General features: G+C 41.9%; 2 protein-coding genes across 4 annotated transcripts; one reads left to right on the forward strand and one right to left on the reverse strand.

The window, feature by feature from the left end:
- Positions 1 to 12,321: 12,321 nt before the first annotated feature.
- On the reverse strand, positions 12,322 to 14,738 carry LOC140532516 (uncharacterized). 2 transcript variants are annotated; one of them, XR_011976556.1, is made up of 2 exons: positions 13,830 to 14,738; positions 12,322 to 12,950 (listed from the first exon to the last, which is right to left on the reverse strand). XR_011976556.1 is itself a non-coding variant. In XM_072651053.1 (2 exons), exon 1 carries the CDS (start codon positions 14,658 to 14,660, stop codon positions 14,016 to 14,018), a length of 645 nt encoding a protein of 214 aa, XP_072507154.1. In that variant the 5' UTR covers positions 14,661 to 14,738; the 3' UTR covers positions 12,322 to 12,950; position 14,015. The 2 variants fall into 2 exon arrangements, 1 of the variants encoding a protein (XP_072507154.1); XM_072651053.1 differs by having other exon boundaries at positions 14,015 to 14,738.
- On the forward strand, positions 14,659 to 60,551 carry ZNRF2 (zinc and ring finger 2). Of its 2 annotated transcripts, none has more exons than XM_072651051.1 (5): positions 14,659 to 15,070; positions 38,205 to 38,300; positions 48,968 to 49,073; positions 52,391 to 52,465; positions 54,199 to 60,551. In XM_072651051.1, the coding sequence occupies exons 1-4, from the start codon at positions 14,659 to 14,661 to the stop codon at positions 52,446 to 52,448; spliced, it is 672 nt and encodes a 223-aa protein (XP_072507152.1). In that variant the 3' UTR covers positions 52,449 to 52,465; positions 54,199 to 60,551. The 2 variants fall into 2 exon arrangements, with proteins under 2 accessions (XP_072507152.1, XP_072507153.1); XM_072651052.1 differs by having other exon boundaries at positions 54,220 to 60,551.
- Positions 60,552 to 69,406: the final 8,855 nt, after the last annotated feature.

Genomic DNA, 69,406 nt, shown 5'->3' on the forward strand with positions numbered 1-69,406 from the left:
GCATCACCACCCCTTTGTCACAGATGGGGAAACTGAGGCCACACAAGTTCTAAGAGGCAGAGCTGGGATCTGAGCCACTCATCAGCCAGAGGGGTGGGTTGGCCAAGTTAATCTCTAACATTTCTTGTCTAACGTTCTATGATTCTCATGGTAGCTGGGAGGGGAACTATCTGCCCCACCCAGTGTTAGCATTTGGTAGTTCTCCAGCTTGGATGAGTAGGAACCAGTTTCATATTTCCCTGTGCCCATCCCTCATGACCTTGCAGAATATTTGCTGATGGAGGACTGCACAGATTCCCTCCTCTGGCTTCTGTGGCCTGTTAGCCCAACCAAAGTCTCTCCCCTGGATCTCGACTCCATGAAGCTTGTATATTCAAACCACAGTAGTAGGAACAAGAATTACCTGCTCTTGGAAAGTTGACTCTGTTACACTGAAGTAATATCAGTCAACAGGCATTTCTTAAGCACAGATTGGGCACTAGACTCACAGGATTTCTGAGGTAGAAGGGCCTTCCATGTCCATCCAGTCAAAACCACTGTAAGCTCCTTGAGAAAAGAGATGAGTTCATTCTTTCTCTTTTCTGTCCCCAGGGCCCAGCACAGTGCTTGGCATGGAGTGGGTTTGAACAGCTGGTGTTTCTATAGCCCTTTAAGACTTGACATGCCTAGAGGACACTAAGCTAGAAAGAGATACTTGGGATAATAGCTAACTCTAAAGTTCCCTGTGTACTTCAGTTATACTCTCTCATTTGATCCTTAAAAGAACCATTAGAGCACAGCTCTAATGGGCTAGCCACAGTGAATGCCAAATGTACACTTACCAAAAAGACTCATGAAGAACCTCACACAGCGCTCACATGGTGGTCAGAAGAAGGGATACAAGGACACTCTCAAGGCCTCTCTGAAGAACTTTGGAATTGATTGTGTGATAGGGGATATACTGGCACAGGACCAAGTATCATTGGATGCCTTCTTCAGGGAAGGTGCTGACTTCTAAGAGCAAAGCAGAATTGAAGTAGCTCAAAAGAAATGGGAGAGGCACAAATTTAGAGAATCCACCCAAATGTTCACATGAACTATTTGTGCCTGACCTGTGGTATAGCATTCCGAGCTTGTATTGGTCTGATCTGCCACAGTTGAAGGTACTGTAACTTGACTCTAACATAGTGATGCTAGTTCTTTCAGAGTGAAGGATAAAAACCAATCAACCAACAAGGACTCTGTGAGGTAGGCTATTATCCCTACTTTATGGATTGGGAAACTGAGGCTCAGAGAGGTTGAATCACTTCCCCAGGATCCTACAGCAAGTAAGTGCCTACAGTAGAATTTGAACTCAGATCTTTGTGACTCCAAGTCCATCATTCTATCTACAATGCCACCTAACTGTCATAATAAACGCTCGCTGACTGATTGATTGAACAAAAATCTTTTCTATGTCATTCCCAACAAATGATCCTCTAGTGTTTGCTTAAAGATCTCAAGTGAGGTGGTAACCTTCTACCTCCCTAGGCAACCTCTTCCACTTTTGGAAATGAAAAGTCCAGAAAAAGCACAGGCTCTGCAGTCAGAGGACTTGGCACAAATCCTCCCTCTCACATTCAAAACCTTCTGATGTTAAGCAAACCCCTTAGTTTCCCTATCTATAAAATAAGGAGTCTCCATCAGCAGTCTACATCTATGATTTTATGATCCTATGACCTGGCTCAAAGCTGCCTTTGTTTGCTGCTTATATGACTTTGGCCAAATCACCTAACTCTTCTGGGCCTCATTTTTTAGCAAGAAAATAAGGCAAGTGAACTAGATTTCCTCCAAAGATTCTCTAGAACCAAGGTTTCTAAATCTTTTTTGTGTCCAGGACCCCTTGAGCATCCATTTTGTGAAGCCTATTGACCCCTTTGTCAGAATAATTTTCTCCCCACTTAATAGTATTTCATTTTTTCCAATTATATGTAAAGATAGTTTTCAATATTCATTTTTATAAGATTTTGAGTTCCAAATTTTTCAGAATAATTTTTAAATGTATAAATTAAAATATATAGGATTACAAAGGAGCCAGTTAATACTGCAATACTAATCCTCACACCATATCTATCTCTCTCGCCAGGTTAAGAAGCCTTTCTCTGGAGCTAGTATCCTAATGGTCTATGCCTATTGCTTTCCCAACTTTAATGTTCTATATGAAGTCAGATATTATGAAATAAACATCTCCCTTATACATCCCCAAATTCCTTTAGCATCCTCATGCATCATACATTCTGGAGCTGAATCTAGTCTAGACCTGGACTACAACCAAGACAGCTGGGCTGTGGTAGGCTAAGAGCCTGTGGGACAGCTGCTCATATTTGTCATCCTTGATTTCCAAGGATTGGGGCTAGGAGGAGCCACATTTGCATTCTGATCATTTCCACAATTGCCACAAAGGTCCCTTTGAGGTCGATATTACATACCCACTAATATGGAGAAGTTGACCGTCTATGACACTCTGATGGGGTTCATCCTGAACTGGGGAAGAGCAAGCAAAATGCTTTTTACTGGTAATCATTTATTTTAAGGAGTAGCAATTTAAGTAATTGGCAATGGTTAAGGAGAAGCCCATACTAGAACCAATGTATCAGACACTGGAGTGCTCTTCCCTCAGCCTTAACTGTTCTGTGGCCAGGGGTGGGGGGGACCCTTTCATGATTGGCCCATTGGAAAAGGAATATTCACTTTTGCAAATATTTTCTCATTTGATCTGCACAATAACAACCCTATGAGGTAGGTCCCATTTTACAGATGAGCAAACTGAGGCAAACCAAGGTTAAGGGACTTGCCTAGGGTCGCACAGCCAGTAAGTGTCTGAGAGCAGAATTGAGCTTGTTTCTATTTTCAGTAATGGTTCCAACCTGTGATGCACTCACACCAATGAAATCTTTCCAGAAATATGCCATTAAAAGAAGATGGAATGCTTTCCACAATTCCTTTGGGGGCTGATGTGCCTAAGAAACTTTTTTTATTTATGAGGGAAAAGTGGCATGGGTGTAAATGGTTTTAGATTTTAGTCTAGAGCTAAAACTAAGGTGAGGCAGCTGGGGGTTTGCCAGTAGCCACTGGTGTTTAGGATGGTAACATCACTTGTACTGTTTCAACAGAAGGAATGACGAGCATAGCATTTACTTGTTTAGAATAATCAGTTAAGTCGCAGAGCTAGGCTGTCTTGCGCGCGCGCGCGCGCGCGCACACACACACGGTAAACTCCTCCCTAACCTCACCCTGTTCCCTGTCCCAGAGGCCTCCCCAGCAACACCCCAGCATTGGTTTCCAGTTCTCTATCTTCCTCCACAGAGGAATAAACTCAAGGATCTCTTTCTCTAAAATCCACTTGTGTCCAAGGGCCATGGTCTTTAGAGCCTTGACATCCGCTTCTTTCCCACCCCCAAACCACTGAGTTTGTATTAAAAAGCTGATTTGTGGGTATCTTCCCAATACTACCTTACAGTAAAAGAAATACTATTTGAAGTTTTATTTGAAGCTTATTTCAGTGACTTCTGAAGATTCAGAAAATGGGAAGAGCTTGCCAACGAGAGTGGACTTCATGGTGAGAATACAATAAGCACATTTTAGCTGTTACAAACACCAAATCACAGCTGCTGACAAGAAAGAATCAAGCCATTTTTACTAGGAGGTGCTGACATGGTTTCTCTAAACAGTTAGGAATGGGAGATTATTCTGAGAAGGAGGCGAAATAGGTTGAAATAGGTTATGGTTCTTGGTTTATGGTGATATTTTTCCTTAATAAACCAGAAAAAGTCTATTAAAACCAGGTGAACACAAGATGCTTTTGAGGTGCACTTGGGCTTCTTTGGGACAGAGAAACCTTAGGTCAAAAAGCTCTCAATCAAGTATCCTGTTTGGAAGGCCAGAAATAGATGTGAAGAAAGTTTTGCTGGAGGTGGAGAGGCTGTCAGGAAGACCTGAGTTCAAATCCAGCCTCAGCTACTTACTAGTTGTGTAAGTCACTTAACTTTTGTGTGACTCACTTTCCTCAACCACAAAATGGGTATAATAATAGCACCTACTTTCTAAGGTTGTTGTGAGGACCAAATGAGATAATATTTGTAAAACTCACTTACAGTGCCTGGTATATAGTAGGCATTGAATAAATAATTATTTCCTATCTTCTCCATTAGATTGTAAGCTCCTTAAGGCAGAGACTGGCTTCTTTTTGCTAGCATTTGTATCCCCAAGGCTTAGCACAATGCGGAGAGATCTGGACTTGGGGTCCAGAGACACTTAGATTTTAATCCTGGCTCTGACACCGGCTAGTCATGTGACTTTAATAATAACAAATGATATGTAAGAGATGTCTCCCTGGGACAGGGATGGGAGAGGTGCAGTGGGAAACTTGGTGATTTAAAAACAAAAGATATTGATTAAAAATCTGCTAAAAATAATAAAGTATGCTTCTATTATAGGATGAATCAGCTGGGCCACCAGGATGCCCTCTATTGCCTGTGTACCCCTTGGCAAGTTACTTAGCCTCTCAATGTCCCAAAACATTCTCTAGGACTCTTAGTTGAAAAGCAGGCATGATCTGCATTAGTGAAGAGTGTTTCCTCAATGGGAGTTCCCTATACTGATGAAATCTCAGGTCCAATCCATATAATATTTTCAAATTTGTTATAAAGTACTTTCCACTAGACTGTATAACTAATTTGAGATTCACAACAGTTGTGTGAGGTATATTCTCCATATATAGAGATGAGGAAGCTGGGCTTTTGGAAAGCCTGTGACTTGCCTATATCTCACAGCTAGTGTAAAGGGCAGGATCTGAACACAAGTCTTTCACACTCAGTACATTAGCTAGAATGGTGAGTTTGAAGTTAGGAAGAACTGGGAGCTAACATTTAACCTCAGACACTAGTTGCACAATCATGGCCAAGTTCCTTTCTGAGCCTCACTTTTCTCATCTGTTAAATGGAGACAATAATCCACACTCATCTATTTCACTGGGTTGTTGTAAGGGAGGCTCTTTTTAGACTTTTTAAGTCATGAGAGAAGAGTGAGTTATTTTTACTGTGAAGCCTGTTTGTAAAAAGAAGAGAAGCAAGAGGGGATGTCAGTCCTGGTGTTTAAGTTACAACTGTATGGCATTTTCCGTGATGATTGGACTATTTTCTTCCAGCCAACATGTGCATCTCATAGCACATTAGCCCAAATTTAGCCCTGCTGACCACAGGCAGACCTGCTAATGGAATCCATGAGAGTAAGTCAAATCTGGCCTGTGGGAACTAGAAAAGATGACCATTGGATGAAGGCTTCCTTAGGAAGTGTCCCTCTACTTGGAACAAGAGTCAGGGGTGTGGGGCATATCTGAACTCCTCAGAAATTTATATCATCTCATATTAGGCACCTAGGTCGAGCAATGGAGATAGGAAGAGCTGAGGTCAAATCCAGCCTCAGCTACTTACCCTTGTGTGACCCTGGGCAAGTAACTTACCCTTTGTCTGCTTCAGTTTCTGCAACTATAAAGTGGAGATAATAATAATAAACCTCCCAGGGTTGTTGTGAAGATAAAATAATATTTGTAAAGCACTTTGCTACCCTTAAAGCATTATGCAAATACTACCTAGTACAATTATATTTAGATTTTAAATGACACCTATTTCTAATTGCCACTGTAATTGTAATGTCAGATACCCTGTTTCTTGTCTTATGCATTCAAGTGATTTGGACCTAAGGAAAGCAGATTCAGAGCGTTAAGGGCCCACACAGGCCATCTGGTGCAAGTCCCTTGCTTAACCACCAGCCAGCTGAGGTCCAGGGAGATGAGGGGATTTACTGTCACAGAAGTGATGAGCTGTCATAAAGTACAATCCTCTCTCCATGGTGCTAAGTGCACAATGAGGCTTATAGGCACTTGGATTAAGATGACAATTCCTGCCTTCAGAAAGCTTGCCATCATTAAGACAGGTACATACACAACAGTAATGCCAAATGGAACACAAGTGGATATGGAAAGCACCACAGATGCTATGATTAGAGCGATGGATGAAAAACAGTGTTTGAGCAGTTTTTATGTGCCAGTCACTGTACTAAGCACCAGAGATGTAAATATGAAAGGGAGACAGTCTCTGTCCTCCAGGAATTTATATTCTAATTCCAGAAATAATCCTGGATGGGGTGGCAGTCAGGTAGGGGTGCTTTGGTTTGGGGAGTCCAAGGGATTGGGAGTAGTCACAGGGCAGTTGATGGACATTCACTTTCCAAAAGCAGTGGGTTTCATTAACAGAGTAAGAGGCTGGAAATTTGGAGGGTAAAAAACAAACAAACAACAGAATGACAGGTCAAAATGGATGACAAGAAGATGGTGGGGAGGGATGGCTGCTGAGATGCAAAGCATGGCCTGGTCTGGTCTGCATTAAACACAGTGGTTTATCCACTTTTGCATTTGCTCATTTGCCAACCAGGGCAGCTCAGCCCTAGAGTGGAGAGTTCCGAAGCTGAGTAGCCTAACTTCCCTGGAGCTTGGTGTCTGGAAATGAGAGGCCAGGGGCAGAGGGTACATCTAGCTGGAGCAAATCAAGGAAGGCTTCATGGAAAGCTAGCATTTGAGCTGGGCCTTGAAGAACAGGAAAGATTTCTCTTCCTGGTCCAGCCCAGTTGCTGTCTGCTACATATAGCCTTTCCTGATGCCCCTAGTAGGTAGGGTTCTTCCCCTATCTCAGTCCTCTAAGATGATAAATTGCAAATTGGTAGGTAAACAGTGCTGAAATGGCAGGTCCAGACCCAGAACCCTACAAATGGTTATTTAAGTGGAAATGAGAAAATAGAGAGGCAAATGTCTTTTTATTCTCAAGTGGCAGGTTGTATATTTTATAAACATTAATTTCTATGTTTCAAATTTTTTAAATGGACTTATTTGTTCATTCCTTTTGAAAAGAAGCAGCAGAAGCAGCTAGGTGTGGCAGTGGACAGATCAGGGGCTCTAAAGTCAGGAGGACCTGAGTTCAAATCCAGCCTCAGACACTGTGTAACCTTGGGCAAATCACTTAACCTCAATTGTCTCCAAAGAGAAAAAAGAAAAGAAGCAGTGGCTTGATATTTGCAGTGGATATATATCCCCAATTTACAATCAAGCCAGGGGCCAGACTTCTCAATTTTATATAACACTTTGAGATTACCAAGACTCAGAGAGGTAACTTGATTTTCCTAAGGTCACCCAGTCGAAGGCCAAGGCTAGAATCCCGGTCTTTTGACACAACAGAACACAACTGAGTAGATGGAAGATAATCTCAGAGGGAGAGGATCTGGCATCTGAGAGGAATCAAGAAGGCATTTTTCCCACTAGATGAACTTTAATGACCTTTCCCATTGCAACATTCCATAATTCTGTGGTTAGCACCTGGACTGCTGTGGAGGGGTGGAAAGGGCAGCCAGTCTGTCAACAAGCATTTATTAAGCCCCTACTACAGGGATGGGAAACTGTGGCCTCAAGGCCCTACCATGTGCCTGGTACTGTGCTAAATGTTGAGAACACAAAGAAAGGTAAAAAAAGACAGTCAAGTCAGTCCCTGCTCTCAAGGAGTTCACAATTTAACAGGGGAGAGGCCATGCAAACTAAGACATACAAACTAAATATAGGGAAATAAGAGATAAGGTACAGAGGAAGGCATTTGTGTAAAAGAGGATCAGAAAAGGCTTCTGGTAGAAGATGAGATTTTAGCTGGAACTTGAAGGAACCTGGGGCAACCAGGTAGCCAGGTAGCATGGTAGGTAGAGCAATGGGCCTGAAGTCAGGAACACCTGAGTTCAAATCCAGCCTCAGATACTTACTAGCTATATGACCCTGGGCAAGGCACTTCACCCTGTTTGCCTCAGTTTCCTCATCTGTAAAATGAACTGGAGAAAGAAATGGTAAATTACTCTAGTATCTTTGCCAAGAAAACTCCAAATGGGGTCAAGAAGAATAGCACAGAACTGAATGTCAACTGAAGGAAGCCCAGGGAAGCCAGGAGGCAGAGATGAGGAAGGGGAGGTATACACACACCAAGGACAACCAGCGAAAATGCCAGGGAGTCAGGAGATGGAGATGGAGTATTCAATTTAGAATTAGGCTCTAACTAGATTAGGGCCCAATTTGGTCACTAACCAAGGGTATGACCATCTCTCTGGATCTCTGTTTCTTCATCTATAAAATCAGATAGCCAGGCAAAATCTGAAGCCAGTGTTGTTTCAAGTGATTTTCCTCAAGCCCAGATCAGATCATATTACTCCCCTGCTCAATGAACTCTAGTGATTTCCCATTAAAGGGGCCATTCCCTGGCTACTTCTTAAATAGGACTATTCAATGAATGGGTGTTGCCTCGCCCTAAGTGAATACCTGCAAAGACTTTGGCCTAAAAGGCCCAAGGTCTCCCAGTGCATCCTGGGTCATCTCCAGTCATCCTGATCAATATCTGGTCACTGGATTCAGATGGCTCTGGAGAAGAAGTGAGGCTGGTGACCTGCACAGCCCTCCCTCACTCAAAACAAAGTCAAGTGCAAGTCATGTCATCATTTCTCTGATGGCATGGTCTTCTTTGGCAATGAAGGACGAACACAGGATCAGATTTAAAGTCTTATTTAGCATTTAAAGCTCTTTACAACCTGGGTCCCTCCTCCTGCCTTTCTAGACTTCTGATCTTCCCACCAAAGTCTTGATCAATCTAGCCACTGATCTGGCTAATATTCCTAGAACAAGACATTCCTTTTCCCACGTTCTTGCATTTTGCATTGTCTTTCCCCCATGCCAGGAAGACATGCTTCCTACTTCATGCCAACATCTTAGTTTGCCTGGTTTCCCTCAACTCAGCTCAAATCCTGCCTTCTTTGGAGGCCTTTCCTCGTCCCTCCCAGCTGCTAATACCTCCCCCTTTGAGACTGTCTTCCATTTCCTCATTATATACTTTGTTTTCACATGTTGCCTTCACCACTAGAATGTAAGGTACTTGTAGACAGGGACTCTGGGGTTTTTCATTTTCATTTCTGCCTTTCTCTGTATCCCCAGGGCATAGAACTTCATATTCAATGAGACAATATTGGCAAAGCCCTTATTACGGTGATACATAGTAGGTAAATTACATAAATGTTTCTTCCCTAAACCTCCTCCCTGTTGTGTTGGGTTTTTTTTTTTTAGCATAGGGTCTAGCACCAATAAAGACCTTAATAATTATGTCTGTTGACTGACTAGATCACTGAGATATAGAACTCTCTGGCATCACTTTCCTACTGCTTCTATCTTTCCCATGCTTCATCTTGGTGTTCCCATGATTCCTGCCTGGGTTAGTGGATGGAAAAGGGTCTAAGTAGAGATCTGGCTATTGCCATCTGCAGATCAGCTTAGCTCTACAGGAAGGCCACAGACAATGTAATGTACTAGCTCCATACCTCATAAATACTATGTGAAGGGTGGGACAAAAGGAACCAGATCAAGTTAACAGTCAGACAGAAGTCCTTTGTTCTAGCTTTAAAGATATCTTTGCTACCTAGTGATTTTGATCACATCTCCAAATTAGGCGTGAAGAGGTTCCTTGTCCTCTGTGTGCTGAAGACTTGGTAAAAGTCCTCCTAGCATTTCACTGGGGATGTCCACATCTCCATTCTAAGTCTCTTTGAAGTCAGAACAAAGGTTTTACTTTTTAATAATAATAACTGGCATTTGCACTTGATCCCCACAACCACCTTGTGAGGTAGGGACTATTCTTATCCCCGTTTTAAAGATGACGAACTAGAGTCAGAGAGGTCACATGGACTTCTGTCTGATCTAGCATTCTCACTCAGGTCTTCCTGACTCCACTTCTATATACCATGCCACCAAACTAAATTGACCAGACTCCTCCTAATCTTAATTCTTTCATTTAGAAGGCTTATGATCTGATCTATGGGAAACCAATCAAATTGAATCTTGCTTCTTCTTAGCACTTGTTACATTCCTTCCTTCTTTCCTTCCTTCCATCACCTACTGAGCATGCACCATTGTATTACCTTTAAATTGAATTGAACTGGAATGCAGACAACATCTTAGCAAAGAACCAGGCAAACAGTAAGTGTTTAATTAATGTTCATTACTGGTCTAACCATTCTGGAGAACAATTTGGAACTTTGCCCAATGGGATATGAAACTGTGTGTACAGTTTTTGACCCAAAAATACCACTACAAGGTGTATATCCCAAAGAAATTAAATTTAAAAAAAAACAGGGTAAAGGACTTATTTGTACAAAAATATTTATAGCAGCTATTTTTGTGGTGGCAAAGAATTGGAAATTAGGGGATGTTCATCAAGTGGGGAATGGCTGGACAATCTGTGGTACACGATTGTGATGGAACACTATGGTTTCAGAAAAGCCTAGGAAGATATATGAACTGATGCCAAGTGAAGTGAGCAGAGACAGGAGAACATCCTATACGGTAACAGCAATGTTGTAATGACTTAGCCAAGACAATTCCAAAGGCCCCATGATGAAAAATGTCCACCGCCACCAGAGAGAACTGGTGAACTCCGCATAAAGACTGAAGCACACTTTTTCATTTTGGTTCTTGGTCTTTCTTTGTGCAACATGGCTAACACAGAAATGTATTTTCATATGTATAATTGCTATCCTATTGCTTGCCTTCTCAATGATGGGGGAGGGGCAAAAGGAGAGAATTTGTAACTCAATTTTTAAAAAAATGAATGTTAAAAAGTTCCATTTTATAATTATGAGAACAGAAAAAAAATACTAAATGTTCATTTAAGTCAATCACCTGCTCGTTTTTAATCAATCACCAAGTTATGAAGCTCAAACTTGGTGCTAGGCACCGTGCTAAGCACTATGGATACAAATGTTCAAGTAAGAAAAGTAGTTTCTAGACTAATGGCAGTGCTAGGCAGGGAAGAAAGCGGGGAATCTGGGAATCTTGGGCATAGTGAACAGCCCTAAGTGGGAGCTGTCACGGCTTTTCTAAAGCAATGGCAGTATCCTCAGTCAGTCCCTTAGCATATATGAAGAGCCCTTTCTATGTCAGCACTTGATTTGATTACTGAGCCCAGAACCAGGGATGGAGAGCAGAGGTGGGCAGCTGCTGGGGTGGGGGTAGGGGGTGGGGGAGGGCTGGAATGTGAGGCATGGCCTGAGGACAGCCAAATAAGTTGGTCTGGGTGAGTTTGCATCTCCCCTCTCCCTGCTCCCCTTCACCAATCCTGACTGCAGGATTCATATTTGTGTTTCCTGTAGAACTGGTTTAGCCAACAGCTGGGGCCATATTCCCCTGAAGTAAAATTTGTTGAATCAGGACTAGGTTTTGGCAACCACACTGTAAAACTGGCCTAGATAATCTCTATTTGCCACATGTATATAATCCTGTATGTATACTAAATGAATTAACTCTATAAGCCTCCTAATCATTCCAATTCCATTTAACAAACCTCCCAGGGCCAAGGGATAATATGACACATATCAAAATGAAACAGTAGCCACCCTTGAATACATTCATATGAGGAATAAGGCATCTACCGGGAAAAGTGAATACAAAGTTACTTGTACCTTGATGTAAAGTTTGAGAGAGCAAACCCCCACTCAGCCAGGGATCAGGGACCTGAGCTTTGTCTAGGAAGAATGATCTAGGGTGGTTCCAGGGTGACGAGAGGAAGCGGTACATTGCAGCCTTAGGGTACCACCTGGGCAAAGCCATGGTGGCAGAGTTAGGAGACATGGAACAGCTAGCTAGGCTAGTTTAACTAGAGAGGAACGTGGGAAAGCAGAGAAATAGGAACCATGGCTGCCTTCTTTTCTAGATGAATTTCCTTGCTCCTCACTCTTCTCCTGACAAAGCACTAGCTGCATTGCACACCCCCCCCCCCCCCACACACACACACACAAAATAACTCAGCATCCCATCTCCCACCTTTGTCTTTATGCCTTGACCGAACTTTGGCCTTAACTTCCTTCATTGCTCAACTCCCACATCATCCCCCACAGCAGAGATTTGTCACATTTATGTACATGTTACAGACCCCTTGGACCTCGTCTCAGAATCCTGTTTTTAGATAATTGAAGGAAATGCTAACTTTCAGTTAAACATTAGTGAAAATAAAGATATACATTTTCCTTACCCTAAAGGGAGCTTTTGCTGTTTTTCCTAGTTGTTAAGTGCTCTCACCCTATCTAAACTATCTGCCATTTGCTGGGTTAACAGATTCTAAGCTTCTTGGGAAGAGGGCTGTTTCAGTTTGGGTTTTTTTTTTCTCTTTGTAGCCACTGGACACAGGGACTTGTACTTAGTGAATGTTTCTTGAATTGAATAGAAACTTCTAGAAATCATAGGCATGGAAATGCATTTATTAAGTGCCAAATATGTCCCAGGCACTATGATAAGAGAATTGTAGAGCTGGGTGTGATATCAGAGCCCACCTAGTCTAGCTTATTTTACAGATGAGGTTTTTGAAGTTTTCAAACTTAAATGACTCACCCAAGGTCACCAAGTGATTTTAAAGGGGCACCCTGAGGTTAGACCCTGGTGTCCCCATGCCTGATTTTGCTGCTGTAACCACTCTGGCCCAGCAACAACCTCGCCTTTTCAAAATTCACCATGTTTCCTCCAAGGGTGATCTCAGGATCATGGGGGGGGTGTCCCTTTCTGGCTGTGTCAGCCTAGGTCCAAATCTGACCTTCATCCTCTTCGAAGGGATCTTTTGGCTCCAGTATCTGCAGTCAGTGAGTTTCCTGTTCTTTGTACTGGTGAACATTTAAAGGAAATACCTTGAGGAACACCCACGGCAGTTGGAGGTAGAGGAACATTTTAAAGATCTCTCCAGAACAGACTACTGCAGGACTGTGTTCAGCTATGGGCCTCGATTTTTAGAAGAGCATCGACAGAGCCCAGGATGGTGCAGGAGCTGCATCCACATCAGACCTTCAAAGGGCAGGTAGAAGGAGCTGGGTACGTTTGCCTGGGGAAGAGAAATTTTAGAAGAGAAGAAATAGCTTGTTTCCAGTATTTGGAAAACTTTTTTTTTTTTCAAGAGAGATTCTATCTGTCCTCCTTGGCCCTACAGGGCAGTTAGGAGATTTGGGTGAAAGTCGCCCAGAGGCAGATTTGGATTTGGTAGGATAGTCAATTCTCTGGATTCCAGTTCCTGGAATCCTGTAAAATGCTATTTTCATCTGTAAAAAAACACAGGGCTTCTGCACGGCGCCTGGCACTTAATGTTTCTGGACTTAAACAGAATGAAAAAGGGGCAGCAGAGCCTGCCGCCCTCCCGGAAGCATGGCTTCAGGCTTCAGGCTCAGAGTACCCCAAATGCCCCTGGAAGCCAGACTTCACCGGAATCTCGGGGACTTGGGTGCTCACTTGGCCCAAGCTCCTCATTCTACAGACGAGATTGGCGACTCGGTCAGTCAACAAGCATTCCTTAGACATTTCCCCGACGCCCAGTAAAGGTCAGCCCCTGCCCTCCAGGAGCACCCAGTCTAACCGGGAGCCAAAACATGGACAAACGACGGACGGAATAATGGACTGGAGGTCAGGCTGGCCCAAGGTCACATGGCTACCGCCGAGCCGAGGCCGGACTTCCCAGGTCCTACGTCCACGGCATCGGCCCGGGGCTGGAGGAGTCCCGGTAGTCTAACGCCGTCACCCCGACGCTCTGCACCTCACACACAAAGCAATTCCCAGAAGCCGCTTCCCAGACCAGGGACCACGTGCTCGCCGCTGGGGGCCCGAAGGGAGGGAGCTTCGGTTGGGGGCGGGACTCAGACAGGCTGCTCCCGCCGGCCAATCAGCGTTCGGCCCGCGGAAGGGGCGGGGGCTGTACCCGAGGACCGCTCACCTTGCAGGGCAGGGGGCGGAGCCAGAGGCCTGTCCATCATCCCACCCTGCCCCCGGCGTGCCCTCCGGGGCGGATTGTACCTAGACTCGGCCCCGCCGGGGGTGGAAAGACTGGGGAGAGGGGCGGGGCCGCGGCGTGCCCATCTAGCGCTCAGCCAGCCGCAGCTCCTCCTCAGCGGACTGTACCTTAGCTCCGTAGAGGGGTGGGAAGCTGGGGCGCCGAGATCGGGGTGAGGGAGGAAGGGGTGCAGGGCGGGGCTGAGCTGCCCCTGCAAAGAGGAGAAGTGTGTCCGGCCGGCGACGGCAGGGAGGGCTTGGTTGGCGCCCCGCCCGGAGCTCCTCGCGCCCCCACGGCCAGCGGCACCCCCACCCCCGCCCTCGCACTTGGCCTCGGCGGCGGCACGTTACTGGGGGCGCGGCGGCGGTTGCCGGGAGTCGCGGGGAGGTGGCCGTCGGGGGCGGGGCGTCGCTCCGGAGGGGGCGGAGCCGGGGGCGGGCGGCCCGGCGGCGGCGGCAGCGGCGGCGGCGGCGGGCGGGCGGGCGCCTCCCCCCAGGCCTGGGGCGGCGGAGGCTTCAGAAGGAGGAGGCGGCGGCCGCGGAGAATGGCGGCGGCGGCGGCGCTGGTGGCGGAGGCAGCAGCAGCGGCGGCGGCGGCGGCGGCAGCGGAGGCGGCGGCGCTCTTGGTCCCAGTCCCAGTCCCAGGCGAGGAGGAGGCGGTGCCGAGGCCCGGGGAGGGGACAGCGGCCTCACCTAGCGGCGGCCCCGGCGGCTCCGGGGCGCGGCGGCTCCGGCCCACCTGAGGCTCCGGCCCGGCCCGGCCCAGCCCGGCCATGGGCGCCAAGCAGAGCGCCGCCGCCAACGGCCGCGCCCGCGCCTACTCGGGCTCCGACCTGCCCGCGGCCGGCGGCTCCGTGCGGGCCCGCGCGCCCGCGCCCCCGGCCCCCGGCTCGGCCGCCTCGGGCTCGGCCGCCGCCCCCGCTCCGGCCCCGGCCGCGGCCGCCTCGGGCTCGGCGGCGGGGCCCCGGGGGGGCGCCCGCTCCCTGGGCGGCGGCGGCGGCGGAGGCAGCGGGGCCCGCGCGGCGCAGTCCGCCTTCCACATCCCTAGCAGCAGCAGCAGCAGCGGCCCGTACGGCTCGCAGGACTCGGTGAACAGCACCCCCGACGAGGGCCGCTCGGCCGCCGGCGGGCCCCGCCTCGTGATCGGCTCGCTGCCCGCGCACCTCTCCCCGCACATGTTCGGAGGTGAGTCCGGGGGCCCGCGCGCCCGTGGCCTTGACCTCCACCTCCCCCGGGCCCCGCCCCGGGCGCGATTGGGACCCCCCACTGCCTTCCCCGGGCTGCCCCCGACGCTTCCTGCCGTCGGAACTTTGGCACTTTGCCTGCCACTGTCACGTGCGGGGGTGTTAGGAGATTGCCGGACAATGCCGGGGCGCTTGACGGGGAAGTTGGGGGCGGGGGCTGAAGAGAGACTTTCCCGGAGCCCCCCTGGCGTGGTGACTGGGGCCGGCCCCTCTGGGGATCGGACTTTCCCTAGAAGATGCCCCACTTGCACGTAGACCGCCTCCTGCCATGTAGACTTTAATGGATGATGTATTTATCGCTTATTTTTACCTAGAGTCAAATGCTAGTTAATATGAATCTGCGCCTTTCCACATCGCGAACGTTTTGAAAACAAAATTCTTAAAGTCCTTTTTTTCTTGTTCCGTTGACCAAGGCGTTTTCTTATGAAGGACACGGGAGAGTGGTTGATGTACAAGAAAAGCTAGCGTGGAAAAGGAAGCTTGGCAAGGGCGGCCCAGCGTACCCTGAGCAGAAATGGGAATAATTTAAAATTAGGGGATGGTACTTCTTTGTCTGTAGCCTTTTATGTTCTTCTTCGTTTCTAAACATCAGCCTCTGAAACCATGTTTGGAAAAACCAGCGTAAGAGCAAAATTTTGGTGTTGTCACAAAAAGGTGTTAAAATTAAAATATGCATAATTTATCTGTTAAAGAAATGTGCCAGAGGAAGGTAGATCAGCTAGTAAACATTTCTGATTGGAGGAAATAAGAAAAGAATCTTTAAAACCTGTTGAATTTATTTGTCATATACACAAGAGGTTAGCACAGAGCTGGTTTTCAGTTTCAGTTTTCAAATTAGTGTAGTTGGAAAGGGAAGTGCTGGGGTCAATCCTGTTATTTTTCATTTTAAATAGAATTATTGTGAATTTTTTTCTGTGTAAATTGAGTTCTGATTTTCTGGGCTTGAGATAGCTTTTCTCATTTTTTTTGTCTTGAAAAATACGTTTGACCATCATGCCTCTGGCACAACGGTGGCTATTCCCATGATTTAATTACTATAAGAAATAATGCAAAAGTATTATTACACCCAGAAAGACGGTACCTTTTGTAAAAGAAATCTCAAATTAGGGATAGTAGAGTGAAGTTGACAATTACTGTGTTTCTATCAAAAGTTGTAGGTGTAAAAAAGCAGGAGTTTAAAAGTACAGTAGTTTTATCAAGTTAATCTTTTTTCAAGCTTGTTGATTCTTATTAAAGAGGGGATTCCATTATGACAATTTCACTGTGTAGCTGGAGTGCTTTGTTTAATAGACATAAGTTACATTCCCAGTCCAAAAGCTGAAAACATAACAAAGTTGGGGAATTAAAAAGGAGGGCACTGAACCAACTTGGGTTGTAGGGAACCCATCAAAGCAGAAATGACCACCCCTTTCTTCCTTCCCTCCCCCTTTCTTGTATGGGACTTTTGAGTAGTTGAGTAGGAGGGGAATTGTGATTACTCTCAGTAAGGAGCTTTAAGGGCAGATAGAGTCCTGTAACTTTTGTTTTAAGAACAACTATTGAAAAATGAAAGGGCCCCTGAAAAAGTGACCCATTCTACTTGCTAAAGGATTATTGGTGGAACTAGGGCAACAAAATATTGCTCCCATGTTTTGGAAATGGGTTCATTATAGATGAGTCCTCCTTTAATAGTAATTTGATATAATGCATTTGTAATAGTATTTGATATAATGGAATGTTACTGATCATTTAATTGAACTGGCAATCAGATAATCAAACACTAAGACTTATCATAGCTCTGTTTCTATTCTTTTAAGTTTTTGTCTTGTTTCTTACATCACCATAATTATCCTACCCCCTCCTCTCCAGGAGAGCTGTCCCTTATGAGAGTGTTTTTTAGAGAAGAAAAAAGTCAACACAACTGATACACTGAAAAAGTTAAAAAAAAATACTCAGAATGTGTGCTGCTTGTGGACATTCTCCTTCCAGGAAGCAGACTTTGGGAGGCATTTGAGGGAAATCTTGTCTCTGCTCATTCAAGTCTTGCTTGATCTTTATAATTTTGTCACATTTACCATTGGTTTCTCAGTATGTGGCTCTTTCCATTTACATTGATTATCATGGTCATTGAGTATGTGGTTTTCTTGGTCCCATCAGTTCAGGTAGGACTTTTCCTTGCCTCTGCAGGCAAGGAAACACATTTCTTACAGTACAGAAGGATTCTATTACATTCATGTACCACATTATGGTTACCCATCCTTCAAGTAAAAGACCTCTAGTTTGTTTCAAATTCTTAGCTATTAGAAAAAAATGCTTCTATAAATATTTTGAAGTATGTGAGGACTTTTTGCACTAATGGATGGCTTCCTTGGGGTATACGCCCAGTAATGGAATCTCTGGTTCAAAGGGTATGGACTGAAAGTCCCTTTAGTTAGATATGGACATTTTAGTCCCTTTAATTTTGTAATTCCAAATTGCTTTCCAGAATGTACAACTTTACAGCTCCACCAACAATGTATTAGTCTGCCTTCCTTCCCACAACCCTCCTCCAAAAGTGATTTTTGGTCATTTTTGCCGATTTGCTGCAGGGTATGAGGTGAAAGGTCAGGGTTATTTTGATTTGCATTTCTTTTATTGATTTGGAACACATTTTTCTGTGGTTGTGAATACTTTGTAATTCTTTTGAGAACTGTTTGTTTTGTTTGACCATTTATCTGTTGGGGAATGGTTATTAGTTTTACATATACATTATGTAAACATTTATTTTTATTACTTATTTGTACATCTTGCATACCAAACCTTTATCAGAAGAATCTGAGACAGATTTTTTTCCCCTATTTAACCACTTTCCTTCTTATTCTGGATGCATTAATATTGTCTGTGCAGAAATATCTGTTTAAAGTAATCAGTTACCTATTTTGTCTTTTATAATTGCCCTTTATCTCTTTGGTTAAGGCTATATCTCTTACCCATAGCTGTGAAAGACAGATGATCTGTTTCTCATCCAAATTTTTTATGGTATGGTCTTTAATATTAAGGTCACATATCCATTTAGAGTATATTGTAGAATACACTGTCTAAAGTGTTGGTGTAAATCTAATTTCTGCCAGACTGCCTTCCAGTTTTCTCAGCATTTTTTCCTGAATAAGGAGGTTTCTTCCCCCTCATAATTTGTTTTCCACTTTGTCAAACACCAGGTTATTGAGTTCTGTTGTTTCTGGATCTCCCTTGTCTAGTTTGTTCCATTGATCTGACTCTCTTTTTAGTCTATACCAGATGGTCTGGATGATGGTATAACTCTTAATGTGCTAAGTGAGAGGGCACAAAGACAAGTAAAACGATTCTTGACCTTAGGAGAGCTTCCATTCTAAGGGAGAACTCAACACATGTGGATGTATATACTATATACACGCATAAAGAATTCATACAAAATGAATACAAAGTAGTTGAGGGGGAAATAAGCTGAGGCTTGGTGAGGAAGGTGACCTGAAGGAAACCAGGGATTCCAGGTGGCAGAGGTGGGGAGGGCTATGCCTTCATGTCAAAGCTACTGAGGCTGGAGGTCTGCAAGGAGCAGAGGAATGCCCCTTTGGCTCAATAGTTGTGCAGGGGAAGAGTCCTGTGTGAAGTAAAATGCTGCAAAGGTCAGTGGGAGTCAAATTGCCAACGGCTTTGCATGCCAAAAAGAGGGGGCTCAAGTCTGATCCTACCAGAGACAGCAGGGAGTATAGCAGGAGAGCCGTGTGGCCCCAAGGCAAAAGCTCAGCAGGCAAGTCTTAGAGCACTGGGTCTGGAGTCAGGCACTTAACCTCTTTTGGCTCAGTTTCCTGAACTGTAAAGTGGGGATAGTAACAGCACCTCCTTCCCAGGGTGGTTGTGACGATCAAATGAAAGAGTGTTTGTAAAGTACTTGGCATGGTGCTCAACACCATAGGGTCTGTGTTCTCTCCCTCCTATGAAGGAGGAAAATCATTTTGGGTAGCTGTGAGGAGGATGGATTGGAGAGAGGAGGAACTTTGAAAACAGGCATACATAGTCTACTAAACTTACTGAAAATGTGCAGTCAATAACTTATTGACCAGAAATGGAAAAGGCCTTTCTGAGTTAGTGAAAACTCAACACTGCAGAGTATTTGTAAGCAGCTTTAGACTTCCAAGGACTGTATTAGATTATGAACAGGTATTAATATGTAAAGTTAAGCTTAATTAAAGTTTACAGTGGGCCTGAGAAAAAATGCTGTAGGTGAAGAAGACCTGAATTATCTCAAAGTAAGATTTAAGTATTAAATTATGTAAAATTTTTTTTAGCCATAAAGTACTGAAGAAATGCAGGTCTGATAACAGGTCTTAAAGCAAGTTCAGGATTGTTATGATTCCATATCAGAGTATGACACTTTTTCAAAGTGGCCTGGAACCTGCATCTTACTTTCTTTTTCACTTTTAATCATTTTTGACAACCTTCCTGTTACCAGGACCTCCCTTGATCCTTGTTGAGGACAGAAAGAAAAATGGGCCTAAGACACTGCATGAGGGATTTCTGTTACATTGAGGAGTGCTGGGCTCTGAGGGCAAGTGCAGAGTTGAATCTTAGAGCCTTGGAACTAACAGCTTGTTCAGCAGCTTTTCTCCCATGAAGCTGAGACCCTGGGATTATACAGGTTACATAGCTAATCAGTGAAAGCTGGAATGGGAATCCAGGGTTCCTACTTTACATCCTCTGAGTAATTCTCCCTGTTAGATGGATTTGAGAGATGTAGTGGGATCAGAGCAGGCCTGGGCCTCCATTTGCCCTGAGTTCAAGGCCTGCTTCTCACATACACTTGCCATGTGACCATGGACATCACTCACTAAGCTTTCTCTGCATCCAGGGTTCTTAAAGAAACCTGGGGTTATAGAACTTTTAAAATAAATATTCCAATAGAATGGGTTTCCTTGGTAGTCCTTTGTCATGTGAGCTTTAAAAATGATTCTATGTAGTGGTCCATAGGCTTGGCCAGACTGGTCCAGAACTCATGAAAAAAAGGATGAGTTCCCTGCTCTACACTGATGAGGTCATAGGCAGGGACTTCCCCACCTCCCCCACCACTCAAGAATTCAGTGAAATTATGTCTAAAGGTAGAGAAATGAAATGTACAATCTTTTCTTCCATTTCCAGTTTATGAGTCAAATTCTACCAAAATGGATCCCTTTCTGGACTGCAAATATGCCCCAGAACCTTGTAGTAGACTGAGAGTCAGGTTACTGATACAACATACTGGTTGTATGTACCACTGTCTACTTTTAGGCCCTGGGCCCTAGGCTTAACCTTATTGAGCCTCAGTTTACATATCTGTAAAAAGAGATCTGTCTAGATCATGTCTGACTCTTAATATTTGTATTTCTAATTGATTAAAACTAAGAACTGGTAGAAAGAGACAAGGAGTAAAATGAATTTGATTGATCTCTTGTTATATCATTTTTATTCCATATGAAATTTTCATACTACTGTATGAAAACCCATTTTCTGATTGATATGTATGAGATTTATGATGTGAATAATTGCAGTCTGAAATGATGACCTCAGCTTCTGCAGTGCATATTCAGGCTTACAGGGGAAGGAAAATCAACTAGAGTCCCCAGGGCTACTGGTTATGGGTAGTTTGTGGTTAGTTGGGAGCTTGTTTGGGCAGGTTAGCACATGAGCATTTCTCTGATCTGATTGAGAACCTCCTCTACCAAGAGTTACTAAAGGATGTTTATTCTTGAAAAAATTCAGCAGTTTAAAATGGAAACTATATCCAGACAGATTGGTCTCCTTTAATCATTGAGATTCATTTTTATTGGATCATAATTCCTTTCCCATTATTGAACTGCTCATCACTTTGTGAGGGAGTACTTCTGCCCAGCTAGCCCAGGCCTCACTATTCTGACAGGAGGAAGGAAAAAGCTGCTGCTTCAGCATACACTTGGGAAGAAACCTACTATGGGCAAAACATGCCCTATACACAGGGTCACAAGAATTCTTCAAATTTAAGTTGTTTTCTTTAGAAAGCAGTGATGTCAGGAGTATTCTGTCCCCCACCCTGATCAATGTCAAGGTTTTTGCTTTCAGAAATTTCTGTAATAAAATATAATAATCCTATATAATATAATGAAGTGGTTCTTGTACCACTGGCTGCTTCAGCAACTCCCACAGAAAGTGCAGTTCCTGAAGCCCATTTCCTGTCACCCCCACTTCACGTTCTTGGAGCAGGGAGGGGAGGATTTTGACACTGATCCACAGATAGTTAAACCCTATTATATGCCAGGCATTCTGCTCAGCTAATGGCTTTTCAAGAGAATGTTGTAAATAACTTAATTTTTCAATGTTTCTATGAAGATCAATGACTTGGAATATATTGATCTGCTTGCCAGATGAGATTTCAAAGTGACTTAATGGTCCAGAAGGAAGCATGGAGGCAGTTTTAATACAGCAAAGTCCTTGCCTCAGTTATGTCATTGAGTGAACAGTATTTATTCCTGAGATCTGTCTAAAAGTTGTTGATATTCATATATCTAAATTGACATTGTAGATGGTTGTCTAAAGCACTGACATTTTATTAACACAGTCTCTAATGGATTATTTATTTTCTTTCGCAGTTGTTGAAGTGCTTAAAAATTAAAGACAACGTAGTTTAAATATTGACCAAGAATAGATTTTATCTCATTCTTTTGCATGGATTTATTGGTTAAATTTGTATTTTAGAATTTTCTTGTCAGTACTTTTATCATATGTTTTCTTATGTGTCTGTGAATTGTCCATGAACATATTTAACCACACTGCCTAGCTTATCTAAAACCACTTGAACTGTCCCATAATACTTGGTCAGCACAATGAAAGAATGTAAACAAATGAGGCTTCTTACACAGGGCCCAGCCATAATGCTTCCTCCTTCCATGGCTATAAAGTAGAGACAAAACTTTGGTCAGCATTTTGTTGATTTTTGGGTTTTGGATGTTGTTTTCACTTCCCTCTAAAATGAGGTCTGTGGCAATTTGAAATTTTAATATTTAAAAAATGTTGTGGAATGATACCTTTTGTGGAATTTGCAGTGATTTGAACAAATAGCATTAAGAAATACTAATTATCAATCTGTCTATAATACAGATAGAATGCTTTTTTTAAACAAGCTTTTCCTGTCAGCTGCAGCTTTGTATTTTAAAAATTGGCTAAAACAGAAGTTTATTGCCTTATTATGCAGATGAATATTTGCCTTATGCAAATAATGAACATGGTGTTCAGTCTAGATCAGCAATGGGGAAACTGCGGCCTCCAGGCCATGTGTGGTCTTCTGGGTCCTCAAGTGTGGTCTGGGTTAGGGATAACCTATAGGACCACATGTGGCCTCAGGCCGCAGGTTTCCCACCCCTGGTCTAGACTGATTACAAATCACAACAGTGGGGGGAGTTATACGCAGATTCCCAGTTAGTGGTTCTGAGGGGGCACGTTTGTGCTTCTGGTCCTTTGGCACGAATGTATTTAAATACAATGAATAAAAAACTTAATATCTGACATTTTAAAATAGATCTTATAGTGATGGTGTGGGAAAGGTGAGTCAGAAACTTGTGAACTGCAAGATATTTGATAAGGAGCACTTCATGACTGTCCACAAAATGTTAAAGGAATGTGGGTTGCAACCTCTTAAAGTAATGTTGGCATTCACCAAGTGAGCAGGCTTTGCACCTATGTAAGCTTGGGAATCTGTAGGTGTTTTGCACCTTGTTATTCCCTGGGCATAGATGAATCCTGTGAAAAAAAATTTTTTGACCCAGTGCATCTTTTCATAACACTTCTCTTCCCACTGAAAAGGTTCAAAGTATTTTGAAGATCTATCAGCATTTATTCTTTCCAGAGATATTTTAGCTATTTCTGTGTAGTTGCTAACCAATAAAATACAATATTTAAATGTCTAGTTAAGAATATTTATGATAGCTCAGATAATACAAGTCACTCTTTATCAGCATAATGAATAGTTCCCTTAACAAGTGGAAGGGACCATCATTTAGTAAATATTTCATGAGATTTTGGATAATCAAATTTGCATCAGAAAAAATGTTATATTGTTACCTGGCACTCAAAAATACATTTCTATTACATAAAAGTTCTATCTACGTTAATGCCTTTTTGGGGATCTCTTGGGAATTGAAGTACCACATGTCATTGAATTATTCAGATAACATAATTTCACTTAGTAATAAATTGTTTTACTCTCATATTCTGATTTCTGAATCCACCATTTGAATGAACTCTTCCTTCAAGGTTTACCTCTCAACTGCTAAATTCCCATGGTCTCGCCAAGACTTCCTCCTACTTCCTGTACAACTTTCAGTTCTGTTGACTCCCCCTCCTCTACGTCTTCTGAACCACTTCTCATCGCCTTTTCTAGGTATGTCATCTGTGTCCAGATGCCCCCACCAGGGCTATGTCCTTGGCCTTTTTCTCTTCGCTTCTTTCTAGGTAATTCATTAGCTCTTCTGAGTTCCATTATCTCTCTGCAAATAAGTCCTAGATTATATATCCAGATCTGATTTCTTTCCTGAACTCTCTACTTGGATGTTCTACCAAACTCACCATGTTCAAAATAGAACTGATCTTTCTCCTCAAACCTCCCTCTTTCCTTCGAGCTTATCTACTCCTGTTGAGAGTTCTCATCACTATTCTCGAGGTCTCTGAGGTTCACTACCTTGACTTTTCCCTTTCCCTACCTCCCCATACCCAAACCCTTTGGCATCAGAATCAGAGCTTTTCTCTCCATGTCACATGGCAGATTCCCTTATCACCCTTTCCCTGTCCAATGGCAGCATGGCCTCCTTTCTTCTAGACTGTTCCCCAATCCAACCTACATAAAGTAGCCAAAAACTATTTTCCTAAAACTCTGCTCTGACTTCTTTCCTCTAATCAAAAAAAAAAAAAACCAAAAAAAAACATTACTATCTCTAAAGATAAAACACAAATTCCCCTTATCTCAACATTTAAAGGCCTCCAAAGATGTGGTCCCATTCTACTTTTTCGATCTTATTTCCTGCTACTCCCACTCTAGTATGCTCCATTCCAGACAAACTTGTCTACTAGTTATTCCTTGAACAGCTCTGTGCATTCATTCACCCAGACCTGGAATGCATTCTGGGCTCTCCTCCAATGAGAAGTATTTCTCCTTAGTTATCAGTTTCTTCCCCTGCAAGTTATTTTATTTATTTAGCTGTAGGCTTTTTTCCTTCCAAGCAGAATACAAGTTTCTGCAGGGCAGGGACTATTTCTTACTCTCTTTCCTTCTCCCTCCATATAGTCAGCCTGTAATAACTTTTAAAATTTTTGCTTTTTTTTTTTTTTTTTAGTGTAACAGCACTTTGAGGCAGTTGGTGTAAGAGGTGGTCCCTCTTTACAGATGAGGAAACTTAGACCCTCAGAAGCTGTGATTTTGTTTGGCCAAGTTGGTAAGCCAGTCACCTGACTGCAGCTGGCATGCTTTCTACTACACTGGAGTAGCCTTAATAAGTATCACTGTTTTTTTTACTGCAATAGTTATTGACAAAATGGTGCATCTATATGCTAAATATAAAACACAGATTTGCAGAAGAATGTATTCATATCAACTCAGTAGGACTAAAGGCGTGACTTTCTGTTCTTGAACACACTGAACGTGATGTGATCTAGTTTTGGTGACTCGTTTTTATGATCATCACTGTGTAGATTGAGGTGCTTATTGAGGTCTTCTCTTAGTCTTAAGAAGAATCCAGCTTCTGTCTGTCACGGTTAGCTGCTAAGACTTTTGGGTATCAACCCTCTTTTTTTTTTTTAAACAATCTCTTATGATTTGATTCTTTTAAACTTCTTTGGACCAAAAAAACTCAACTATCAAGGTTGTTAGTAGAAATATACTGAAAAACTAGAACTGAGGTATAATGTATAGGGACTGAGGATGGCCCGGGGAAAAAGGTCATCTAATTTCATGTTCTTTGGCTGCCTTTTCTCTGCTCTATTCCAAATATAGACAGATACTCACCTGTGTCATAAATTGATTCCCTGGAAACATGACGTGGAGTTGGTACATATTTAGACCACATTTCTTTCTCTGAAGACTGATATTCCTGGTGTGTGTGTGTGTGTGTGTGTGTGTGTGTGTGTGTGTGTGTGTGTGCATGTGTGTGTGCGTGTGTGTGTGGTGATGGAGTTTGGTTATGTGATATTAACAACTGCTATTGCAAAATGACCTATATGTAAGTGAGATATGACTGGATTTCTGGTGTATGCCAGACAAATTCTGTTCTTCTGTCTGTCAACATTAAAGATGATTTGAGAATGTCGTGACCTGTGCTGCTGTTTCTGGTTGCATATCCTTCCCCCCAGAGTTTTCTTCTGCCCTATTCAAAGAGGTGTAGATCCAATTTGAGCTGAACTTTTCCTGCCTCTTGTCAGAATTAGACGTGGTGATCATTATGATGATGATAGCTCACATGTAGGTAGCACTTATGTGCCAGGCAGTGTGCCAAGCACTTGGGAATTTTTATCACATTTGATGCCCACAACAAACCTGGGAGGTTGCTACTGTTATCCCCAGTTTACAGATGAGGATACAGAAGCAGGCAGAGGTTAAGTGACTTTTCCAGTGACTTCTCTAGCTAGAAAGTGTCTAAGGCTGGATTTGGACTCAACTTCCCCACTCCAGGTCAGTGGAGTGTGCCACCTAACTTCTAGTAGCAGTCCTGTCATATCTGGCAACTAGGAATTTGGTGCCCCATCCTCCCCCTAACCTCCATTTAAGCCACTTAGACTCTTTCTTTAGAAGTGACACATAGGGACATTTGAGTTTTAGCCTCGAGTGACTGACCTAGTCCTTCTTCCCATCATCCTGAGTGTCTTGATTTGTTTGCATCCAATGTTTTAGAGCAGGTTTGAGGCATCCTATTTATTGACGATTACAGAGAAGCTATACAAGTGATCATTCAGATCACTTCAGTTTGGGGATTACTTTATTTTCTCTACTACTAGTTACTTAATCCTTGATTATATAGGAAAAAGAAACAAGATGGTGTGAATATAACCTGAGGCTTCATTTTAGCCAACTGCCTTTATCCAACAAAATCTTTTTAAATTTAAGTCAAAAGATCTTGTTTGGAGCCCTGACTCTTACTATTGAATTCTCCTGGCACAAAGGGAGGGTGGATACTATTTACTGTACTAATGACATCCTTGTTCCTCCTTTTCCATCTTTCTAATTCTATCTCCTCCCTTCCCCTTTCCTCAGAGGATCAACTGAGAATACAGGAGAAAGTTCTGTGTAGTTAGAGAACTGTGTAGGAATGTAATTGGTTGTTATTCATCAGTCCTCAGCTTTCACAGGAATTGCCTTTGTTTCTACCTCTGCATCTGATGCAGATGCTAATAGGAAAGATACGGACAGAAGGTGAAGCGTGAGACTTGGATCATGAGTCCCTGAGAAAGTCAGAGCTGGAGATTTGGAGAGCTTCAATTTGTGGCTGTTCAAAGCACTATATTTTATTGTTGTTTGTGATTAAATTTTTATGAACTGGTATAGCTCTATATGCTATATGCTAGTTAGTAAAGCTTTATGAACTTCCTAAATAATTAAAAAGCAGGCTACAACAGTGGTAAGAAGCCTGAATTCTGGAGTCTAAGGATACCTGGGTTTAAATCCCTTCTCTAATGCACTAACTTCCCTGGACCTCTGTGGAGGTGGGAAGAATTAAGTAGATGGCTTCTGATGGTCCATTAAGCCCCAGAGCTACTGTGTAAAGCCTTGAGGGGAAAAGAGGGAAAACTTTAAAGAGTCTTGCTTGTCTTCAGCCCCTCTGCTTGTCGTCTCTGTAGGTTGGGGAGGAAAGGTTAGTTGCAGATTAATCTTCCATAAAGAGGGGAATAACTGAAGTGCCACATGAATCCCATGAATGTAGCTCATTTTCAGGCTCTGTCTTACCTCATTGCTAACGAGTGTAGTTACCGAAGGAAACATTTGATCCGTGTCATGGAGTGTGCTGAGTCCCAGAAACAGGAATGGATTCTAAAACTACAGAACACAAGTCACAGTCACACTGAAGAGTCCTGTACACTGGTATGATGTTAAAGGAACTACCCAGGGGTGGGGAGGGACCTTCACCCTCGGGAGACCACATGTTCCCCTTTTTAGGTCCTCAAGTTTGGCCTGTTGACTAATCAAGTTTTTTTATGCCTTTAAGGAAAGTCATAAGGATTCTGTCTTCAAAAGGATGCTCAGATATATCTTTGATCCTCATACCTATCCTGTAAAGTAGGTGCTGTTATTATCTCAATTTTACAGGTGGGGACCTGAGGCTTAGAAGTTAACTGAGCTGCCCAGGGTCACACAGCTAGGGAGTGAGGCATGGCAATGAAAATGCTCAGAGGTGGGAGATCTAGAGTGCCTTATTCCAGGAACAGCAAGGATAGCCCTTAGTGGAAGCTAGGATATGAATGAGGCTTGTAAGAAGCCTGGAAAGGTAGGAAGGAACCAGGTTATAGAAGGCCTTGAAAGCCAGAGTTTTGTGTTGATCCAGTGAGGTTGCTGGAATGGAATGGAATGGGGTGGGGGTTGTCTTATCTTTAGGAAGATCAGCGTAGCAGCAGACTGGGAAACTGAAAAAACTGTAGGCACTTCCAAGGTAGAAGGTGAGGAGTAGAGGAAGAACAGGTGAGTTTGGGGCCTGGCTGCCTGGGATGCGGGTACCCCAGGCTACAGTAATGGGGTACTTAACAGGAAGGGATGGTTTGAGGTAGGGACATGAGTTCACTTTTGGATTATGTTCATTTTAATGTTTGTGAGATCCCTAAAAGGCAATTGGAGATGGAAGAGCTGGAGATAAAAGGGCTAGACAAGTCATCTGATAAGCTGTGGGAGTTGCTATCACCAAGAGAATTGTGTGTTTTTGTCCTTTTCCAAGAGGATCATGACATCAGGAGAATGATGATGACATGATTTGCAGTTGACTTTGATTTGAGTGAGGGAGAGCTGTGCGAGGTCACCAGCCTTACTTTATCCTTTGGAGCCATATGGGTCCTGTGGCCTTGTATTCGTCAGGATGACTGGAGATGGCCCAGGATGCAATGGGAGACCCTGGCCCTTTTAGGCTCAGGCGTTTTCAGGTTCTCACTTTGAGTGAGGTAATCGCCCATTCATTGAATAGGCTTCTTTAAGAAGTTAGTCTAAGGATGACCCCTTTAATTAGAAAAAAGAAAAAAAATCAAACTGGAAGAGGAAGACCCTCAGGGTTGCTAGTCAAAAGAGAAATAGTTATACCATACCAAGAGAATTAGTGGAAAGGGAGAAGAGGACCCAGGACAGAGCCCTGGGGAGCCTCAGATGTTTGTGGGAGTGACAGATGAAGATCCAGCAAAGTAAGCAGGGTTGGATTGGTCAGACGGCTCAGAGGAGAATTCAGAAAATGGAGTACCAGGGAGAAGGGATCTGCTGTGTTAGGGTCTTGTTTTACAGACCAGCCTTGGGCAGGGGCTACTTTTATTTCTGGGGGTACTGAAGTGAGGGTAAGGTTCAGGGGAGACTGAGGTTGGTGTCTGCCTTTCTTCCAGCCTTCTCCTTCCACTGACCAGGCCAGTTAGTTCCCTTGCTCCTTGTAATATGTGGTGTTTATGGAATTAAATAGGAATCTAATTCCAACTCAAGTAACAGAAAGAGAGTTGGGACTTCAATTTTTGTCTTCTGATAACAAGAATAGGTTGTCCTTCCTGTGCCGCTATGCTGACTAAGAGCAGCTTACTCAAGAAAACTATCTCTTGGGGAAGAAAGAAGTTGGGTCCATGAGCCCTGCCTTTAGGGGCACTCTACCCCCACACCAGAGGGGGCTGCATTGTTAGGAGGTATGGTTCCTACCCATTTGCTACTTGCAAATTTTAAAGGCATGATTTGGTTTTATCCCAGAAATTTGGTTGCAATTTAAATAGAAACATCCTTTTGGTTTGTAAAAGAAGGCTGCACCTTTGTGTGAAGGTCAGAGATGTGTTCACTGAAACCTTGCAGATTGGGATTGTACCTTGCTTTAAAAAGAGACTCTAAATCATTCATAGCATGGAAAACTACTGGTAGGTGTAGACAGTAATTATTAAAATATAATTAAAAATTAATGGAGACTTAAAATAACCTGGTGTCTGTTCAGAGCTCATGTGAAGAGGGCACTCACTTGCCAAGAAAGTGATTTCTTTTGGTTGCTATCCTGTTGTCAGAGGCCTTTGGGGGTTCTTGCGTTTTTTTTCTTTGAGGTGGGGGGTGGGGCAGTAATGTGTTGCATTTGCAACCTGTGTGACCTTAGACAAATCTCTGATCCTTGGGGAAAAGATTAAGACTTAAGGTATGTTGGAACACAACCTTAATAGGGAAGTTTATGTGAGAAAAAGAAACCCAAATAGTAAAGCCTGATCATTTCAATCTCAGTTGTTTTAAAAGGTCCCTCAGGAAAAGGGGGGAGAAACATTTAGGCACACCACATTTTGACAAAATGATGACTTGAGAAATCAAAGTATTCCTGAGAAGTTGTGTGTGGTTGTTCAGTTTTTGCTAATGAGTTTCTCAGGGTCTTTTAAAATAAGTCATGCTATTTATAGGAATTCTACTAGGAATATAACCAGCCCTTAATTTATTTTGTGCATCTGGACTTGCATGAGGTTTACCTGAAGTGTGACAAATGCCTGAAGTTTTTAACCTTAGATGTAAAAATTCCAAATGTGGGTTCATTCTTAGTTCATTCTTAGTGTTAAAATGATAAAGTATATTTTAAAATCCTCTATCTGGCTTGTTTATCTTAAATTTAAGATGACACTTTTTTTTTGTAATATTGAAAACATACTATGTATTCACATATGATAGATTTCTTATGTTCTGATTAGTCTAGAAAGTGAGAGTGAAGTGAGAAAACTCTTCAAGAATTGTATCCTAATTCTTTTTTTTTCATTGTGCTAACTCCTTAGATACTTATACTTTGTTGAAAACAATAATTGCCCCAGGTACAAAATTGACCAGTTACAAAATTTTCAATGGAAAAAGTTAGCAACATATTTGTATATTTTGTTACTTAGTAATTCCAGTGAAACAAAGACAGAGTAAGTGGCATTCAGTGATGCAGGAATGTAGTGAGCCAATAGCTCTCAGCGGATTGGGGGAATCAGTCCAGTTTTAGTGAGGATAAGAGGATTTGAGTAAACTACTTGAGCCTCATTTTCCCTTCTTACCCAGTATAGTTCTATTTCTATGGAATAGAAAAAGCTGACACTGTTTTCTAGAGTGAATTTTGAGCATGTGAGTGACCAAACACAGCCTGGGAGCAGAAATAGGAATAGGTGCCTGACTCCCAAAGGGAGCATCTGCTCCATTACTGAAGAGGCCTCCGACTGTTGATGTGCAGTGGGAATGCAGCCCAGCTTCACTTTGCATTGATTTGAGTTTTCCTTTTCTTTTTCTACCACTGCTACCTATGTTCCTCCTGGAGCCAATAGTTTTATGGTAAGTATATGAATCAACTCCTGATTGACAAAAGGTTTTTGGCCTCCTGGTGATGTTTTTAACCTCTCGTACCTTGGTAAAAATCTTTGTAGACTACACTCACTGTAATCTCTGTGGTTTCCCAGGTTCGGGGAGTGTGTGTGTGTGTGTGTGTGTGTGTGTGTGTGTGTGTGTGTGTGTGTGTGTGGCCCACCTCTCCCTCCTGCATGCTGTGTCCCATGGCACTCTGTATCCATGTTTTACAAAGACTCTTTACCCTAATCTTGTCCTCTTTCCTTCTCTCAGCTATTCTGCGTTTTTAAAAATAAGCAAGAGTAACTTTGTGATCTTTTCCATCTACGTTACAGTCTTTTCCAGATTTGGTTTGGTTTGTTGACTACCTTGTTAATAAGGTATCTTACTGTGCCTTTTAAAGATAAGTATTCGTGGTGCTGCTATCCTTATTCATTTGCTCTCTTAATTCCATGTTTCCTCAACAGATTTTGTGTTGCTTTGCTTCCAGTTCAAGTCTCCAGACTATTCTAGTTTTGTATGTACTTTGGGGGGAGGGAGACTGATTTATTAGCAAATTTCTGATCTGAGCAATATTTTGTCCCCTCAAATTTGGCAAAGTTTTCCTTACCTCTGGGGCCTGTGTATTTCAGTAATGAAATATAGGATTGAAAAGGATACAAAGATGAGAATAAAGCAAAGGCCTGAATCATATTCATGCCTACAGTTCATTTTCTGACATTGTTGAAGTTAGAAACAAAGTTCTATTAACTTCTCTCCATTTAGCCTTGATTGGTTCTGTCCTTTTTATTTTTTCAGATTCAGGGCTTTCTAATGACAACATTTAAAAGTAATAGCTAATTAGTTAGAACATAAAATTTTGATGTTTCAAATATAGCATAGGAAAAAGCAAGGGCAGCTAGGTGGTACAGTGGATAAAGCACTAGTGTAGAAGTAAGGAGGACCTGAGTTCAAATCTTACCTCAGATACTTGACACTCACTAGCTGTGTGACCTTGGGCAAGTCACTTAATCCAATTGCCTCATCCTGGGTTATCTCCAGTCATCCTGGTGAATATCTGGTCACTGGATTCAGATGGCTCTGGAGGAGAAGTGAGGCTGGTGACCTGCACAGCCCTCCCTCACTCAAAACCAAATCAAGTTCAAGTCATGTCATCATTTCTCTGATGGTGTGGTCTTCTTTGGCAACGAAGGATGAACACAGGAAAAAGCAAAGTTGACATCAGAGCCAGAAAAGGGGAATAAGGGTCAGAAGGCGACCATCTCCAGGCTGAGCAGTGCATGAATGTCCTGTTCAAATATATGTTGGAGGGAGGGGAGTGAGCTCGATTCACATTTTTGAGTTCTAGTTAGTCCAGTCTACTCCAGGTTTAATAAGTAAGGTTATTGTTGGGAGTATCTTGGTGAGCCTCTTAAGTCAGAAATTCTGAGTCTTTTCTGTATTGTCAACTCCTTTGGAATTTTTTTAAAACCCTTTGACCATTTTTCAGAGAATAATACAATTAATTGTAATTATATTGTAATACATTTATGAAAATATTTTTAAAAAACAAAGTTAAGAGCACCTGATTTAATTTATAAACCATAAGAAAAATTCATTATTAGTGGTTTGAGTTAGTTTTGCAGTCAAGAAAAAAATCAGCTCTTACCCCTTTTAATTCATTGGTTTATTTAACTGGACAGAAACACAGGTTGGTTCATATCAGTATTTCTGTCTGTTTGCTTCTCCTTCCCCACTTTGTGAAGGCAAAGACACAGTCATGTGCTTACTGTGTGGATAAGGGCAGCTCAAGTATTTATGTGTCTTTGGTTTAGCTACCTGACCTTGTAGAATCATATGATTTAGAGCCTTAGAAATCATCTAATCAAACACCTTTGTTTGACAGATAAAGAGAGATTAAGTGACTTATCCCCTCAGAGATAAGAATCTAGACCCAGGTCCGCAGCCTCTAAAGCCTATTATCAGTTTTTTATATCATAATATATCAGTCTTTTATGTCATATTGATTGCCTTATTACTATCCCCTTTCCATCCGAAATAAATGTTTGCATGGTATGATAGTAACAAATTTACATAATTCTTCCCAGCAGATTCAATCTTCATACTTGTCATAGGGAAGGTAGAATCTTCACCTGAGATTGTGTACCTGTTAGTCCTTCAGTGGGTCGCAGAATTCCAGAACTCAGACTTAGGATTCCAGGGAGACCATTCATTTGTATGGTGCCCTTTAAGTCCTTCACCGGAAGGCTGCTTCCTGTGACTGGGGCCTTAGGTTTAGAGACATTCCTTCCTTGCTCTGCTTATGTGATACCGCTTGAAAAGGTCTAGAAAACAGCTTGTTTATTTCCTACCAGTTAATTTGCATTTATTTTGTGTATACTTGTTACTTGTTTACAGTGGACAGAAACTTTGTTTTTCTATCAGCTGTGCCTACAACAGTGCTTGGCTCATAGAGATTGATGAATTGATTTGCTGTGGCTTCCCCAGCATCCTAATTCATCATTCACAGTGGGCTGTCACTCATTTATCCTCTCAGTTGCATTTGTGATGAAGTTCTGTGGTGTTGTAGGAAAGGATTTCGAAGTCAAAGACCCTGGGGTCAGACTGTTTATGCTACTTACTACTCTGCAAGATCTGATTTTGGAGTTAATGGGCCTCCTCTTACTTAGAGAGGTCTTCCATATAACCCAGTGATCATCAATTTCAGTTCCTCATATGATTTGTAAGAATGCAACTAAGAGAATACACAACTACCTGTAATGTAAATTTAAAAAAAATTCTAAAATGATGTTGAAATTCCAGTTACTGATCTTGAATCCAGAGAAAAGAAGAGGAAACAATTTTTTTCCTCTCGGCAGGAGAGATATATGGAGGATGATGTCTATATTATCAGACAGTTGATTTCTTGTTTGGATTTTTCTCAACTTGTTAGAAGGAAAAATTCATTTTAGTGAGGGTTTTTCTCAGAAAAGATCATGTTTATAAAGAGTCATAAAGGTTGACAACATGGGAGAGAACAACACTTTGCTGTGCACTAGGTAGTGGTTTTTTTTTTTTAATTAGTTGGAGTAGATGAAATAATCCAACCAAAGATCCTAGGACTTAGGGAGGATAGTGAGTGGGCACCAAGTTTCCTATGTCTGTCTGAATTCAGAAACGCTGTTTCTTGTGGCACAATAATACTCTATTTCATTAACGCACTGCAATTTTTAGTTGCTCTCTGATTAATAACTTGAGTAATTTGTTGATAAACTTTTTGCTACCCCAAAAAGTGCTGCTGTACTTTGTGTGTGTGTGTATGTATAAAATTTTTAAATGTACTCCTTGGGAAGATGCTTGTCTACACTTTCCCTCTTGGGGTCGCTTACTTAGCCTCAGTTGTTAAAGGATTTGAAGGAATGGGCTTCTGAGCAGGGTTGAGTAATTTTGGATCATGAGATGATGACACACTTGGGAGTCAGGAAGAAGGGCTGGATAACCTGAGAGGCTGCACCCTAGGGAACTGAACTAGCCAGCAGTGGTTGTGTTAGGTCCCTTTACAGTCTGGCCCTAGTGAGGCCTGGACTGAGCTGGAAAAGGAGTTCATCCTACCTCAAGCTTGGAACTCTGAATCCAGACCTTCTGGGGAGTGGGGGAAGGTGCCCAGGGACCTGTGATTGGCAGTGCCCCTCACCCCCAGGCAACATACTCCCTCCCCTCCTGGCTGCCACTGGCCTAGAATGGCCTTCCCTTATTTGTCTGAGGCTTAGAGGTGAAATCACTTGTCTGAGGCAGGATGACAGTTAATTGGGGTCTTTCTAACATCCCCCCAGCATGAACTTCTCTTGATGCCACAGTTCAGCTCCTGTGCAGGGGATTGACTGGCACAACACCTATTTAAATTAATTATAATGGAAGTTTCCAAAGTTTCAATGTAAATCCCAATTCTGTTAAACAAAAATGTAACATTTATTGCCTTTTGTGCAAGGTGCTGTGCTAGGGACAAAGGATGCCAAGATAAGCCATAGAAAATGGTGAGTATGTTTGCAAGCAAGTCTGGTCCAAGGTGGAATATGATCATGGCAGATAAAGAATTGTAAACAGGCTGAAAAAGCAGATATCCCTGAAGGGAAGGAAAAAGGAGAAGGAAATGGTCTGCACAGTACCTGGCACTTGGTGTGTTGGCACCAGAGCTAGACCTGGACCGGGTGTCCTCCCAATCGTGAAGGATTTCCTTGTGTCAGTCTCCCTTCTCCCATCTTCTGCAGGAAACCTTTTCTTTCACCTAACTCTGTTGCCTTCCTTCTTTTAATTATTCCTGTTATATCCTGTTGGTAGCTTGTGTGTACAAGTATTTGCTTGTTATTTCTCCCCCATTAGACTTGAGCTCCTCAAGGGCAGGGACTGTCCTCTCCCTCTTTTTTGTACCCCCAGCACTTAGCACATAGTACGTGGTGGATATTTGACTCTCCTCCTTTCAGATAGGCAAGAGACAGAGGACAGAATGTGTGAGACAGAATTGCAGGGGCTGTCCTTTTGCCTGTTTGTGTCGCCATTACTTAGCACAATTCCTGGCACATAGTAGGCTCTCAATAAATATTTATTGACTGATAAGGGAACTTTTTCTTTAGAAATACTGAAAAAATCTGTCTTTTGTTTCTTACGTTGGCAATAATGGGTGCTTAATAAATTCCCATTTGGTGTCTGAGGTGGTGACTGAATTGCCAGTTTTCTGAGCTGGTTTGTTTTGACTTGTATTTCTCTTAGTGGTTTGAGGTATTCTTTCCTAAGGTGGTGAGAATTGTCTGTTCATCTCCTTGGACCACTCTCAACTAGGGACTGGCTTTTGGGCTTAGCTATTTCTCCCCTACTCCAGCTTCCTCTTCTCGGGGCAGCTTTTCCTTCATCTGCTCTTCATTAAGTCCCGTTGGTTCCTGTTGCCTCTTGGGTCAAATAGAAACTCTTGTTTTGATGATAAAGCCTTTGGCCTCCTCTTCCTCACACGCTTTTCTCCACCCAGTAGCTTTGTGTCTCACTGGCCCACTCCTGTTCCCCCAATACAACTCCTTGCCTTCTCATAGTGTCCTCTTCCAGTTCCAGCACTTCATTTTACACAGAGCCTCCTCCTGATGCCCCCAGCTAGGTGTATGCTCCCTTTCTGACTATGTCATATTTAACTAAATTGGATTTATTTTGCCTTCACTATACTTACTGCTTGGGACAGCTACGAGGCACAGTGGATGAAGTGCTGGGCCTGAATTCAGAAAGCCTCATCTTCCTGAGTTCAAATCTGGTCTCAGATACTTACTTGCTGTGTGACTGTGGGCAAGTCACTTCACTCTGTTTGCCTCAGTTTCTATTCTGTAAAATGAGCTGGAGAAGGGAAATGGCAAAGCACTCCAGTGTCTTTGCTAAGAAAACACCAAATAGGGTCTTGAAGAGTCAGACATGACTGCAAGTGACTGAACAATACTTATTATACGTGTGTGTGTGTGTGTGTGTGTGTGTGTGTGTGTGTGTGTGTGTGTAGACTCTTCATTACCTAGTTCAGTGCCTAATATGTAGTAGGCAGTCTTTATTGTTGATTGAAGCAGGAGAGGGAAGGCTAAGATATCAGACAATAGTTGGCAAGTCCCTTTAATCTGCAACCAGGAGAAGTTAAAGGTGGGGGGGAGTGATTGCAGTAGTTCTACTTCCCCCACTCCCTCCCCAAGAGGATGGGTAGCCTGAGAAGCACAGCAGAGCAGGTGCAGGGTTGGGTCTGACATCAGGAATGCTTTCTACCAGCTCCTAAGAGATGGGCTAGATTCTCCAGCTACGTCACTCCCTTTTGGTACAGTCTGTGCAAGGTAAGCCACTCACTTTGGTATAGATAGTGGCTTCTGAGCATCCTCCCCACTTTGATTCTTATGATTTCTGAAATCAGAGTGGGACTAGTACTGCCCAGGTAGAAATCCCTGCGACTCAGAGCTAAGGTGTAGTAGACCAGACCTTGTTGAACTTGGAGCATCTGTGAGTTGTCCAGGAACTGGAACAAGGATAATTTTATGCTTAAATTGTTAACAGAGGAGAGCAAGTCGTGATCCTGGAAATTCGTACCTGGCCAACTAAATTTTATACCTGAAAATATGGTAGAAAAACAACCACAATAATCACCTTCTTAGGACAAATGATATGTTTTAGATAAGGATAGATAATATTGAAGGTCTGGTCTTAAGAGGACCCGGTGCTCCAGAGGGAAGCAACAGCAATTACTTTATGTCTGCTTTAGTTGTGCTTCAATAAAGCAGTCAATTTATTTACTATTTTAAAATTTAAAACAGTTTTGTAAACCCTTTGTTTCTCCCTAGCTAATTATCTGATTAGATAGTAAGAATTATTGAGAATTAATTATTACAATAATTGAATATACTGACTTGTGTAGTGAGCCTTTTAATACACCCTTTTGTTACAATAATATGAACTTTTGCTAGTCACTTGTTTTAAATGATTTGGCATTAATATCACAAGCTTTTGACACTTATCACGTTGTATGTTTAACAGGCCTTTGACCAGTCCATTTCTCCACGTCTTTTCTTGATTATAGCTCATGCGGTTAATTGCTGTTTAAATCAGACCCACTCAATCTTTTGAAGCATGACTGTTTCCACCTCTTAGATAACTTTTTGTGTCAGGTGACAGAGGTGAAAGGTCATGGTGCAGTATTTTAACTCCTTATTGAGATTTCTGTAATTTTGGAACAATTCTGTTTCTCATCAATGTGCTGCATCATTCTTTGACATTCATTATTCCCTCGGTAGTGGATTCTTTTTAGATTGCCTAAAAATTTTTTGGTATTTGTTTTACAGTTTGATAAGGATGCTGGCTTTTTATCTGGAATACTTTTTAACAGTGAACCTCATCAGTAAAAATGACCCTTTCCTATATTGAGTATTGTGTTGCATTTTTTTCCCCTTAAAAAGGGTTAGGGGTGGGGGGGAGTTGTGGGCTGAAGAATGCTTCTTGAAACCTGTGGCTGGTGTCTGAATCTGTCATTAAAATGTCCTTCTTTAAGAGTAGTCTCTGCATACTTCTTAAACCACAGAATTAAAACAAACCCCAACCAGGGCAATGACACAGTATGTATATAGTATGAAATCCCGCCCTCCCCTGATAAAATGGGGGAGAGCTCAAACTGGTGTCATCTGGTCAAGGCCAGACAATGCCGTGCTGCCCAGTGTCAGGAGAAGCGCTAATAATGCATGGCCACTTCTTTCACAAAATAAAAACCTATCTACATTATTTCTCCTCACATTCCATGTGTCTGCAGGAGACAAAGAACTGTTTGGTTTTTGGCCAGGTTCAGATCTTTTTTATTCCTCCCTTGCAGTCCCATTGACCTGCCCCGAGCTGTGTGTGCTCAAATGCTCTTTCCTCATCTCCTGAGTTTCCCTGGCTCCCTTACCTCACATTCACCTGTCAAAGGTCCCCCTTTTTTACCTCCATTTATGCTGGGCCAGCACCTCCATCAATGCTACTTTATGTAATGTGGAATAGTTACCAGGTTCAAATTCAGGATCCAGAAAAGTGAAAAGAAAAATAGTTTTCCTTTCTTTCTTTTTAGGTTTCAAGTGCCCGGTGTGCTCCAAGTTTGTACCTTCAGACGAAATGGACTTACATCTTGTGATGTGTTTAACAAAGCCAAGGATAACCTATAATGGTGAGTCACCACTATTGGTCACCTGATGTTGCTTTAATGAAACTTCAATATCTAGAAATTTTCCTTAAGGCAGGGATGGAGAATCTTTGTTGGGTTTTTTTTTTTTAATTCCAAGTCTATTAAGCTCCATTAAGGAAAAAATCAGTTTGTGTCTAAGTGTGAAACAGGTTTGGCAGTGTCAACTCTACCTTGGCCTCCCCGCCCCCCCCAAACTCACTGCAGTGACTAGAGAATGCACCAGAAAGTCAGAGTAGGGGGCAGGCAGGCTAAAGGATAGCTGAAGTCCAAAAAGACCTGACCAGCTACAGAGCAACCACTGGGGAGAGGGAGGGAACTGAATCACAATGCCTGTATTTACTCTCACAAATTGCTTTAAACATCCTACCCACCGGGGCTGTGTTTAGAGTTGTCTCATGGAGGTTTTTTTATTGGCTACTTCTGCTAATGGAGAGGAAGGAGACATTTCTGATGCCCCAGCTAGCCAGACTTCTTGAAGCCCAACCCCGAAGGCAAGGGCTCAGTTAGGAATGAGGGAACATTCTATTTTTATTGTGGTGGAGATCATTGAATTTCTCATACTCAATAACAGGTTTTATTTGTCAGTCAATTAGCCACCTTCCCAAAAGGATGACTGGGCTTTCTGGGGTGAGAGGACATGCTAGGAACCTTGACCCTGGATTCATAGAAGGTTGTACTGATTTTCAGCTATGTTTTCTCTTACAGGAAAATTGTCAGGGAAAAAGCTAGCATTACTAACTTTTTATTAACAGTAATTTCAAAACAAAAAATTATTTGTTGAACTTCCAGTATTGACTCAAAGAACTAGGGGAAGGTATGCAAAATAGGTGAGATTTTTAATAAACTTTGGCTTCTGATTCCTGAAATATAAATATTATCACCACTGCAAAAAATGGGAACAGTAGTTGAGAACCCAATCCCTCCCCACATTGCAAGCTGAGATTCATTGGAAGAATCTTTTTGGTTTTTCATGTAATAAGATCTGCCACTGAGGAAATATGAAACTTAGATGGAAAAGATCACTCACTGGAGTCACAGTGAAAATCAGTCTTTAGAGAATCTTTGAGATGGCTGATGGCAGAGATCCTGTCACAAGCTGGGAGCATAGAAAGAGTTTTTTAGACTGAGTGCACATCTTTTTTTTTTTTTTAATTGGTGCCAAGTGGGAGATTGAAGTAGAAAAGTAAATTAGAAGGTAGTGAATTAGGTGATCTCTAAAGTTCCTTCTAGTACCAGAATTCTGTAATTCTCCTTAGGTCAATTAAGAAGAACAGGTCTGAACTAGCTTTCAAGGTACTTTGTAGGTTGCAGTCCCCCATCTCTGATTTTACTGATAATCTTTGAGAAGTAAGTTGATTGTATCTCTTCTAAAATAGTTGTGCGTTTAAAATTTTTGTGCTTTTAAAGTAGAGGAGCAAACATCAGAGAACATTTAGGAAAGCAGGGGTTCTACCAAGAACAAGAGTTCATTGAAACAGAGCAGTTTCTTGAGAATATATAATTTGTGAGCTCTGCTTGAATGTTCAGTATTCTTGAACTGATTTTTTAAAACTGTAGTTGTAACATAGGGTCTGTGGAAGAAAACGTTTTTGCCCCCAAAATGCTTCTCTTTAGAATTGCTTCTTAAATCCTAGAATGGGGGTGGGGGTGGGGGGGATTGGGAGGGAGTAGAGAGGAGTAGTCAGCCTTTGAGGTCAGATCATTCACTTACCTTTCTTAATATTTAAAGAGTAATCATTGCTTTCCACGAGGTATTTCCTGACCACCGACACACATCTGTAATTATATCCATGCTGGACTGAGCCTGATGTGCAGCTCCCCAGCCTCAGTTTCCCTATCCCCCACTAGCTTCCACTGAGCTTCCACCTGTAAGCCACAGCAGCTAAGATATTAGACTTAAAGAGGCTGGGAGCTTTAGAATGCATTTTCCTCCAAGGAAAATAAAAGATTGCTAAGCAGTCGGCAAGCATTTATTAAGAGCCTACTACATCCAAAGCTTTGAGAAAAACAGAAACAAGCACAAGACTGTCATCTCAAGGAGATTGGATTGAATGAGAGGAGACAATATGTATGTAATCTGTACAATAAATACGAGATGGGGAGGAGGCAGGCCCATGGCCACACCGGTAGATCTGAGGCTTGATGAGAACTCAGACCTTTTTTTGACTCAGGCCTAGTACTCTGTTCACTCCACCAGCTAGCCTGTGTTGCCTGTAGTTGTCCCCTAAAGAAGGAAAAGGCATTCTTTGGATCACAGATGAGTAGGGAGGCTTGAGATGGCCGATCTTGTGGCCTGGGGAACCATCCAGAATAGAGAATGTGGGGAAGGAAATGACATCCAGAAGATTGCAGAGGGTCAGCTGCCTTGCTTGGTAGAGATAGTCACTCTCTCCTGGTGGGTGCCCAAATAGAAGTCCACAAGGGGTTTGAGAAAGTATGAATGACAGCTGATTTGCTGGTAGATACTGACCTCACACTTTATTCTTCAGATTTAATAGAGTAGTTTGGGGAGATGTTTCTAACAAATTGATCTTTGTGTTGGGCTGCTTTGCTTTATAGAATTGAGTAGCCGGTGAATGTTCACAAGATGACATTTCGAAATATGTTATGTTTATCAATAGAAAAATAATCAGTGTGCAGTGTTGCCTCTGCCTTTAGGGTCTGGCATTTCCCACCATTCTTACATGTTGGCTACTGGAAGGAAAAATGTTGAAGGAGGGAATGCCAAACGATCGGGAGATTTTTGAAGTTGATTCTGAATTTGGTTGCTATTTTTGGTTGCCCATGTGGTATTAATAACGTGTACTTATATGGAGTTAAGAAACCATGTATCTAAGCTTATGCTGAATGTAAATCCCATATACAAATGTATGCTCTTTTAACATTTTTAAATTTCAGTATTTTTTTGGTGGTGTTATATATGTATTTTTGTGATTATCATGGGAAAAGAGCAATAGTTTGATAGAAATGATTAGGAAGTAGAATCTCCACTGAATTTGTCTGAATGAGGAAAAGGCTTCTGGGAAAGCAGAGGATTTTAGAAAAGAACCTGTTTGGAAGAGGTTGCTGAAATGATTTGTCTGACAGATTTGTGCTGTGCGTACAGTAACTGTCGTTTGTGTCTTTGTCCCGACTTCCTCTTTCATCAATTCTCCAGTCACCCTGCGTATCTTGGCCTATTATTTCTCTCATTGTAATACTGTCTTTGTTTCCATTCTTAATGCCATTATCCCAGTTTGCCTCTCTGGATGCTTGTCTCTCTGTGTTCCTCTTCCCCTGCCCAGTCCTGGGGAGCTGCCAGCCTCTCCTACTCTCACCCTTCTCAGTGGACACCACATGTCACCCCCCCCCCCCCCCCCCCCACCTTAACACCCCTAGTGGTGTGCTGTCTACATTAGTCTACTATGCCTCAGCCCGCTAGGTGCCAAGAATGTCAGGGGAGATGGGATGGTCCTGAAAACTTAATTTGGTTCAGAACGAGACAATGTGTTCACCTAGAAGTTTATATGATATATATTGAATTGTGGTGGGGAAAATGAGGAAAGCCTTCGTGTTTGTAGAAAAGGGTATTTGAGCAGATCTTTGAAGGAAGCTAGGGATTCTCAGAGGCATGAAGACGAGTGAGTGCATCCCAGGCCTCAGAGCATATGCAAAGCCTGGAGATGAAATGTTGTGAAGGAGGGCATTTTGGCTCAATCGTAGCATGTGTGATAAAAATGAATATTAATTCTGACAAGGGCTTTAAATGTCAAACCTGGGGGTGTATTTTGTCCTTGTACAAATTGGTTGTCACCAAAGGTTATGGTGAATGGGGTTAGGATCTCTTGGCTGTTAGATGTCAGGTTGCCTGGGGCGTCAGGGCTGAGAAGAGGACAAAACTCAAAGCACTTTTGGTCATCTTAAGTATTACCCAATAGAAAGACTTGGATGATTAATTTAAACTTTATACAATGGATGAAGTATGGCACATTCCTTGACTTAGACTTTGAAAAGATCAGGCGACAGAATTAATTCCCTAATTTAACTAAGGCATCCTTATGTTTACTGGCCATTTCTAACCAAGTGGAGTTTTTATCTTGGGACCATGAATTTGTTTTGACAACTGCATTTTAGTATTACTGGACATGATTCTGAGAAGATAGGATTCCATAAAAAAGCCCAAGGCAACAACCACAGTATCTGGTCCTCTCCCATCTCGGTTTTTTTTTTTTTTCCACACTAGTCTGACTTTACACCTTTTCTGGCTTTGACCAGATCTTTATAAAGGCCAAATGCAGATCCCTGGGGCATGCTACTGGAGACTTCATTCCAATGAAATCTTGAGCCATTGGCTGTTTTTCTACTCTTTGGAGCCAGCAAGAAATGCCTCCTCAAGTGCTTTGCTACAGTCTAGGCAAATTTAGGTTGGTAACCCGTAAAAATAGGAAATGGAGCTAGTCAGCCATAACCTCTGGGTTGTCATCCACTTCCTTTTCTAGGTAATCGTTAACCATTTAAATAATTTTCTAGAATTTTTGTCCCAGAAAAATGACTCACTCTACATTTTTGTTGAGATGTTTGCAGATCTCCAGTGCTACAAGGTACCTCTTCCCTTTCCCTCCACTAATTCTTTCAATAGCTAGTGGAGAGAGAAGCATATCACTGTCATTGGTTTCATAGCAGGGGAAAATACTGGATGTGATAGTCTCACTTTGTAGGAATCTTCAAGTTTTTAGTTTTCACAAATTTAGAGCTAAAAAGGAACCTCAGAGCTCCTCAATTCTAACACCATTTCCCCCCCCCCCCCCCCCCCCGCCTACAGACTGTAGATCAGGGAGGCTAAGTGACTTAGCCCAGTATCTTTGAATCTCAACCTATTCCAAACAGTCTTCCCCCCCAAAGCCATCTGTCCTCCAGATTGCTCCAGGTTTCCATTCACCCAGCTTCTCACCCTTAGAATAATCCATGGGTCTTCACTTGCCCTCACTCTCTATATCTAATTCGCTGCCAGTCTGGTAGAATGGAGGCTCCTTGAGGGAGGGCATTGCTAGATGCATCACCACGGTCTCCTGTCTGCTTGCTCCTCTCACCTCTTGTCAGGACTATCGGAATAATAATATTAAAATAGCTGATTAGTCTCTAATCCAGTCTCCACAGAGCTTCCAAATTAATATTTCTGAAACATGGACCAGACTATGTCATCCCCTTGTTTGGTAACTTTGATTGGTTCATTCCTAGCAGGCTAAAACAAATATCTGTTTGGCATTTATAGACTGTGTCCATCTCTAGCCAACTCTTCCTGTCTGTATTACAGCCAATGCCCTGAAGGCCCAGTGTAGCTACTATCTCTTAAATGGTTTCCTGAGCCTCTGCCTTTCATGTAATGACTTGCTGTATATATTCAGTCCCCTCCCCACCCCTTGCCCAACTGACCCTCTTTCAAAGGGGTTGGGGAATCTGTACATCCTTGTTCTAGGTGCTTATAAATGCTTGGTCCAAGTTGAATTCAAATAAAGACACCATGAAATAAAAACTCTATAATAGCACTTTGAGGTTTGCAAAATTCCTCATAGATCTTTTGTTTATAAGGTTAGATATGACAGCTCTCCTGCCCACCTTGCAGAGGAAGTGAATTTACCGCTGTTATTTCTAGTTAAGTATCAGAGATGGACAGAACCAAGCCTTCCAACACATTTCTACATCATGCCATACCTGGCTGCAGATCCTAGATTGGGTGTGATTCACACTGAGCACATTAGTGATTCGTTTTAGCCCTGGAATCTAGCAACCTGGAATCAGGAAGGCCAAAGTTCAGCCCAACATTACCACACTGACTAACTATCTCTTAGCCTTTTCTCCAGAAGCCCATCTTCAAAGCGGGTAGTAAATGTTGTGGTGGGCTTGAACTAAAAGAATTCTGAAGAGTTCTTGATTTCTAAAACACAGGGAAAAGTCACTTAACCTCAGCTTCAATTTCCCTAATTGTAAAAGGACAGTAATAGGACCCATTTCCCTGCATGGTTGTTAAGATCAAATGAGATCTGTAAAGTGTTTCTTTAGCACAGCCTATAGGTGCTCAATAAATGCTTGGTTCTAGGGCTTCCCAACCTTTTTTGTGTTATAACTCCTTGGCAGTCTGAAGCTATAGACCCCTTCCAAATGCATAAATAAAATAATGTAGGATTACAAATTATGTTGAAATAGATATCTGAGATGTATTTTTTAAAAAGCCAAATCCACAGACCCCTGGATTAAAAACCCTTGTTCCTGACCAGGCCAAAAAAGACAAGGAAGTGACAGGTTGATTTGTCCTTGAGTATCCTAGTTCTTTTTTCGTTATGGTTCCTTTAAATGGTTCCATGAAATAGTATGAGAAAACTTAGCTTTGGGGGATACCAGCTACCTCGTCTAGAAGAGTTTAGGAGTTACTCTTCTAGGTCTGACTGTGAAGGATAGATAAAAAAAGAAAGACAGAAAAAATTATTTAAATGAACTTTGAAGCACCAGAACCTCACAGTCTAATGGGAAAGTTAACATGCAAATGACTATGTACAAACAGGTTTGTTAAGTACTCCTGGAATGTCTTGACTATCTTAGTTTTGAGAGAAAATAGTTTGAGTCCTAGAATTTTTTTCTTACATACGCTTAAGGAATTGTTCTTTGCGGATGAGCAGCACAGGTTGCTATCATGGCTATTGGGCAGGTATCCCTTTCTTACAGTGCATATGAAGGGCCCCTTGATGTTTGAGTAAAAGATTTTGTGCTCTGCTGTGGATCCCAGAAGTTGAGGGTTATCTGGATAAGGAATCTTAAAGTTCATGTAGGAGTCCATTTCCTAAAAATACACAGTGTTTACGCAACTCTCTTGAGCCCCCAATTTTCATTCTTTATATAATTGCTTCTTACTAATGATGTAAACTTATTTTAATTCTTGGTTTTTCTAGGGAATGTTTCACATTTCAGCTGCTTTTGTTTTCTACTGCTTTCATTGAGGGTTCAAGATCAAAAAATAAATCTTCAGGTAAAATGCCTGATGTTAATCCAGAATATAGTGCTTGTCTTTTGTAGACTGCAGAAGAGCTCATTGATGCGCTGGCGTGTTTGAGCTTCAATTTCTTGATGGTTATGAAATACGCATGGGGTTTTCTTGGCTGCCTCTTAACAAATTTGATATTTTTATATTTTAATTTAAGACTTTTGGCTGTTGGCTTTTTTTCCACATTGCCTTGATCTGCAGTAACTATATAGGCATTTGCTTGGACGTGCTAAACATTTTTAATTTTTAATTTTGCATATCTGGCTGTTTTGAATTAAGTATTTGGGGTTTGAAGTAATTTAACAGTCTGTGTGAAAGGGAATATATGTGAGAATGAAATTAAAGCAGGTCATGTTAATGAATTTTTATTTACTGACATGGGTTTTGTACATAGGATACAGTTTTTAAAAGTAGAATCATTTTATCACTTGAATCTATTCCTTTTTCCAGAAGATAAATTAGAAACAAAATTGTTCTTCATTGTTGGTCAGTTTTTACGTGTGGAGATGCTAGTCTTTGAGTATTTAGACTTAGAATTCATTATTAATGAACATTTTTCCATTGTTTTAAGGTGATGTTCAAGTTTGGAAGTCAGTACTCAGAAGAGTAGGACATAGGACCATCACTCACTCCTCCTCTCCTTGCGTTCAGATAGTGGCTTCTGTTCTGGTGCCAGTGCTGCCCTTGCTCTGCCTCACAAAGGGCTGGCCCTCTTCTTTCTTGCAGGGTGTGACAGTGGGGATAGCCCTGGCTGCGGGCTGGTGGCCTGGTGTTAGATAGTAAAAATCAATTCATACTTTTGTATGTTTAACTTCTAAGAGTTCAGTGTTCAGTTGAAATAAAAAACATCTGTAAAAACACGTTTTTTTCAGCTTTTGATACATATTATATTGTGACATACAAAATAATATGCATATAATGTACGTAATAAACCAAGTACACTTTTTTTACACTTCTCATCTGTATAGTGCTTCTAAAGAGATTGGAGAAGTGAGTTTGAAAGAATTCTGTCATTTTCACTTTCCCTTTCCATTCTCAGATTTTTCATTTGAACCTTTGGAGTGAGGATAGGTGGGATTAAAAACACAGAATTCAGGTGGATCCTTTGGTGGCTCTTGATTTAAAATGGAGACGGCAGGAAAGGGAAGTGGGAGAGCAAAGTGTGGTGCATTGGCTAAAAGCTCTTTGGACATTACTGTCATTTAGTTCTTCCAGAGTGCTTCAAATATGTTGTTATATGTCTTACATGTTATGTGTATTACAATATTTGAAGTACTTTGACAGAATTTGGCAAAAGATTCTTGCTTTTTAAAATTAAGAATAGGAAATAAATGACTTGTTTTCCACAAAAACAACTCATTTAAAGACTTATGTCCCCAAGACCAAGAGAGACATTGACATTGAGGTCATAGAAAGGAGGAGCCAACAAAATTCCATTTACTTTCCAAGAGCTTCATTTGATGGGAGCCATATTTGGCCAGTAGAGGGAGCTATCCGAAGATGGAGTGCTGGAGGTCAGGTGTTTCCCAATCTTGGGGGTTTAATCAGAAGCTGAAGGATCACTGTCAGGCACTTAGTAGGAAGGAGGCATGCTTAAGGATCATCACATTTTGTCACTTCTTCAGGCTTAAGTTTCTTCTTCCATAAAATAAGGTGCTTAAATTAGCTGATATCTAAGGTCCTCTTCTAGTTCGGATGGTCTTTGAGTTTGAGATGACCTTTGAGGTGCCATCTAAATCTGAATTTCTGTGATAAGTAGACTATCTACTTCTTGTATTGGAAAGCTATCCAAAATAAGGGAAATGATGAACAGCCCTGTTTGCTTCATGTGTGTCCAGGTAGTCACATTGGATGGACCTCTGGGAATACAGGGAGAAATGGACCATGATCTTGTAGGACAAGAAGACATGAATGCTTTGGGAATCTGCATTCTTAGACAATGGTTGAAGTGTCCATGGCAAAAGAATAAAACAGTTGATTAATTGCCCTTTGTGTAGGAATTAGAAATATAAGGAAATCCCTGCCTTAGAGATGCTTGTATTCTATTGAGGGAAACAGCCAGTAATTAATGGGTGTTGAAGTTGGGGGGAATCTGAGGCTGGGGACATTATGAAAGGAGACAAGTCCCAGCCATCAGAGATGGGCTCTGCAAAAGGCACTGAGAGCCAAATGAAGTGTGTGCAGGTTTGACTGGGATGTAGATTTGATAAAGGGAAGCAGCAAAGTGCCTAGAAAGGGGAGCTGGAGCCAGTTACTTTAGAGGCAGGAGAAGAGCAGTGGGGTCAGACCTGAGCTTTCGGAAAGTCAGAGGGTATTCTTCCAAGGAGGCTGTTAGAGTGGTACAGGTGATAGGTGATCTAAAAAGTGGCCATATAAGTGGAGAGAAGGGGACAGGTGGAGGCTGTAGATGACAATTGGATGGAGGCGTGAGAGAGTAAAGGTTTAAGGATGACTCATTATAAACCTGGGAGACTAAAAGGCTGGTGGTAACCTGGAAAGGGCCTCTGGGACATGTGGTTCAAAATGTTCAGCCAGCTATTGGTAATGCTGGATTAGTCCTCAAGAGAATGACAAGGGCTTGGCTAGATAGACCTGGGAATCATTTGGGTAGAGATAATTGAACCCAGATGAGTTAATAAGATCACTGAAAGTTCACTGCATCTTGTTTTCCTTGCTAAGACAACAACTCAGCTCTCCTGTACTGATGGCCAGTGGTCCAGGGTTTCTTCCTTCTTTGCCCTTAACTCAGGCAGTCTTCAGCCTGGGCACATACCTCTCAGCTTCTTTCTTTTTCTAGACTATTTCAGGAAGACAGCGAGCTTTCTTCTACTCAAAGAAAGGACTAATTAAGACTGATACAGATATTTTTAAAGTCCTACTGAAACAGCTATATCAAGGGAAAGGAAATTAATTAGACAGTAACAACCAGTTTCACTGATTTGAAAGTGTCTCTAGGTTCCTCTCCAAATCGCCATAAGAGTTTTCCAGGCGCCTCTCCTCACAGCTGTTTAAGCACAGGCACTCAAGATAAATGTCAATTTCTTTTCTGTTTGTTTCTGTTTCATTGCAACAGTAACTCTTGTTTCTTTTGTTTTTGTTGCCAGCGTACAGCTTGTCAGTGAAATTATGGATTTTAAAACTTTGGTGGCGTCACTAGTGAGAGGCCGGAGTCACCTCGGACACGTGCTGGCTGTGTGTGTGTGTGTGTGTGTGTGTGTGTGTGTGTGTGTATGTATGTGTGTGTGTGTGACCTTAGATGACCCTGGGCAAGTCCCTCAACATCTCAGTCTAAGACTGAGGTTAAAGAGAGGTGTCAGCCTGAATTAGTCGAGGGTGTTTCCTTATTGGGAAGTTCTTCTATCAGTAAAATGGGAACTTGACCCCTTTGTATGTATCATTGTGTGGCAGTGACATAGTTTGTTAGGTGGAGACTCCACTATTGGAGTGATTCATGAAATGCTAACAGAATGTCAGTGAAGGTGAGGCCCCACCTGAGGCTGACAGGACGTTGTGGTCTGTGAAAGGATATCCAGCTTGGGGCTTGTTTAAGACTCTTCCGCCATGGACTTTGATAGCCTCTCCTGCCTTGTAGAGTATATTTCCTGAATTCTTGTTTTTTCTTTTTTTCCTCTAGAGGACGTGCTAAGTAAAGATGCTGGAGAATGTGCAATATGCCTGGAAGAACTGCAGCAAGGAGACACAATCGCCCGGCTGCCCTGTCTGTGCATCTACCATAAAGGGTACGGACCTTGGCCCTGGTGTAGCCAGCGAGGGCTGGTCTCCCCTCCTCCAAAGTTAGGGAAGAGTGAAGACACTCGTCACATTTTTGGAACTTTCTAAGAAAGTTATTTCATGTTAAAATTTTATAGCATCATTACTTAACACATAGACATGACACGTATTTTATCTGAAAATGGCTGTGAGGGTTTTATCTTGTGTTTCTCGCACAGGGGAGTGTCCAAAATCAAGTTCTTTCCCTTGGTGCCCAGTTAGTCTGGCCCCCCTCCACCTGTCCCAGAAGCTGGGTGCATCTGAATGCCACTGGTTTCCCCACCTCGCTGTTTCTCCTTCAGTATGTGCTCCTTTCTGTTTGGTACTTTCCCTGTCATTGCCACCATCCTAATCCCAGCTGTCATCTCATGCCAGGATTCCCTCCAGATGCCCCATGGATGGTTCTCCCTTACCAGGACATGAATGCCTTTTACCCAGCAGAATTTGATGTCAGCCCTACCACAGGACATCTCCCCTTCTCCTTGGTGCTTTTGCCTGCATCCTTCCCCCCCTTTGAAGTTTTCCTCACTGCTCTCATCTGTAGCCTCAGCTTTTCTGGACTCAACTCAAGTGTACTTGTCCAGAAGCTCCATTGATTATTCCTGTCAACAGTAATTTTGCCCTTCACTGCACCTCTACCCATCATTGTCTAGACCAGGGGTGGGGAACCTGTGACCCTCTAGGTCCTCAAGTGCGGCCCTTTGACTGAATCCAGACTTCACAGAACAACCCCTTCATAAAACAATTTGTTCTATAAAACTTGGACTCAGTCAAAGGGCCATACCCAAGGACCTAGAAGGCCACAGGTTCCCCATCCCTGGTCTAGCCAGTGATGCCTTTAGTACCTTGTGCATACCTGCTTGTCTCATCGCTTCTTACCCACATTTTCTTGGAGGTGGGGTCTCTACCGTGTTCTTTTTCCCACTGCTAATTCTCAGATAGCCTTTGAATTGTACTAAATACTGACAGGCATATGAAACACCAGCAAAGCAGGATGTGCCCTTGGACAGTGAGATGAATGAAGATGAAACTTGCAGATTTGGAAAGACCCTCAGAGGCTGTTGAATCTAGCCCATCCTCAGGAATTCCCTTTCCTGGCTGTCCCCGTCACCCTGCCTCAGTCACTTTCTTGACTTCCTATCCCACTAGGCTCATCACACATACTAGTCACAATTTTTCCTCTCATGAAATGAGTTTCTTTGAATCCATGTTTGAGACTATGGTGAATCCTAGATCTAACTGAACATTCAGTGGTGGCTGTTTTCCTGCTTGTTATCTTTCCCCATCAGCTTTATCCTCTGCATACACACGCAGAGTTATTCTGTGGAGAGGAGTCAGAGCAGAGTTTACCTTCCAGGAGAGGGACACTCCACCTCTGAGGGCCTCCATTTTCTGAATTTCTGATTTTAATGGTGGAAGGTCTGTTCCAACTGTCAAACATCCTATACTAAACAGAGCACCACACCTAAATCTCCTTTCCACGTGACACTAACCAAGCATTAATGCCCTTTGCATCAAAACCCACTCCCACCCACCCTGTACCATGAGTCTAGCTTACATTACTCCCACTTTTCCATCAGGTTTTGTCAAATGTTTTGCTAAAGTTTAGGTAAATTATATCTACCGCATTCCCTCTCTTTATTTACAGCATTTAAGACACCCCCCCCCCCCCGCCCTTTTTTCTCCCCTCAAAGAATGAGAAATGAGATTAAGCAGTATGACAAGTTCTTTTTACCTGTATTTTACTTTTCCCCCAATTAGATGTAAAAACAAATTTTTAGCTTTGTAAAAATTTTGAGTTCCAAATTCTCCCTCTCCTCCCCCCTCCCTGAGATGAGAAGCAGTCTGATATAGGTTATATATGTGCAATGTGTAAAACACATTTCTATATTAGTCATTTGTGGAAGAAAACTTAAGAAAGAAAGAAATTGTATGCTTCAGTCTGCATTCAGACTCCATCAGTTCTTTTTCCAGAGATGGATAGCATTTTTCATCATGAGTCCTTCGGATTATGCTCAGAATAGCCAAGTCATTCACAGTGCTTATCACACAGTGCTGTTAATGTGAACAATGTTCTCCTGGTACTGCTCACTTCACTTTGTAGCAGTTCGTGTAAGTCTTCCAGGTTTTGCTAAGAGTATTCTGCTGGTCATTTCTTATTCCTTCACAATCATGCACCACAGCTTGTTCAGCCATCCCCAGACTGATGGGCATCCTTGCCAGCTGCTGCAAACATCCTGTACAAATGGGCTTATGACTAGTTCTGGGTAAAGACACACCAGGTCTTAGTGAGCACCTTCCCTCTCCCAGGTGTTCACAGCCGTCCCCATTAAAACCTTCTAGAGTTTTTCCAGGAATTAAAGTCATCTTCCTCCTCTTTACCTTTAAAAGAAAAGCCATTTACTGTCCCCATTTTCCTCAAGCTTTCTAGCAGTCTAGATACTCTGCTGGGGGTGGGCTGGGATTTTATTCTCCCCTAAAATGCCCATCTTCTTTCCTTTTTCTGTCACAATGAGATGGTTACATCATACGTGCACCTCTTCACCTCTCCCAGTTGGCAGCAAAGTCCCAAAATAAGAGGTTCCTTCTTGTTGTGTTTGAAGCAGGACTTTTTAGAGCTCTAAGGGCTCCATGTGGTTTAGTGGGAAGCACACTGGCTTGAGTCTCAGACCCTGGACTGATCATTCACCATCTAATATTCTGCCCAGATTTTATAAGCAAATTCACCACATCTACTCTGACTTCATTTAGGTTTTCTTTTTCAACTGATGATTCTACCGATCATTATAGCATAGGTACACTAGAGATCTTCCATCAGGTTATTAGAGATCTACTAATCTGCACCTTTGGGCTCAGTCATTTCCCATCTTTCATCTGGCCCAATCTAATTGGGAGCGGGGAAAGGGGAGTGGTAGTGGCAGAAATGATCTGCCCAGTGATTCCCTTAGTCTCCCTTTCTCCCTTAGTCTACTTTCCCTCCAGCTTTTTTTTTTTTAAACCAAAACTGATTTCTAAAAATGGTCATCTTTTTACTAAAATAAAATATAATTCTGCATGAAAATCTTTCCTGTTACACAGCTTAAAGGATAGTAACTTACAGTGTCACCTACCCATAGAGAGAAATAATTATAGATGTATTTGGCATAAGCTTGTGAAATTTTAAAATGAAAATGTTGATATACCTTTCTACTAAGTTGTAGTCATGTTTAAAAGGAAAATATTTTTGAATCCTGATCAGTTTAAATGCATGAGATCTCATTTATTGCTGTCTTTTTTCCTTTTCTAGCTGCATAGACGAGTGGTTTGAAGTCAATAGGTCTTGCCCTGAGCACCCGTCAGACTAAGCGTCTAGTTCCTGTTTGTACGTAATTCTTTTCCTATCTACCCTATTTTAGTTTCTTTTTAAAAAATAAGCTATAGTATAATTTTTCATTTTAATTTAGTGTCACTTGTCTAGTAATTTCCTTTTTATGTGATTAAAAAAATCCCCAATTCTGAATTATCCACATCCTTGACAAATTCTAAAACCTAAAGCAGCCTTTTCTGTCCTCTTGCCCTGTACATTTGTGACCCACATCCCAGCCAAGCATGCGTAGAAATAGTCATTTTCTTACTAAACAGTAAAATTGTCTTATTTCTGTTGCTACTATTTTGTTAGCCTGGATTTTATATTGAATCTACTTTCATTCTGCATACACCCTCCAGAAGTCTTGTTTTTTGGCTGTTCTCAGTAAACATTGAGTTAGAGGGTAATTTGTGACTCTTTCCCCTTCTTGATCCTGTGAGAAAGTTCAATTGGGTTTTTTCGATGGAAGAATGACTTCACTGCTCTCGCAGTCTGCTCTTTTCTGAACAGAGGCTGCTGGCTTGCCATATGAATAGAAGGGACACCTTCTATTCATATAGAGCACAAAGCAATTCCCTTCCAAGGGAGGATTTTAAAGGTCTCTTGGCTGCCAGAGCTGACAGTAGATAGCCAAGCCATTCTAATTCTTCACCTGGAACCTGGTTTTAAAATTTGGACAACATTTTTATTTCAATGTAATCTCACATTTTTATGTTATGCATTCACAAATATTATTCTGACAAGAGACTCATGGGCTACACCGTGCTGGCCAAGGACACAGAAAAGGAACTGGCTCAAATCCAGTCACAGAGGGTCAGTTTCCTCATCTATAAAATGAGAGAATTGCACTAGATAGAAGAGGCCCATGTCCCTTCAAAGGCCTGGTGACTGACCTACTCGATGTCTAAGTCCCTTCTAGCTCTGTGCCTCTGCCCTGTAACTATCTGGCCCACCCACCATTGCTTAGCTTTGAAGGTGAAAATGGAGTTAACTGAGTTGGTTTTCAAAGAAGATGCCTTTGTGAGACTATGAGCCAAGCAATAGCAGATTAGAAAATTGACTGAGGTTGTGACAGGTATTTTCATAGCAATCACTACCCAGACTAGAAAGGAGAACTCCGCAGTTAGCATTGAGCATCTCTGTATAGATAGCTGTAGATGGGGAATGGAGGAAGCCTGTGGGCTTGATTAACACTGATCACAAAAAGCTTAGCACATTGACAAGAGAGCAGGGAAGGAAGATGGGGAGTTCTCACTTCTTTATTTCAATGCAACTTGCTTGTGGGAAGAACATTAAATTTATTAACAGAGTTTAAAATTCTTTTTCTTAACTTTCTCCACCAGCTAAACTTTAACTTTTTTCCCCCTAAACTTACTTTATCCTGCAAACTTTTTTTTTAAACACCTGTTGTGTTCAAGATAACCTGTCCCTCTCTTATGAAAGGATGTTACAAAGCTGCTTGTCCTCTCCCAGACAAAAAGGTGCCACCGCCCACTCTCCTGGGTGGTTCTATGCAGCACAAAATGTGGCTAGTGTTGGAAAATTAAGCCTCAGAAACTATTTTTTGTATATTCAGTAAAATACTGTCTTTTTATCTGAAATTCTGGGCCTAGGAAAGCAAAAGGTTTGCAGGATCCAGTGCTAGTAGAGGACACAGGGGAGATGGCCTGTGGTCTTAATTTGTGTGACTACTGTCAGAGACTACTGTAAATTAAGCATAACTGACTTGTTGGTTTGTTTTTAAACAGGTTTTCTTATGTCTTTTCAAGATGTTTGGGAAACACCATATGAGGACCTGTCTCTGGGATAAAAACATATGCAGCCAGAAACCTGAGTTCTATGGGACTGGATCAGCCACAGAGATGGACGATCAAAGGGGTGACTCGTGTGTGAGAGGGGACTCCCTCAGCAGAGCTCGGTGCAGACAAGTGCAGGAAAGGCCGCACAGCAGGGATTGGAAATTGCTGCACAGCCCTCCTAGTGTCATAGTCATCTACCCATAGTTCCTGTTGGTAATGTTTTGTATTCAGACGCCAAAGTTAGCGAATTTCGTAGTGGATTTACTTCTTCTCAAGTTCCCTTGAGCTGTGAATAGATTTGGGGGTTTGGGGTTTTGTCTCTTTTCCTCCCAACTGGGAAGGTCTTGCATTCTCAGATTCTAAAGTAAAGATGGCCTCAAGCTTTCTTCTTGTGGATTAACGCCTCAAAAACCAAACTAGGTGATGGAGCAGCGGTAAAACCTTTTTCTCTGAATGCAGACCATGATCTCAAGTTCTTCCAGATGTCTCCAAAGGAAAAGTGAAAAGCAGAACATGGCCCAAAGAGTCCAGTGAAGTTAGGGATAGATTCCCTCAGATCTGCTCCGTCTGGAGGGCTCCCTTCCTCGTTGGGGGAGAGACCCCTACCCAGCAGTGTGGCGGCAGCCCCGAGCAGCTATGCAACTTCCTAAGGAAGGACCAGTTTTAAGTGCTGCCGGCAATGGGAATTTCTTTTAACGGGTATTTTTGTTTTTTCAGGTAATTCTTTTTCTGTACTTTCATCTCCAGGCTGCCTCTCCAAGTGGGGCAAAATATGAAAACTTAAGAATAACTGCTGAAGTGGGGAGAGAAGTTTTCCAAGTTCCTAAGATTAAGTTTGGATGGAGCTCAGAATAATTTGTGAACATTTTATATAGATTTTTTTTTAAAAAAAATCAGAATTTAATTTGCATGGCAGATTCATAGCAATTTGCATCTTTCATTTTCCAGATAATCTGGAGATTAGCATTTGATAATTTTTTAAACAAGTATGGAGATTTTGTTAATTTATAATTTATTAATGTATTGTTACCGTGCTGCATATGTATGTTAATTTACAGAGGCTTTTAAACAGTCCTGTAGGGGAAATGTACTGAGGAAATTATGTGAATAAATAAATAATAGTTCCCACAAAACACATCTGAATGGTTTAAACTCTGAAGAAAAATCAGGGCTATTGAAGTGAATGTCTTTTTATATCAACACAATAAGTAGTTTCTGCATTTTCAATGTAAAGGGAAAATGTTATCATTAAAGATTCTGCAGTGTACTTGACGGACCTCAGAAAGAAGCTGTCCAGAGCTGATTTCTGAGCAGATGAAATGTTTCCTTTTCCTTGCTGCTGCCTGGGCTGTTGATGTTCCATGTTCTCCACCTCCCCCTTCTTCTCCCTCTCTCACCCCTCCTGTTTTTGTGTTAAGAAGGGCAAGAACAGGAGCCACCTGTTCTGCAGCTACAGCCATCACCCAGACTGAGGTGAGCCCACCTGCCCCGGCCCTGCTCTGTCATGGCTTGCTGGGAGAGCGTGACTTAGATAACATTTTCCCTGAAACTCTGCTGTGAAATGCCTTGTGTGATGCTGCACACGATCAGAGAATCCAAAACCACTCGTAACAACTGACCACACAGTGTCCTGGTGCTTCTGAACCAACTAAGGAAAAGATTCTTCCCTCCAACTCTTGCTGTCATCATTAAATCTCAGTCCAATCTACTTTGTTGTTTTTAATTTTGTACATTGTTCCCTCCATAAAATAACCCACTATTTAGCATGTATAAAGAAAAGAATAACGTATTCCTTTCACACTGTTGACGTCCTGTTGTGGGCAGAATTGTTTTCCAGCTGGGATGGCTGAGTGGCCACATTCTCCTAGAGCCTTATTTCTTCAGTGTGATTATTTCTTGTTCATTTTCCTCTCTGACAGTAGGTGTTAATCCTACATTGGAGCCTGAGTCTGCTTTCTGACTATCCTGTGCACCCTGAAATAATGGCACACACCAAATCCTATTGTGTTGGGCCTCCTTGCCTCCATTAGCCTTGCTCTCTCCAGAACCCAAGTGTTCGGTTCTGCTGGGCCAAATCAGATTCAAATGTCATTGGGAAAGGTTTACTAAATTAAAAAATTAGACTATGTTAAAAATCAGTTATGGAGCCAGCAGGGACCCATTTCTGTTGGAGTTTGGCACCACCAGTCTAGGACAGTTTCTACTGAAATCTGTTGGAGAGCAACCTATAAAAAACAAACTAGAAACTACTATTTTCAATTTAGACTTTACCTCTCATCACTTGACCTCCCAAAATATTGATGTGCAGATTTTTTTAATTACTTAAATCTAAACAGTTAAGAATTTAGCTCCAAATATTTAAAACCCTGAAAAACATCCCAGGAAAATGTGCTTTGAAATTTCCTGCCAGGGCAGGAAATCTTCCCTATTTTAGAGAACTAGCTTTCTCCCACCTGCCCTGCTAGCTAGAGAGAGCTGAAGAGCAAAGCAGTATGTTCTTTCCTATGATGTCGTGCTACCCTTGGTCTGCAGTGTGCCGACTGCCGGTTTTGACCACACACCTCCTTCCCCAGTGTTTTTGCTGGGCCTATCTCTTGCCTAAATATGTAAGAAAAAGTAAATCTTTGTAATACTCAGGTTTTACCATTAAATGAACTGTTTGCCAGAAGACTAAGCTCTAAAGGGGTGGTTTTCAAATCTAGGCACAAGCTTGAGTTTTACAAAAAGCGAATTCATTGGAAATAGATAAGTGTTGGGTATTCCATTTCCTGTGATAACTCAAACTCAAACCGAGGCTGCTGTTAATAGGAGACTCTGGGCTTAAAGCCCTCAGGCCCTCTCCCTGGTGCAGTTGTCCAGTTCCATTCGAGTTCCTTTGGTGAGAATGCCAGTTTTTTTTTTTCATAATAATTCTAAAATTGGGGATGGGAACATTTCAAACCAATCAAAGTTCACAGATTCGGTCTTGTGGGTAGACACAAGAGTGGGGAGAGCACTTTGTAAATCTCAGTGCTTTATGAATGTGGCTTGTTACTGGTTTGTTTTGTTTAAAGACTACATTCCAAATAAACATCATCTGCACCTCCTGCCTACTAACTAGGGAGTGTGAATTTCATACCAACAAACTAGATTACAAAGCAAAGCTATACGGTGACCTCTCTGGGCTTGAATTTTACTGCTCACAGCCATCCCCACCTCATCATGTTTAAGTCAACGTCTGCATCTAAGTCAAGTGAGCACATGCTAGAGTAAATCTAACCAAACAGCAGTACTGAGAGTAGGGCCTGCTGGTTCTCAAACCCTCTCAGGGCGTTCAGTCTAAGACGCCTTTTCTGTGACGACAGTTGGAAGAGTCGTACTTGGCTGCAGGAATGCCAGGCACTAGTCTCTGTGCCCCCCTTTCCTGCAGTGGATCACTACTGATGTATGCTTTGCCCTGTGAAGGAATTGGTTGATTACTGAGTTGTTGGTTTTTCCCCCTTGATTCTCCTTCCTTTCCTGATAACTTAGTGCTTGCTAGGTTTTTGGGTGGGAATTGCAATTCACTCCCTCTTTGCTGTGGTCCTTTCCTGGCAACAGCAGGTTAATTTGCTGCACTCAAACAAAACAGTTGCCAGCTTGAAGCTCCAAGTGAGCATCCTTACTCAAATGATGCCTGGCTTTGTAGACTCTATTTGAAACAAAGAATTACTGTATTTATTAGGAAATGCTTCCTCCCCCGATCAGCTTAGCTTACTAATAACTTCTAGCACTGAAGGCAATGAGGTGCATTAAGCTTTGGTTTTATCGTTGGGAATAAGTACGTTAATGCTCTGAAGCCATTTTACCTCAACCAGTAGCCATCATAATAAGTCTCTGCTTGTATACAGGAGAGGATTCCAGAGACAAGGGACCAGGTGGCAACTGTGAGCTGAAACCCTGGCCAGCAGACCTACCTGGCAATATGTGTTGGCTCTGCCTCGGCTGCTGGGCAGCCCTCAGATCCCTGGTGTGCATGCAGAGGCTGTGATGGACTTTGACTCCAGAAGGGACTAACACCCTCTGGCCTGATACCAGGCTTTTACTACCAGCATTGCTTTTTAATTGTTGAGACTCAGATCTTCCCTCCTAGTTTCTGATCAGAAGACATTGCTAGATCCTAATGGTTTGTGTTGAAAATTCGGTACCTACTTCGCATCCAGGCACTAGCAGGTCTGATTAGAGGTCTAAAATGGTTTTGTTAATTAGCATTTGTTGTGCAGTCATTATAATACACATTGTATTAGGCCCTTATTACCAACAAACTTTTATCAAGTATCTCCTGTGTCTTGTGGCTACCATGGCAGGCCTTCAGGATGGAGGCTTTGAGCTCAGAGTCACACGATGCTTTCTTATATTGGGTTTAGGAGAGTAAAGCTCACTTATTTCTTCAGAAATAACTTGCCATGGGTGTCATTGTTTGAAAATTAAGGAATTGTGTGACCGTGACTTGGTGAGCTTCTGTTGCTAATTTCCTCCATCATGACCTTATAGCTCCTTCTGATTTACTGCTAGACTAATGCTGTTAAGTGAGCATAAGCTTTCAATCATGAAAAGTAGAAAATTAAGTAGAAACAACTTGTATCTTTTTGGTTCAAACTGAAATAGGACATCCACTTAAGTGTTTGAATGCATTATTCTTTTAGCTGGTTTTGCCAAAGTGTCAAAATATTTTGAGGTAGAAAGAGGAGAGAAGAAGGCTTTCAAGGGAACATTTTTAACTGTCCCTAAATTGTGTTCTAATACCGTGTTAACACAGACTGAGGAAGGATTTGGGACACTGAGCCCTTAGCGTTAATGTTACGTGATTTTGCACACTTACCCAAACAGCAATGTACTGACAAGTGTTAGATGAAACTGTAATCGCTTATGAAACAATTGTCATTTTAGTGGTAATGAATAATAGGTCTTCCCTTGCTACCTTAAATTTGAAAAGAAATGTAATGTTGAATGTAGTGCCTGTTTCTAGATTTTGTAATTGAAGGTATGATCGGGAGACTTCAGATTGTTGGGATTTTTGACAGTCTGCCAGTACACAATCATGAATATTTTTGGATTTAGGTTGTATGTTTAATAACATTCCATTATGTAAAGAAAATGTAATAAATCTTTTGAAGCACAATTTGTGATGCAAGGTGTATTGAGTTCTATAGGCTCCTTACTCATGAAGATTTGTTTAGTCCATTTTCATCTTAGTTGGAATGGTTTTCATTAAATTACAAGGATTTCCAATTGAATTTGTTCAGTGTAAGTGAGTTTATTGTGTAGTGGAAAGTGATCTGGGGAAAGAACCCAGAGTTCTGGGTTCTAGTTGTAGCTCTGTAGCTATGTCTGACTGCATGACCTTGAGTGGGTCACCTCTTGTACCTATGTGCCAGGCACTGGGCTAAGCAATTTGCAAATATCGCCTCATTTGAGCCTCACAGTGACCCTGGAAGAGAGACATTGTTATTATCCCCATTTTACAGCTGAGGAAAATGAGACAAACAGGTTACGTGACTTGCCCAGGGTCAACAGCTTGTAAGTGTAGCTTGTGAAGACACAAAAACAATGCCAGTGAGGAGGGATATATGGGGAGTTGTCAGAGACTGATGTGAAGCCAGTATGTGTTACAGAAGGAAGCAGGGACAGGTCATGGGAGCATGGGTGGCACAGTTATTTAAGAATGAGAGAACAAGGACAAAAATTGGGTTTTTTTAAAAGTACATTGAGGAAAAGAGGAAGTGGTGAGACCACTGTGTGCTGTTAAGTAGTGGACAATTGAGAATTCTGCAGTGAGGAAGTAATAATGGATGACAGGAAAGAGGCGTAGAGTCTTCAGTCAAAGGTGACCATTTGTCAGATTGGCTATAGAAGGGATTCTTGTTCCTCTAGGTTGGACCAAGGAAGCCTCTGAGATCCCTTCCAGCTTCCAGAGTTCCTGTGATAATTCCAGTATGTGCTTTAGTAAAAATGTGGCCTTTGGAGAAGAGGAATCCCTTTTCCCCCTTACTGTATTGGAACCATTAGGTAAGAGCAGATGGGAGAAAGTGATACAAACTCTAGGAAGGTGGTGATCCTACAATCCAGCACATGCCAGCAGCAGGGACTGTGCCAAATGGGCAAAGCTTAGGTCACCTGCACCATCATGCACACCAAGAATGTGGGAGCCCCGATTGCAAAGGTGCTACTGAGTTGAGATTTGGAATCGTAATGGATTATAGAATTTTAAATTGACACTCTTAAACTTTTTTTACTTTTGTTTCAAAAGTTTCAGAGAAATAAAGTTTTGCTTTCTACTTAAATTTTTTCTTTGTCATTTTTTCCTGTTAGGTTTGGTATCACACCAATGAATTCACTTCTTTTCCTGTCAGCCATTTCATATTAGAAACTGGATAATTAGTTCTTGTGTCTGAACAAAAATGGTAGCATTTGATATAACACTAGAAGATGACAATGCTCAGCTTTGAATGGGGACTTCAGTTCATTACAGTTTTCTGAGATATTTTATCTACTTCAAGTCATTGTGCTGCTTCCTCATAATCTTCTGAGTACTTACCTTTAACAGATCCCTCTCCCAGCTCCCTCATCTCCAGTTGCCTGCAAGGCAGGTACTTTGCTTTCAGTTCATCATCTTAACTATGGTTATTAATGTGAGGTTATTACCAGATTTGGTGAAAGAAACTCATCTTGTCTCATCTTCAGATTTTACTAACCAGGTCTCAGAAAATGAATTGGCTTTAACACAAGCCATTCAAGTCCATCACACTCATCTGGTTGGTTGTTGACCTTCAGTCTTGAAGAGAAGCAAAATGAAGTCACCATTAGTCATACTCATTTGCAGAAAGACAAACCATTAGAACCCATTATTGGCACAGTATGAAGCAAAATGGCCCCATGAATTCCTTTTTATATCAGTTATTGAGACACAATAGACAATTTGAAACGAGAGTAAAACATTTTGATGCCTTTGTGTCTCAGACTAATAGCTCAAATATACAGAATTCACTTGGGAAACATGATTAAAAATGGTTTCCTGTGTCCCTTTTAGTGCTGAAAGTTGTGATCCTGTATCTGGCTTTTAGGTATGATTGGGAGGCTGGAGAGGTGTCAATGGAACGGAAGTACATTTAAATATATGCAACACCTTATGGACCTTCCATGAAAAGAACCAAAATGGTAACATATGCACAGTGTTTTGTAGCTCTGAAAGCACAATATCTTTATATATCATAATGGAGTTCTTTTGTATCAACAAAAAAATATTTGGTGTAATAGAAAAAGAAGGAATCACGAGAGTTGCAAAGTTAGTCAGTAAACATTAAACTCCTACTGTGTGCCAGATCATAGAGGAAGCAGCTCATGGATCTAACTAGGTCATACATACAAGTCCACTATTAGAGGAAATTCATCATCCTACAGAGATATTTCAAGGGAAGCAGCTCTCTTATGTTCTATGTGATGCTAAGCTGAGAATTTGCCTTCTCTGGGCCTCATTTTCCTCAAGAATACAATAGTGATGAAGTGTTAGACTCAGCTGCTAGTGGCTCCTCTCCCCATTAACTCTGGATATATCTTGTATACCAGGTGGGAGCTGTGTCATTTTCATTGCCTTCAAATAGGACCTGGCACCAAGTGGTGCTTCATAAGTGATTGTTGACTGCTGATAAACCCAGGATGAAAGGCAAGGTTTGGATAAAACAGCCCCAGTTCTCAGCTTACAAGTTAGAAAGGGATCATGACTCATTTAACAACGGCCTAAGAAGCGTGCATGAAGTGAGGAGAAAGTGTCCAGGAAGCAGCATTTGAATTTGGCCTTGAAGGAGTCAGAATTCCACTGGAGCTGAAGAAGCAGAGACTTGGGAGCCAGAGAGCTCAGTGTATGCAGCAGAGGCAAGGATCTTGTTTTGGCCCATATTGAGCCAAGTTGGGGAAGAGAAAAGATAAAGTTCCTTTCTATGACAGTGCATCCTTGGATCTATAAGGAATGACTTCCCCCTGTTTCTGCTCATGCCTTTGACTTTCCCACACTCCAAGATAACAAAGCCAAGGAGTTTCCTTCTCAAAGAAAACTTTTCCTGAAAGCAGAGGAGTGAGGAGGGAAGGGCTTACACCTAGGTCTGGGAAGAGGAGAATGAACTTTGCCAAACTAATCAAAGTCTGAAAAACACTTTTCTCAGTTTTTATGTAAATCTCTGTTTTGCAATGTAGTTGAGGACAAATTTGAGGGGAGTATATAGAACCCAGTTCTGCCTTCTAAGTTTTTCCAAACTGTGAATCAGCAAGTTTTCATTTAAAGATCCTGATGAGTTATAGAAAAATGTTGGAAGGACATTTCATAAAACTTTAGAATTAGAAAAGACTTTGGAGATCATTTAATACAATTCCCCTATTTTACTAATGAGAAAAAAACTGAACATGAAGATGGCAAGTCCTTGGAGTCATAATGGAACCTTTGGTTTCAGAGTTGGCACTCCTTCAATCACACCACACTGCTCTTCCACCTTGTATATAATGTATATATGAAATCAACCATCAGCATCAGCAGTGATCAGGGGTTGCAATTCTAGATTTCCACTCTAAAACTATGCTATTTTTCATTGTTTTTGTTTTGTTTTGTTTTTGTTTTGCTTAACAATAGATACCAATTGGCCAGCCCAGCCAATGAGCTCTTAATTATTTAGATTGCCTTAGGTAGAAGAAGACAGGTAACTTTCCTCCAAAGCACCTGAGTTTGGACACCCACAGAGTCCTGGATGCTTTGCCACCCAAGTTGTGCTCAGTGGTATTTTTTAAAGAGATACCTTAATTTTTAAAAAATAATTATCAAACATTTATTTTTCTTCTTATCTCCCTTCCCTTTCCCCTTGAAAGAAAAAAGAATACAAAACTACTGTACCAATTAAGCAAAGCTGTTTGTCCTGTCAATCATGTCCAAAAAAAGATAGATAGCATTTATCATGTTCCTCTTGAATCATGAGCAATTGACAATTTCATTGATCAGAATTTTTTCAGAATTGTTCTTTTTTACAATATTGATGTTAGAACATAAATTGTTCTCTCTGCGTCAGTTCATACAAGTCTTCCAGGTCTCTCTGGAACTGTCTCTTCATTTCTGACATAATATGATCCCATTACACGTATGTATCATCATTTATTCAGCCATTCCCCTAGCATGTGGGAACTCCTTATTCTCTAGCTCTTGGTCACTGCAAAGATTTTGGTGTGCACAAAGGACTTTTTGTTCTTTGATCTCCTTGGAGTGTAGGCCTAGTGGTGGCCTGGCTGGGTCAGACAGCATGAAACTGACCAGTTTGGGAGCAATAATTCCGAATTACTTTCTGGGTTTTTACCAATTCATGGTTCTATCAACCATATAGCAATCTGCTCGTTTTTCTGAAGCCTCCCTAACATTTTTCACATTTTATTTTTGTTAACCTTGCAAATCTAAGGAGTGTGAGGTGGAACCTGATTTGCTTTCATTTGCATTTTTCTAATCAAGGATCTGGACCTGTTTATGGTTATAAATAGCTTTGATTTTGTGGCTATAAATAGTTTTGATTTTATGGCTATAAATAACTTTGATTTTTTATGACTGTAGATAGCTTTGATATCATCCCTTGAGAATTCCTTGTTCATATCCTTTGAATATCTATCTATTGGGGAATGGCTCAGTTTTATAAATTTGAATCAGTTCCTTACATTTCGGAAATGAGACCTTTATCAGAAAAATCTGCTTTGAAAATTATTTTCCCCAGTTAATCCCTCTAATGTTAGTTGTATTTCATTCTTTTGGGCAGCTAGATGGTATGATGGATAAAGTGCTGGCCTGGAAATCAGAAAGATCTGAATTCAAATCCAGCCTCAAACACTTAACTAGCTATGTGACCCTGAGTCAGTCACTTCACCTCTGTCTGATTCAGTTTCCTCTACTGTAGAATGAGGATAATAAACACCACCTGACCTCCCTTGGTTCTTGTGAGGAGTAAATGAGATAATATACACAGTTCTTTGTAATCTTTTAAGTGCTACACAAATGCTAACAAGTGGCATTTTTATTAATTGTGTGTAATCTAAATTGTCCATTTTATCTTCAGGGACCCTCTCTATCCTTTGGTCATATACTTTCTCTCTATTAAATGAGATAATATTTACAAAGTGCTCCACTCGATGCCTGGCACATTGTAGGCCCTTAAAAAAATGCTACAATACTGCTTAGAACCTATCATGTTCATGAGATTACAAATTATCTTTTTAAAATAATGTTGCTCTTAACTGCCATCACTCTGTCTCAAAAGAAGATCATTTTTTGTTGCTTGTCGATGGTTCCTAAGGTTTTTGGTCAATGTACACTTTCCATGAAAATAGTATTTGTTTGTAACCATGTCTGTTTCGATCCATTTCTCATTTGTCATCTTGTGCAAATAGGTTATGTGGAGCGAGATTGTTATCTAGCCATACCTGCCTCACTTGGTTCATCTGAAGTTGATTCGTGTGACCCCAGTTATAAGACATTACAGGCACTCCTATTACATGTTGTATCTTGTGATGATTGTAGCCATAGCATCAGGAAACTCTTTGCCCCATCAAACTCTACCTTGAGTTTTATATATGTGTGTATATGCATATCATTTCCCACTCCACCCCAATATAGCTGGCCATAGTCCCTTTAAAGGCAGGGACTGAATCTTTTTTTAAAAAAATCTTTGTCTCTTCAGTAATTAGCACAGTATCTTATCCATTTGGGGTGGGGGTGGGGAGTCAGAAAGAAGTCCCACAGGAGCTTGATAAATATTTCTTGAATTCCGTTCTCAAAAACATTAAACCTGAAGTTTGGGTATTTTGCCATGAGATTCAGTTCTGCCTCATTGTTATTCCAGCTACGGATTAATTGATCACTAGACCCAAGACTGACCTAGGGAACCATGCATAGTCAAAGCCTTCTAGATTTATAATGAAAAAATTCCCACTTTTTTAAAAAAGAAGTTTTCTGTAGAGAGAGCAGTAGTTTGATTGTAGTTCCAGGAACGTAGGCCTGAGGTCAGCAGGTCTGTCTACCTGCTCTCTCTGGTCTGGCAAAGTCAATAGTGAATAAACATTTGATAAAAGCCTAGTCAGTGCCAGGCATTGTGCAAGTACTAGAGATACAAATGCAAAAAGAGGAAGCTGGGCCCTGCCCTCCAGAAGCAGGAAGCCAGCAGCCTGTAGAGAAAGCCCATTCATTACATCAGCCACTCTGAGGAAAAGCGTCAAGCAGCAACCTCAGAGGAAGAGAGGTGTTCTAAGTTGGCCACGGACGGGCTGAACTAGGGATGTCACTCACACTGGTGGCCTGGGGATCTGTGGCCAAGCAGGCAGAAAAGCATTTTTTCATGGCTGCTTACCTTGCTTGTCTGCTTAATTGGATGAATTTGTTTTCAAAACTATATTAAATTTGTAGCATCATTTTTTTTCTAATAAAGGTCTGGAAGGAAAGGGAATACCATCGACTAGGAAAAGATTGAATACATGGTTTTTGAATGGAATGGAATTGTCTTGCAGTATATGAAAGGATGAATAGGAAAAATCTAGAGAAAGTTGGGAAAACTTGGGTTAGCGTAGAGCAAAATGCATAGAACCAGAAGAAGACTTTACCCAGCCACCAGAGGGGAAAGGAAAAGAAGCCCAAGAGAATCCAGAAGTCAGATCAACAATTATGGCTCAGGAAGCCTAGGGGGTAGCCTCCTTCCCACCTCCCCCACTGGTGGTGGGCAATAAATAGGGGCAGAACCAGGTGTGCATTTCCAGATGTGGCCCCTGGGAGTTGTTTTACTTCACTCTATTATAAAGGAGAGATCTATTGGGAACTGAATGTTTTAAAAGAGTATCAAAACGTTTTTAAAAAATAAAGCTAAATACGTGTGTATATATATATGATATATATGTATACATCTTACATACAATCATATGTATATAATGTGTATATACATATGTATATATAGAAAGAGGGAGGGAGGGAGATAGAGGCAGAGGGAGGGTGGGGGAAGTGAAGAGAGAGAGAGAGACTTCTGGACATCATATTTCATGAAGGACATTGCTAAAGTGTCCGGAGGTAACCAGTGGCAAGCTTAGAGATTACACCAGATGAGAAGTCAGGCTTGGGTAAAGGACTTGGAACTTGGAGTGAATAAAAGCAGACTTTGGGGGAAGTGATAGCTGTCTTCATGCATTCAAGTAACTTCCTGTTATGTTTGAGTCTGGAGAACAGAAGTAGGACCAATGGGTAGAAGTTGGAGTGAAGCTAGTGATAACAGGCTACCATATTTATTTCATTTTAAGGTCTACGAAGTGCCTTATATAAATATAGACTTGATGTAAGGAAGAACTTCCCCAAGTGGAATGATTTGCCTTGGTGGAGGGCTTCCCCTCACTGTGGTGTTCAAGCAAAGGCTAGATGATCACTTGTTAGGTATTTGGGATAGATCAAATGAGATCATATTTGTAGCATAGTACCTGGTACACAGTAGGCACTTAATAAACTCTTATTCCATTCCCCTCCTCCTAATGGATTTTTGTTCAGATTCAAATTGGACCAGATGGCCTATGAGGTCACTTCCTACTCCAAGATTTTGTAAATAACTTAGAGCAACTTGAAAAAATTCGGTACCTTTCTCCCCCGTTGTTAACTTTGCCCGTTATCTACTCAACTTGAATTACAGGTTAAAGTAAAAAGTTCTTTCCCACAGTTTTAGACAGTGTTTTGTTTTTTTAATCTTTCAGCAGTGGTTCTGGCTTCCCCCATACCCCCATCACCAAAGACATTTTTCCCACTCTGCAAAGGCAGGGTCAAACTCATTGTTTGGCCTGATCCATCTCATAGTGTTTCTTATTATTGATTTCTCCTCCTCCCCCATAACACTGATCAGAAATGCCCTTTCATTTAACCCTTTTTCAAGGAACAAAGCATGCCCCATCACTGGAACATTTTCCTTTATCTGTCATTCAGAGCTTTGTTGTCCTTCAGGGCGCAGACCAGCTGCCACTATCTCCATGAAGCCCTTGCCCAAGTTCCCTGTGCTCCTTCTCTTCTGAAGTTACTTTGTATTTACTTTCTGTACATTCATGTTTTCCATGTTACATCCCCTAACAGTACACAAGCTCCTTCAGATAAGGACAATTCCTTTTTATCTTTGTATCCACAATACCTCCCTGTCACAATGTCTCAGATATCAGAGGAGGTACAGGACCTAGAGTCAGGAAGATGTGAATTCAGGTCCAGACTCAGATACTTACCTGTGTGACCTGGGCCAAGTCAGTTAACCTCTGTCTGTCTCAGTTTCCTCATCTGTAAAATGGGGATAATAAGAGTGTCTATCAGGGCTGTTGTGAGGATAAAATGGGATATTATTAAAGTGCCTTCTATATAAATGCTAGCTATTCTTGTTAGCCATTATTGTTTTCTTGAAATTTTAAGTTTGCCCGCTTTCGTCACTTGTCAATCTAAGAGTATATTTATTTGAACTAACTTACCCAGTGAAGTCTCAGTTAGCTCTGGGTAAGCAGAGCTCTCTTAACTATTCCTGAACAGCTTTTGTCAGATATGCAAGACTGAGCAATATTTTCAAAACGAAGTTATTGTTCAATCAAACCCGACTCTTTAGGACCCCCTTTGGGGTTTTCTGGGCAAAGGTGCTATCCAAAGATATAGTCCATCCAGAGCACCCTCGTGGGCATTTCATCTTTTTGCTGAAGTCTGAGATAGTGCCTTCCCTAACAAACTGCCTCCAGGAAAAGGACCACATTCTTACCCAGAACATGCCATTTGGAACCAAATGTAAGCACGGTTCTTTAGCGTGGATTGCAGTTGGATTTATTGCAGTTAGAATAATGGAAAGAACTCCAATCCGAATGTTAAATTGCAATGTGTTCATTGTGATTTTTCACAAGCGTCTACAAGGTCCTCAGGCTTTCAGAGATTGTAATGAAAAGATGGTTTATTCCGTCCAAAACCAGAACTATCTTTCACTTGACCAGAAAGACTTAAGAAGCTCCGTGACAGGAGCTGAGGGTGACCAATGCATCCGAGGAGAATACATACCCTGGAATACTAAAAAGAACCTTTGGACTAAGGCAGGAGGCCTGAGCCTTTTTGGGACCACAGACCTCTTTGGAAGCCTGCCAAAGCCTATGGACAGATTCATGATTTGGAATGCATAAACAGGACTGCCAAGGAAACAATGCCATTGAAGCACAGTCACCAAAAGGTTAGTCATGATAGCTAGCAATTTTATGGTGCTGTAAGGTTTGCAAAGTGCTTTATAAATAATCTTACTATATCTTCCACTGATTCTGGGAGGTAGGTACTGTTATTGCCCTTTTACAAATGAGGAACCTGAGGAAAGCAACGTTAAGTGACTTGCCCAGTCACATAGGTAGTAAATATTGGAGTTTGAGTTCAGTCGCAGATCATCACTCCTCTACTGTGCCACTCACTCGCCTCCAAGTTCTTTTAACCTGGATTAACCTCAAGGCCTGTGGGCCTTGCCATGCAGCCCATTGCTGTGCCTTACCAGGGTCTATCCATCTATCCTGCTGCTGAACCTTCTTTGATGTGGTGACTCCTCCAAATTGTGTGTAAAGCCTGTTTTTCTGTTTACGTCCCCAGTGTTTAGCATTGTGTTTGGCACGTAGGGTTTATAAATGCTCAGCTATTTATTCATTGGTTCTCCATGGGGCTCATTTTCCTCAGCTTTGGGGGTTGAACTTATTTGATCTCCAAGGTTCCACCCAGATGTGAGGTCCTGTGAAGACACAGCTGGCAGCCTGCCAACATGGCCATGGCATGGGTGTTTCAGGAGGGTCAGGCTGGCTTCTTGCTGAGGCTCCTGGGATGATAGGGCAAAGTTCCCTGGCCTCCCTTGGACCTCACCCCATACAGCCCAGCCTTGGGTGTGTATGTGTGGAATGGCTAGACAATGAGAATTCCAAGTATGCTCTTCCACTTTCAATCCTTCTTGTGATCAGATTCTGCTGACTCGGGTCTGACCCAGATCTCTTCAGTGCCCCTGACACTCCTACCATAAATTTCTGGGATAGGAAGGAATCTGTAAGAATAACAGGAGAGCAGAGAAATCCAGAAATGGCCTTACTTCTACCATGTTAGCTTGAAACAACAGATAAG

Source organism: Notamacropus eugenii, chromosome 3 (genome assembly GCF_028372415.1).
Source record: "Notamacropus eugenii isolate mMacEug1 chromosome 3, mMacEug1.pri_v2, whole genome shotgun sequence".
NCBI lineage: Eukaryota > Metazoa > Chordata > Mammalia > Diprotodontia > Macropodidae > Notamacropus > Notamacropus eugenii.

Coding starts and splice junctions, on each gene's coding strand:
- ZNRF2 (XM_072651051.1), top strand. CDS start 14,659: ATGGGCGCCAAGCAGAGCGCCGCCGCCAACGGCCGCGCCCGCGCCTAC. Junction 38,301..48,967: donor GCCAAGGATAACCTATAATG/GTGAGTCACCAC, acceptor TTTTTCCTCTAG/AGGACGTGCTAAGTAAAGAT. Junction 49,074..52,390: donor CTGTGCATCTACCATAAAGG/GTACGGACCTTG, acceptor TTCCTTTTCTAG/CTGCATAGACGAGTGGTTTG.
- LOC140532516 (XM_072651053.1), bottom strand. CDS start 14,660: ATGGCCGGGCTGGGCCGGGCCGGGCCGGAGCCTCAGGTGGGCCGGAGC.